This window comes from Lissotriton helveticus, chromosome 2_1 (genome assembly GCF_964261635.1).
Source record: "Lissotriton helveticus chromosome 2_1, aLisHel1.1, whole genome shotgun sequence".
Lineage (NCBI taxonomy): Eukaryota > Metazoa > Chordata > Amphibia > Caudata > Salamandridae > Lissotriton > Lissotriton helveticus.
In genome coordinates, this window is record NC_136059.1 from 1,465,133,848 (window position 1) to 1,465,205,936 (window position 72,089).

Consider the following 72,089-nt stretch of genomic DNA (forward strand, 5'->3'; position numbering starts at 1 on the left):
GGTCAGGTTACCGGGGATCTTGAGGTCAAGGACGTCCTTGGCAGTGTGTCAATGCCATGACTTGGGACTCTAGATCTCTTCTGCGCAGTTGTGGAAAATGACATCATGGAAGCAGCAAGGGTTTATCAGGCCCAAAATACGAGCTTATAGCAAAGTAGAAGAGAAACAGTTTTAGAACAAAGAATAAATAAATATTCTGCATACCACTTATCTCTACACTATTCCCATTTATTTTATTTTAACTACAGCGTTAGTTATTATGTGAAACAAACATGGCTTAGGAAAAGCGGTAGCAGGTGTATCAACGATTAGTCACATGTAGTAGCCATCTTAATTCTAGTGCGCAGCTGCAGAATTTCCCACCAAGCATTAGAAGACGTCACACCACGTGAGTGTGGTAGACGCATGCGCAGTACAGTTCCCACGTTCTGGTGGCCATTTTAATTCACTTGCGTTATTGTTAGTAAAAGCACATAGTCAAGCTTCCCCTTGATACTAGAAATATCATGTGGTGGAGTTTATTAGTAATACAAAACAGGACAAACATACGATAAGTACGTTTATGCGTTATTCGAGAGGATTGATCCAAGCAAGTCTCTTTACATACAAAACCCTGCTCCATCACCAGATTCATGCAATCATAGACATACGCTACTTACTGTGAGTTTTAGTTTGAGCAAGGAAAGAATAGTCTATTCTGGACAATCCCCACACATCTGATTACGAACTGCTGAAATCAGATGGCTCCTCATTTTATTGGCTGACGATACGCACGGTGGTCCGAAGCCATGTTTGAATGGGAGTGTATTTTACAAACAGGGAAGGGACACGAGGCTGACATGTTGATAGTGCTATAAAATGTGGCCCGCAGAGATACAAATACCTGACGTTTCCTGGTAAGCTTCAAAGTGTGTGATAACCCTATTGTCTAGCAAGGGTGATTTGGTTTCAGCATCAGTGACCCTGAATAATACCATTGTGGGTGGCGTGGTTTCTACATTAGTGATCTGATAAAATAATGACATGACTGCAAAAAGCTTGTTTTTAAAACTAAAAAAATGCTGGCATTGCAATTTGTATTTGATAGCACTATCACGTGTTCAGAGTAAAACACTGCCAAGTTTTGCGCTGGTGTTTCCCACCATTCTTTTTTACCTTATTGCATTAGCAACTGATTATGCCTGTGACTGAGTGATTATGCAAAGAAAGGGGAAATGCCCTAAAGGACAAATACCGGGGCAGGCGTATTCAATAAGTACAACAAAGGGGAACCCGGTATTCTGATTAACTCATGCAATTTCCTTATTACAATAATCACACTGAATAATTTCATATGATTAGGTTATTTATTTAACCTTTTTTCTTTTTAGTAGCTTCTTATCTTTTCAAAATTATATACATTAAGGAGAACTTAGGTGCAAAAAGACTTCTAATCCTTCTGGTCCAACACATATCACAACAATTCCTGCTATTTACACATATTCACATATTTTTACAACATTTACCACACTATACAGTCATACGTTTATCAAAAAAAATAATAACAACAGGGGGTCACTGCGGCTGGCCTGCGCTTCTCGCTGTGAGGGGGGCCTGTGGTCGGCCCTGGAATGTATTCACGCCTGACCTGGCTGACATCTTGGGGCCCCGGTATGCTGTTGTGGGCCCATCTTGCTGCCTTCTGCAGGGCCTGAAAATCCACCCAGAGACTGCCTGTGAGTGACTGCCGACACACGCTGCTGGGACGCGCTGATTGGGAGTGCCACCATCTCTTTTTTACTCCTTTCATATTTTCTTCTTTTCTGTCACTTTCTTTCACTTTCTGCATTATTTCTGTTTTTCTGACACTTTCTTTCACTTTCTGCATTTTTCCGCTTTTCCACTTTTTCCTCTTGTCACTTTTGTGCGTTTTCCTCGCTATGTCCCTGCCACTTCTCGTCCCCTGTGGGCACACCCCCCTCCAGCACCGCTTACCTGCTTTTCCCACCTCCCAACTGTCTAGCCCTCCCCCTCATGCTACTTAATGGCGGCTGCTGCGTGGCGCACTGTTGCATGCCGAAGGCACCTGGACCACGCCCAGCTCCACGGACCCTGGTCCTCACTGTCCACCTCTATGACACCAACACCCTGCATGCCCGCAACACCAGTTGCCAGCAGCAACATCACCTTCAGCCACACCTGTGAGCTCTTTTAGACCGACCACCGCTGCGTCCAACCCCACCATACACCACTGTGCCCATCGCTACCCTTACAGAAGTTGGAATAAAGTCACAGAAGAAGAGCTCACCACCTCCCTCCACGAAACCCCACCTCCAATATCCACGGACACTAATACCTCACCACGCAACCACCACATATGGCTCTCCAACTGAACAGACACACTGGCTCCCCTCTAAGAAAACTCAGTCAAGCGACGTTCCAAAAAAGCCAACTGGTTCTCTCCCACCCTTCATGAGTCCAGACCTACCTGCAGAAGGCTTGCAAAGAGATGAAGGAGCAGCAAGACCCCGGAGGACCACTCAACCTTGAAAACCGCTGTCACTGCACACCTCCACCTCATTAGAACAAAGAAAGCGTCCCTACAAGAAAGGATCAACACCTACGCACTCAATAGCAAAGAACGTTTTGCCATGGTCAAAGAAATCACCAAACCCAGCGCAGAGACAGCAGGTATCCCACCCTCCCAAGACCTTTGCAACAACCTCAGCACCTTCTTCCACTGCAAGATTAAGGAGATCTAAGATAGCTTCAACAGCCTCAATACCCAAGTCTCTCTCACCCCACCCATTACCACCACACCAAATGACACAGGACCCCAGCAGACCCTGCTCAGTTGGACTCCCCTCACTGCTGAAAACGCTCTCAAGATCGTGAAGAGCATTCTTTTCGGAGTCCCCTCGGTTCCATGCCCGAACCACATCTTCAACAGAGCCACCCCCCAAATTGCCCTGAACTCTGCTGCACCATCAGCTGCTCCATCAACTCCGCCACCTTCCTGAAAGACTGGAAACACGCAGAGATCAACCCCTTGCTGAAGAAACCCTCTGCTGACCCGAAGGACCTCAAGAACTTCAGACCCATCTCTCTGCTCCCTTTCCCACACCAAGGTCATTGAGAGGGCAATCAACGCACAACTTTCTGAGTTCATTGAAGAGAACCTCATCCTGGACCTCTCCCAATACGGCTTCCAAAGAAGAGAAGACGGAAATCCTCATCCTCGGCTCCACTCACTCCACCTGGGACAACTCCTGGTGACCCACAGATCTTGGATCCCCCCCACACTCACAGATCATGCACAAAACCTCGGCACCGTTCTGGACTCTTTGCTCACCATGAACCACCAGACCAATGCAGTCTCATCCTGCTTCCACATGCACATCTGCTCCGAAAGATATTCAAGTGAGTCCAGAAAGATGGTCATCCACTCACTCATCAGCAGCAGACTCAACTACGGCAACGCACTCTGTGCCAGAATCAATCAGAAACTCCTCAAGAAACTCCAGAACATTTAAAACGCATCTGCCAGACTATTCCTCAATATTCCCCGCCACAGCCACATCACCGGTCACCTGAGAGACCTCCACTGGCTCTCTGTTAACAAAAGAATCACCTTCAAGCCCTTCACATAAGTCTACAAAGCCCTACATGATGTGGGACCTGCGTACCTCAACCACCGCCTCTCTATCCACTCACTCACCAGAGTCCTCCACTCTGCCCAACTGGCCCTGGCCACGTATCCGCATGTCCACAGCCAGAGGAAGATCCTTCTCCTACCTCACAGCAAATACCTGGACCTCAAGCCCTGGCTCTTTGACTGAACTACAGTGCCTTCAACGGAGCAGCAGTCCCTCCCCACCAGTGTCTTGAGACCCTATGGGTGAGTAGTCGCACTTTACAAGTCACATCATTGACTGATAGGCTTACACGTGAAGGGTTGCTTTTATTCAATTCAAATCTGTGATACAGTGCCTGGAGCGGTAAAATGCTTTGGTTATTTTATATTTCGGCATGGCTGGCACTAGCTAATCCTATGTTTAAAGACTTTGCTGCAAAAATGACAAAAGACTTACGGCCTGATTACGAATTTAGCAGTCCGATGGACCACCAAACCCACAGTGGTGATGCGGCTATTGGCGGTCCGACTGCCGTATTACGAGTTTGATGGTCGGACCAGCATAGGACCCTGTTACCACAGGGATCCACGATCCCTATCAGTCTTGCAGCAGTCTGAGGCCCGCAATATGACGGTGGTGCCGCTGCGGCACAGCAAGCAAATTACGAGTTTCATCACCGCTACAGTTTTCAAGTCAGTAAGCCCACCATGAAAAGTGTGGTGGCGAGGAAACTAAGGGGGCCCAGTTTTTGTTTCTAGGCCAGGGGATGCATGCAGGGAGGCACATTGTTCGCACCCATCTGTATGCACCCCTGTACCAGCACGGCATGGACTTCACAGTCCATGCTGTATTGAAACGCACTGTGATGGTTACATGGCGCTGCCTTTCTAAGGCTCACATATGAGTCTTTGATAGGCACCGCCGTGGGCCAGCTAGCCGCCGCAGGACTGCTCGACCTGTATTCCAATTGGAATACGGCAGGCGGCCAGACTACTGGTTTGGCTCTCTTGGAGCATGGCGCTGGCGTGGCAGTCTGCCAAACTCATAATCAGGCCCTTAGTCACTTTCTAGCTTGGAGTGGATCGAACTGTACAAATCCTATGTTAAAAAACTTTGCTAGAATAATGGATATTTGAGGTAAGCAGATTTAGTGGTGTTGTAGAGTGCTCCATAGAAAGGAGCTGCACTCCATGTAAACTTAGGTACTACCCAGAGTTCCCTGCTTCCTCTTTTGCACAATTTAGACGGGACTCTAATCCTGAAATGACAAAGATATGTACATATGTGTGCACACCCATGTATATGGATGTGTATGTGTGTTTTTCCTTTTATTTTGCACGTGAGAACCCCTTTTTTATTCCTTACCTCCCTTTACCTCTACCCCCTTCCTAAACCCTAAAATCACCATTACTTCTGTTTACTTTTACCCACCCCGAAAATCAACAATTATTCTTACCTCCCTTTACCTCTAACCACCTCTAAACCCTAAAATCATCCTTACCTCCCTTTATCTCTACACGCAATCAATCAATCAATCATTTGTAAAGCGCACTAATCACCTGTAAGGGTCTGAAGGTGCTGGGGGGGGATGCAGCTACTGCTCAAACAGCCAGATCTTGAGATGTCTCCTGAAGGTCAGCAGGTCCTTGGTCTGGCGCAATTGGGTGGGGAGCGTGTTCCATGTCTTGGCGGCGAGGTAAGAGAATGATCTGCAGCCGGTGGTCATCCTGTGGATGCGTGGGACGGTGGCGAGGGCAAGGTCGGCGGAGCGAAGCTGGCGGTTCGGGGTGTAGAAGGTGAGTCGTTTGTTGAGGTATGTTGGGCCGGCGTTGTAGAGTGCTTTGTGAGTGTGGGTGAGGAGCTTGAAGGCGATCCTCTTGTTGACTGGGAGCCAGTGCAGGTTTCTCAGGTGGGCTGTGATGTGGGTGTGGAGGGGGTCGTCGAGGATGAGGCAAGGGAGGCATTCTGTATGCGTTGTAGCCTTTTCTGGAGTTTGGCCGTAGTTCCTGGGTAGATGGTGTTGCCGTAGTCTAATCTGCTGCTGACAAGTGCCTGGGTGACCTTCCGTCTGGTTCCAGTGGGCATCCATCTGTAGATCTTGCAAAGCATGCAGAGGGCGTTCAAGCAGGAGGAGGAGATGGCGTTGACTTGCTGGGTCAATGAGAGCGATGAGTCCAGGATGACCCCCAGGTTGCGTGCATGGTTGGTAGGTGTCATTGCGCCTCCCAGAGCAGTCGACCACCAAGAGTCGTCCCAGGCGGAGGGGGTGGAGCCGAGGATGAGGACCTCTGCCTTGTATGAGTTTAGCTGGTTGTAGATAATAGGGTACAACCCATTTAGTCAGTGGGACCTGGGTAATTGATCGATATGTGTAATAAGGGTCCCAGACCAGACACAGAATTATTTAAGAAGATCTTTACAATATTGAATCAAATAATTCAAATTAATGAGCATGTCCAGTGTTTTTATTTTCACTGTACATTTGTTGTCATTCAATGATTGGTAAGTCTCAAAACATTTATATATACATTTCACAAATTACGCCCAAAAGGGGAAAACAGGGGATAGGGATTGTGAAAGGGAAAATATTTGATAGTTGTACATCACTAATCATAGATTCACTTATATACACACAAATTCACGAATGGAAATAGCTATTTCCACTGACGAGATTCGGATAGCGGAGTGATTATCTAAACTTTTTATCAACCCTTCATTACTACAGATTACCCACGGACGTTTTTCTCTTGCCGTACCTGACAGCACTTGCCCAGCCTAATCACAGGTATCAGCCCTTACCCAACAACCCCCCCCTCCCCTACCACGTCCTGATGAAGACCCGCGCAGTAAGGATCGACTATCCTACAGATTTCTGGGTCGAAACGTAGACTGTTATCGACACCTCCAACTCCTAACCATAGCATGACTCATACAGCTGACTAGGAGTTTGTCTTTTGCTATAAAATTGTTGTGATTTATGTTCACTCCTTTTTGTTGGCCCCTCGTGGAGACCAATTGGATTTATTTATTGTATTCGTGAATTTGTGTGTATATAAGTGAATCTATGATTAGTGATGTACAACTATCAAATATTTTCCCTTTCACAATCCCTATCCCCTGTTTTCCCCTTTTGGGCGTAATTTGTGAAATGTATATATAAATGTTTTGAGACTTACCAATCATTGAATGACAACAAATGTACAGTGAAAATAAAAACACTGGAGCGTCTGTTGGAGGGTTTTCTGATCAGGGCGAGAGTGTTGGCGCGGTTGTCGATCCATTGTCTGAGGTTGCAGGCGGCTGTGTCGGTGGTGCCGGTTGGTGGGTCTCGAGCGAGAATGGTGATGAGCTGGTCTTCCGTGACATTGTTCCAGCTGCGGTAGGGGGTCCAATGCGGGTGGTGGTGCGTTTCTTGAAGGTGAAGAGGATGCAGCGGTGGTCGGTCCAGTGTGGGTCAATGGTGTGGCTGAAAGTGACGTGGTCACTGGCGGAAAAGATGGGGTCGAGCGTGAGTTGGTCCAGCAGAGTGGGTGGGAGTCGTGATGAGCTGCTTGAGTCCAAGGTTGGCGAGGTTTTCGAGCAGGGCAATGGAGTTGCTGTTGTTGGCATTCTCGAGGTGGAAGTTCAAGTTGTTGGCATTCTCGAGGTGGAAGTTCAGGTCTCCGAGGAGAATGTAGTCTGTGGAAGCAAGGGCGTGCGCGTTGACGACATCAGTGATGGCGTTGAGAACTGTGGTCGGGGTCCAGGGGTCTGTAAACGAGGGTTCCTCTGAAGGTGGTGTTGGGATCAGTGTGGATCTGGAAGTGCAGGAGTTCTGCGGTGCTGGAGATGTCTTCGATCCTGGTTGAAATACTGAGGGTATTCCTGTGGACGATGGCGATTCCTCCTCCTGGTCTGTCAGTGCGGTCCCTTCGGATAATCTTGTAGCCGTCCGGGATGGCTATGGCAATGTCAGGTGCCGAGGCGGGGCTCATCCAGGTTTCCGTCATGAAGGCGACGTCCGGGGAGGCTGAGTGGATGCTGAGTGGAGTAGGTCCCAGAGTTCGATGGCGTGCTTGTGGACGGAGAGGGTGTTGAGTAGTATGCATCTGAGATGGTTGCTTCCTGCCCTTGCAGGTGGGGTGGAACCTGCGGGTTTTCGGCGGCTGGTGAAGCTGCAGCTACAGCAGGAGAAGGATCCATGGGTGAGCTTAGGGGTGGCCTGGAAGCAGGTGGATGATCGGTCGGCATTGAGTTTGTGGAGGAATTTGGTGTCGTTGCGGCATTGGGTGTCGTGACGCTTGCGGGGGCCAGGGTGTCTGGCACTGGCGCGGTCCAGGCATGGACAGGCGCAGACGGGATTGCCTTAGGCTTGCCTTTGGCGTGCCAGCGGCGCCCCCACTGCGCGTGTCCGCCCAGCGTCCACCATTAAGTACGGGAGGGGGGTGGGACTGGAGATGGGGGGGCGAGAGCGGGCTGTCAGTGGGAGGGGCTGCGGGGCAGCAACGGGAGGAAAGGTTGCCTGGAGTGAGGCAAAATCCTCAGGTCAGGAGCGAGATGACAGAGTCAGCTAAATAAGTAAAAATGAGTCAGGACCAAGAAGAGCTAAATGGAAATGGAACTCGAAAACACGAGTCTCCTAACAAGTCAGGAGAGGACCAGGTGGTGCTGGGTGAAGCGCAGGAGCGGCGGACTGCCGGCGCGAACCCAGGAGGCGGGAAGGCTCTGAATCTGAGGCTGGGAGGCGCTGCAGGCGGAGCTGCTGGGGAGTGTGTTGCCTGTACCGGAGGCGCACATAAACAAATTATGTTATTTACAAAAATACTTACCTGTGTGATAAGTAGGGTGTGACAAATGTAGATTTATTTACCTGCGTTGCAAATGGATGCATGTAATGGATGCATGATAAAGGCTGGTTCCTTGTTTTATATTCTGTTAAATGTGTGTTATATTAATTTTAGTTAATTCAATGTAGTCCTTATCATATCTTTTCAGAATATGTAATATTCATTTCAATATGTAATATTAATTTTAAAGCAAATCAACATAAGTTCATTGCAAGCCATATTCATTTGAACAGGGATCATATTCATTTAAACATGGCTTGGTTCATTTCGATATGTGCTTATTAATTTCAAATCATGCTACATTTATCTCAAATTGTTTCATATTCATTTAAAAAAAATGGCATATTCATTTTAATAAATGTCATATTCATTTTGATGTGGCCATATTCATTTCAACAGGTGGCATATTCATTTCAAAGTGGTTCATATTCATCTTAACATGTGTCATATTCCTTCAAAAAAATGTCATATTCATTTCAATTGATGTCAAATTCAGAGTAACGCCTGTCATATTATTTTTAACATGGGTCATATCCATTTCAACATAGGTCATATTTATTTCAATAATTGATATATTCATTTTGATGTATATCATATTCATTTCAAAGCATAACATATTCATTTTGTCAAGTTTCATTTTATTTTCAGCCATTTTAAGCCATTTGGAATCAATGTCAATGGGGCGCATAGTCATTTCAATGCATGTCCTATTCATCTTAGCATATATCGTATTCCTTTCAATGGATGACTCATTCAAAATAACAAATCGTATATTAATTTTAACATGAATCTATCCATTTCAACACATATCATAATCATGTCAATGTATATCAAATTACTGTGTTATTTTCATTTCAGTGTATGCTATTACAATTTGAATATGCATCATATTCTTTTCAGAATATAATATATTCATTTCGGTAACTTATAATCATTTCAATCTATCATATTAATTTTAATGTATGTCATATTCCTCTTGGCATATGTCAGTCATTTCAAGGAATCTCCAATTCTTTTTGATGCATATTGTATTTGTTTCACTGATTGCTATATTGTTTATAGAGAGGGCCATGTTCATTAAAGTATAATTGATATATATTTCAATATATCTCTTATTCAATTCAGAGTGTGTGTTATTTATATTAATAACTAAGTATTATATTCAATCTGCCACGCTTCATATTTGTTTTGGTTCAAGTCAGATTCATTCTGCCAGGTATCATATTTACCTTGACAGATATTATGGCCTAGATGTATCAAGATTCCATTTTGCGAATCTTAAATAGCGATTTTTAGCGAATCGCTATTTAGAATTAGCAAAATGGAATGTATGTAAAAAAATCGCTTTTTTTTAGCGATTCCTTAATATTCTTTATTTGCGAATTCGCATTTTGTGAATTCGCAAATAAGGAATAATTTCCCATGCATTCCTATGGGCCAGGAGGCCCATAGGAATGATTGTGAAGTAATTCTCAAATTGCGAATTCGCAATTTGCTATTCGCAATGTGAGAATTATTTCAAGGGTGCAGGGGTGTCTCATGGACACCCTGCTGCACCCCTGAAACTTACATGTGTGTGCATATGGCGCACATACATGCCCTATGGGCATGTATGTGTGTCACATGCCACCCTCAAAGTTGCAAAATGTTGGGTTTTGAAAGGATTTCGCAAATTAACACGAACCTCAAATTGGTGTTAATTTGCGATTCCTTAACCTGAATTCGCAATTGAAAAAAGCTTCATACATGGCATTTAAGGAATCGCAAAATTGCGATTCCTTAAATGCTTAAGCAAAATAAGGAATCGCAAATTTTTGCGATTCCTTATTTTGCTAATTCCACATACATCCCAAAAGATGCAAAATGTCCGTTTGCGATTCGTTAAGGCCGAAATTCTGCGAATTTCGGCCTTAACGAATCGCAAAAGGCTTGATACATCTAGGCCTATATTTCTTCTGGTGTGTGTCATAATCATTTTGCATCATGATATGCGTTTCAGAAGGTGTCGTAAATGGGGATCTGTAATTTTGACGTGAACGACTTCCCATATCAAGCGCTTCCTGTGTCATCGCCATGAGTAATTGAGGCAATGAAACTCGGCGGTGGCCTCATTACAGCAATGGCCACAACTTATGCCATTAAACAATTAAACAGATTATTTGTACCTCGCTTTCCCTTAAGAAAGGGGATTACCTTTTTTATTTGAATCTTTAAGGACACTTGCCTTACCTAGCAATGGCGGACTGCAGCCTCGAACCCGCGGGCTTGAATATTTGAGAGCTATTACCTTTTTTTATTTGAATCTTTAAGGACACCTGAAATGAAATGAAATGAAAAGGAATTTTATTGAGCGCGGCTGCTGCACTGAGGCGTCCAGGCGCTGAGGACCAGGTTGGTACCTCCCAGGGTGGTAACCTAGGGGCTAGTCTGCAGTATTAAACAAGAAGGTGTTGAGCTGTTTGGGGAAGGTCGTCAGGTTGGAATTAGATCTTAAATGGAGGGGAGTGAATTCCATAATTTAGCGGCGTTATAGGAAAATGATCGGCCTCCAGCTCTAGATCTTCTGATGCGGGGAACTGTTGCCAAAAAGGCATGAGCGGAGCGAAGCTGTTTATTCGAACAATAGGGAGTGATCAAAGAGTGGTTGATTTCTGGGCCTGTTTTCCAATACGCTTGATGGGAGATGCACATGGACTTGAATTTGACTCTCTCCCTAACAGGTAGCCAATGCAGAGTTCTCAAACCAGGATTCGCCGAGGCTCTGCGTGGGAGACTAAGCAATGTCCGTGGTGCGCAGTTCTGAATCCGCTGAAGTTTTTGCAGACAGTATTCAGGCGCCCCTAAGTACAGGGCATTACTAAAATCGAGGCGGGATTGAATTAAGCCCTGCATAATGACTTGCTTGGCTTCGAAAGGTAGAAGTGGGAACATTTTCTTCAGCATCCGGATGAGTCCAAAGCAGGTCGCTGACAGTTTAGTTGCTTGGATGTTAAAGGTCAGGGTTTTATCCATCCACACCCCAAGACTTTTTATGTCGTCTCTGGCCGTGGGAGGCAAACCCATGCTAGTGGGCCATAGCAGGTCTATAGTAGGCAGGGCTGGTGGGCCGAGAAGCATAAGCTTGGTTTTGTCACCGTTAAGCTTAAGGTACGACATCGTCATCCAGCTCTTAACCTGTTCCAGACAGGTTGTCAGACCAGTCTGTGGTTGCTGGCAGTTCCTCTGCGCAAGAGAGACCACTAGCTGAGTATCGTCCGCATATGTAATGATCTTAATGCCATATGGACGAACGATCTCAGCCAGTGGTCTCATATACGCATTATCTAGCAATAGCGGAGTGCATCCTCAAACCTGTGGGCTTGAATATTTGAGAGCTTCTGCGATCACGCCATTAGGCAGTGCCAGCGGAGGTTCACTCTAGCGATAGATTGACACTGCATGTGTAATGTCTATGACTTTCTGGGAGTGCCCGCTCCACTTCTCGACGTCTCGCGCCACACAAAGTCGGGATAAATTACAGTGGACTAAAAAGGCAACAGCGGGCATCGCCCCTGTTTGATGCACTTATGCTTTGCCCTGGGGTGATGCTCAGTGAGCTGATCGCTTGCTGCTAATAAAGGCGGTGTTCAGAGAACAAGTGTTTGAGCCCTGCCAAGCCAGCCTCTGACTTTTGATCTTAGTAGGATAAACCGGTTAGCTGAAACATCTACTGTTTACCACAGATGTGTTGCGCTTTTTTAAAACAAGTTATTATTGTTTATATTCAGACATCTTGAATTGTATTTAAAGAAACGTGCAATAAATCTGGTGCTAAAGCACCCGTGTTGAGGTAGGGTCTAACCAGCATGATCTACTTCAGAACTCCCCTCTCTTGAATCACGGGGTAAAATAACAAACTACGATCCACCTGGACAGCGAAGAGACAGCTTGTTGCAATATGCTGATCCTTCCCACAGCTGCAACCCTGCTAAGCCTCCGTGCACCCAAAATGACAGTCATTCAAATGAGCTGTTTAAAAGCCAAACCAATCAGCTGCCCCAGGTGAGGCCTGAACCCGCACCGTCAGCAAGACTCAGTACAAGTGCTACTGTATATGCACTGCACGCTAAGCCGATTGCACCCCTAGAGCTCACTACTCGCCCCAAGTCCCCACGGCTGTTCGCTCCCCACTTAACTTTTGTGCTCGAATCCCCGTCTTCCTGCGGTTGATGTCGACACCATTAGCGCTGTTTCTGGCGTGCTCAAAACGCCGCAATGCCCATGGAGAGAGATTGCCCCTATCGTCCTGAAGTCGCGCTGTTCTCCGGAGCGCACCCACGCCGCTCCGCTGTGAAGAGAGCTTGCCCCGACCGTCCGGTAGTCTCTGACCACTATGCAGTCGATGTCGACACCTGCAAAAGAAAAAAGAAATTAAAATACAGCCTCCTAGTGAGGCTGTAGTCCCAAAGGGCAGACTGATGGGAGCAGCGCCTCCTGGAGGCTGGGGGGGCAGACCGTGGAGCTCGGAGTCACAGAGGCAGACTCCCGCACTCCCCAGCCTTTTAACCCCTCACTAGCCAGGCCGGTTCCTGGTCTTTGTTCCCCAGTGACCCGGAAGTGATTCAATCTCTTCCAGGTCACTAGGAGACCGGGGTCCAATCCATGCTAAGGCGCGCCGCCATGTCTTTGTGACGCGATGGGGCGTGCCCCACCACAGAGAGTGGGTGGGGGCCGGTGTGTCCGCCATACCCGCCTTTCTCGGGGCTGCGGGCGCCTGTATCACGCCACTGAGATGCCAGTGCCCTGAACTTCAGCCAAGCCTACAGGTCTCTGTGGATCATACTGGACTGACTTTCTTCTATGTTGCATATATTTATGCCAGCATTACTTAGCAAGCTTGGCCAGTGTATTGAGGCCAGGCACTGTCTGTGATGGAATCAGTAGCCTTTCCAGGATAGACCCCCAAGCCACCAGCCAACTCCACCTTCAGGAGGTTCCCCCCCTCACCCAGCCAGTCACAGCTTCAGCGTCTGCATCTGTCACGCTGCAGATTGCCATTCATACTTAGGTGATCCCAGGCCCTCTTTAAGTAAAGGGAACTGGCTTTATGTAATGCCTTCCCATTTGCATTGGCGCCCAAAGGTAAAATCTAACAATATAGTACACAGTTCTAAGAAAAACGAATATTTTTAACAGCACAGGCATGGCTGATAACCTCGGCAACACCAACATTTTAGCGATCGCTACTCTCTCTAGTGGAGACAATGGCAGTGTTCATTATATCTCACTCTACTACCTGTACTTCTTTGTCCCCCCTGTATTCACTTTGCCTTCCTTAGTTTTGATATGTTTGTTTCTTTTTGAATTCTAATAAAGCTTCTTTGAAATAAAAAAAAGACACAGACTGGTGAGATGCCACAACCACCCTACCAAGATTAACCCCAAGCAGGTCTTCCTCCGCATGTTAAAACGTGATGCTGAAATTCCTAAATGAATACTCTCTTCATTCCATTCTGGTGATGGATAGAGTGGCCTAGACTGCTGACACAGCTGGGTCAAGCAGGAGCAAACAAGATTAAGGCCAGTTAACTTTGAGGCCTGACATACTTGTCCAGCTAATCCATGAGTAAATACTCACGTGGGTTACAGAGTTATATCAGAGCATTGTCTGCATATAATCAGACTATATGCCAGGACCCATTTGCACTTATGCCCCAGTCTCTGTATCTCTGCTGCAACAACTTTGGAAGTAAACTACAAAAATGGGTACTTTAAGTGTTGTGTAGTTTTTATGAATCTAAATTGGATCTGCATGTTTAGACAACATAAACTGTGAGATTGGTGTCCAGTCTAATTCCAGACACCACCCGGGTATGTTCGCCTGTATACTAGCTAGCTCACAGTGCCACTGAAAACTCCTCTTACCAAGGAGAGATACTTCCTGGCAACTATCGAACATGACATCCGCGTCCCCTCAGGGATCGTGGAAACAATATAGTACTTTTTGCACAGTCAATCAATGCATTAATCAATCAATCAGCTTTATTCGGTTTCAGCATATAAAACCATGAAAGTTATACAAACATAAAGATTTTATAAGAATAATGAAGCAATTCATCTCAAATAAATAAGGTACAAACTTGAATACATATAAGCTTGACCGTCAATTAAATATTTTTAACAGTCATGAGAATAGCTCCCGAAGCCTTATCTGAAATGTATGTGTTATGAGAGTAAACATGGACCCTGACCGTTGCTAGCATTTAATCAAGGCAAGCCCTGGCCTTCATAGCAGGTTTCAGATTACTAAGAACAGGGAAAATGCATTCTTTGTGCAACAGTTGTAAATAAATGAGAGCTGGATGGGCCTGTGTGAAATTCATCCTCATAAAGTTTTCAAAATATGTAAAATGTAGCAGATCCTGTGGAGACTCACTGTCGCAGCCACAGGGTGCTAACAACTGCCCTCTCCTACACCCCCCCTTGGTGTGGCCAGCAAAATGTGGAAAAGGTCCAGGCAAAACCTGGTTAGTAAAAACCATTCAAAGTGCTTACATGGCCCAAGAGATAAGGCTCAGCTGATGGGGTTGTTTTCAGCATTAGGAACTTGTGGACGCTAGGTTTCTTCAACTCCAACTCTTCCCTCTCAAGTTTTGTTACACTGCTAAAAGCCTCCCTTATTAACCCCACATCCTTTTTACTTACTGATTCAGTGTTAGTATACAGATCAGCTCTACCTATCCTTACAAACTGCTCTTAAAAAAAATGGCATTGCAGGAAAATAGAAAGAAAGTGGCTCCTAGAATATGCCTCCACTGATAAAATTTTATATAGAGAGTCGATTAGAGCCTACAAAGAAGAGATGAAAAATGCCCAAACATTTTACTTTTCAAAGCAAATCATGTTGGCAAAATCAAAACCCAAAGAAATCTTCCAGATAGTAAAGAGCCTTACTACACTCTCCCTTCCTTCCACGCCCAGTTTCAAAACAATGGCCTATTGTAATGACCTGGCTGACTTCTTTTTTCAAAAAGTGTATCAAATCTACACCTCATTTCCTGCCAAGGATCTAGACCCTTGCTCTCAGGCACGGTCAAAGATGCTGGAAGCTTCCTCTCGGGCCCCTGTAAAGTTGGACCATTTCCCGCTATGAGAACAGGAGGCCCTGGAATCATTAATACGACAAGTAAAGTCAGGCTCACCCCGCGATCCAGCCCCACCAGATGCACTGGTCTCGGTAAGCCACACGGTTCTTCCTACTATTCTGAACCTTCTAAATGCCTCTATCTCCTCTGGCATTGTACCCCCGCCCAGGAAGCAAGCAATGGTGCGTGCTCTTCTGAAGAAACCAAATTTAGACACAGGCAATCTGAACAACTACCGCCCCATTTCCCTCCTTCCCTGGGTGAGCAAACTTCTTGAGAAACATATTGACACTCATCTCATGGACTTTCTCGAGAGCAACCCGCTACTCGTCGCCACCCAGATGGGTTTCCGCCCTAGACATGGCACGGAGACTGCCCTATTGGCAGTCACTGAGGAAACCAGAAGGATTCTGGATCGAGGGGGGTCAGTGGCAGTGATCCTCCTCGATCTGAGCGCGGCATTTGACACGGTCAACCATGACATGCTGCTGTGTCGCCTCTCTGACTTGGGAATTTCATGGGGGCAATGAGCTGGCTCAAATCCTTTCTGAGCAATAGGACCTTTCAGGTATTTGAGGGAGATACCGTCTCCTCTAGTAAACCATTAAGCTGTGGGGTACCGCAGGGTTCATCTTTGAGCCCTGTGCTGTTTAACGTCTACATGAGACCACTGGCTGATGTCGTTTGCCCTTTTGGCTTTAAGATCATTTCATATGCGGACGACACTCAGCTAGTGGTCTCCCTTGCACAGAAGGACGGTCAATCAGTACAAACCAGGCTAATGAAATGTCTGGAGGAGGTAAAAAGCTGGATGACGATGTCATGTCTTAAACTTAATGGGGACAAAACTGAGCTGATGCTCCTCGGCCCCCCTCCTGCAATCAACATTGACTCCCCTAATGGCCCCTAAGTCTGGGCACACCTCCTATACCTAAGGATAACATCAAAAGTCTGGGGGAGTGGTTGGACAAGACCCTGACATTTAATACTCAGGCCACCAAGCTATCTGCAACCTGCTTCGGACTTCTCAGGACGCTGAAAAAAGTCCTTCCACTTCTACCTATGGAAGCCAAGCAGATAATCGTGCAAGCCTTGATCCAGTCTCGACTGGATTTTAGTAATGCGTTGTACTTAGGTGCCCCCGACTATACCGTGCGAAAGCTGCAGATTATTCAGAACTGCGCGGCTCGCACATTGCTCCAACTACCACGTAAAATGTCAGCAAAACCTGGGCTGAGGAGCCTACATTGGCTCCCGGTGCGGGAAAGAGTCTCTTTTAAGGCAATGTGTATATCTTATCAAGCCTATTGGCAAAAGGGCCCAGCGATCAGCCATGGGCTAATTACACCGTACCATCCTAGCAAATGCCTTCGCTCCAGTCAGGCCTTCCTAGCCACGGTTCCCAGAATCAAGAGAACCAGAGCTGGCGGCAGGATGTTCTCCTACAATGCCGCTAAGCTGTGGAATCCACTCCCTCTTCATCTCAGAGCTAATCGAAATCTGCTTTCCTTTCGTAAGGAATTAAAGACTTTTCTTTTCAAGGCCTATTACTAGCTCCCCCAGCTGAGCATCTCAGCCGACCAGCACCCTGTTCTTGCAGCGCTTGGACGCCTCAGGGCAGCAATCCCGCTATACAAGTCCCCTTTTCATTTCATTTCATTTCATTTCCTAATGTATCTGAGCCATGGTATGTGGAAGGCATGTTCAAGGGTCATACACAGTATTAAAATCAGTTGACCCAGTGAAGATCCCTCGCTCAACCAACATTTTTAACCAAACGTTTAAGGGGCGGAGGGCCAATGTATTACTTAAGTAAAGTACCCCCAGTTCTTCATGTGCCACTATGTTGGACATGCCCCAAGGAACACCTAGTAAGCGTTTCAGGAATGCGTTCTCGGCTACTTGAAGGTCATCTGTGGTGACAAGCCCCCATATGTCACTACCATAAGAAGCTGTAGCAACACTCGTAGCCTGATAAATCTTTAAAGGCACTGCAATAGGTCTCTTTCCTAACTTCAAGGCCCAATTAATGATACCCCTGACGAAGGCTAAGGAGCCGAAATGCATTGGGTGTGATGTGTGGATTATTTGGGAGCAGTGTAATTCTTAATGGCTCATTGATAGGCCTGGATGGGCAATCATCAAGCAAATTATATGCAAGAAAATAATGAGTTTCGTACCCTTTGACGTGACAAAAAGAATGAAGAAACTGCGGAATAAATATGGATGAACTATGATAAAATAGGGTTGAGGTGGATTATTTTGGATTACCTTGTTCATAAAGCTGTGCAACTCGTTGATTCGCTATCTTGGGCCACATTCCTGGATGTTGAAGTCCCCAGCAATCATAAGGTTTTAGAGAGCAGCGTTACAATGTTGCTTTTTTATGAAATAACCTAGCATGGTGATATTACACCCACCCTGAGAACATTAGGGTGAATTATAAAAGTTAATGAGACACGGTTTGGTAGACCCCTTACTTAGTACCAAGAACTGTATACACAAACTCAATGTGGGCAGGACCTCTATCTTGCATTCCACAGCTAAGGAGATAATAAATTGCAAGACCATCCTTTGGTCTGCCTGCCATAGATGGAGATGCTGGGACATAAAAAGACTTCTAACCCTCTAAGAATAAACTACAATCCATCAGCTATGTTTCCTGCAGACATATCACACAAATTGCTTCACAAATGCAATCCACAGCAGGTCAGAGAACTTGTTGGCTAGACCTGCAACATTCCAGGAAGCAAAGTTGTTAACATGTTCACCCAAGCCCCCCCTGCTTTGCTGTGGAGAAACCTGCTGATCGTTGGGTTTCTCTAAGTCAATGGAAGAGGGACCACCGAGTCAGTCACAGGCATCCGTCACAGCCAGGGAGGCAAATCAATTTGACAGCTCCAGAGGGGATGGACCAAAATCCTGTCATCTTAAAGGCATCTGATTCGGATGGACTTAGGGTGGAGGGCAGATTTAAATGCACTTTCCTGATGGGTCGATCTAACTGTGACAATCTGTTAAATGGAACCATGTTGACGTTGTAGACGGTATCCATAAGGTTAAACCCCATTGACTTTGGTTTATAAAAGAACCCAAGGGGTAAGGCCATGATGGATCACTTGTAACCAGGAGCAAGGTGTAAATCTGTTACTATGATCCTTTCTGCGATGTAGGGTCTATTAACATTTATAATAATAAAGTCGCGGTACAAGATTTAACAGAGCTGCCAATCCAATTGACCCTCCGCACCATGGTAATGTTTTTCCCCACCCTCAATCTTATGGTGGTGTTATGCTACAACCAATGTAAGACTTTGCTCTTTAGTTGGAAAAAATCCTCCTTTGTACCCAGGGGGAGTGTTGACACATTCCCCAGTATCACAACATAGGGAGTGGATTCAGCTGGCAAGTGACCAACCAGTAGATTCTGCATAGATGTGATCTCTCCCCCCTGTAAATGCACCCCAGATAAATGGTTCTCAGAGGCTTACTGATCCCGTGTGGCCGATGAGCATCGCAAGCATGCCGTCATTATGTAATCCTCGCAAGAGGCCATAGGCCTCGCAAGGAATACACACATTAGCAGGAGACACCAACCTAAATGGTCATAACATGGGAGGAGGCAATAACTACATTAGTGTTAGACACCCTCCTAGGCATAACTCACATTAGCTTATAAGTCTCAGCAGCCTAATCAACATAAACCACAGTATGGAATAAATCACCAGATACAATGTGCATCGCAAGCATACTACCTTATCCAATCACCACCTGAGGCCATAGGCCTCGCAAGGATAAAACACATTAGGCCTTCATAAATCATATTATGCAGTCATCATTACACTAGGCGTAAAATACATATGTCTAAACACATTATGCAATAACCCTCATACATAAACCACAGTTAGGAAATAATCTTCCTAGCACAAACCACAGTAGAGAAAAACTCAGACATGAACACAGTCTGCTAAACCTCATAATCAATAAACCACATTTAGAGGCATAAAATAGGGTGCCTAAATCATAATACTGCATCACATTTCCTAGCGACACATAAATCATGTTAGGGCCAGGCGCCCTATAAACCTAACAGACACCCTGGCCAACGAGCCTCCTCAAAGGGGCTCAAATGCCCTATGTCCAAAATATTGGGGCGGCTGCCAAGACAGCAGAATCCATGGGTGCAATTGCGCAGACCTAAACGTTTGCAGCTGGCACTAAGTGCTGTGCAGCTGTAGAAGTACTGGGGCAGGGAGTGCATCTCACTCCCATCTCACACCAAAATGCCCCCAAAGAATGGACGGCCTAAACGTAGCAGCTGCCCACTGCTTGCTGGGCAGCTGTGTAGATGAACGTGGGCCTGGGCAGGCAATGTGCCCTCTGACAAAGAGGCAAGGCTTTGCAGCTGCCCGCACTGGTGCGGTGCAGCTGAGACTCAGGACAAAGGGGCCCTGGCATCACTGTGCCTCCTGTGTCTCCCTCAGGAACTTCTCAACTCATGCCCATCTCGTTGCAGCTGCCCGAGCTGCTGTGCCAAAGCTGTGGCATTTTTCTTGAAAGGCGCTTGGCACCTCTGTGCCCTCTGGAGCCCCACATGGCACTAGACACATGCTCCCTTTATTGGGGTGGCCCGCTCTCTGCCGGGACCGCTCAGGCACTGACAATGTGCCTTGATCTGTCCTGGCCACTGGGCACTCGGGCCAACATTAACGGAAAGGCTACCCCTTCGTTGGAGCGGCCCACTGTCAGGCGGGGCCCCTCAGTTCACCAAAGCACCCACCATGTGCCTCGCAAGGCACCACCACACTCAGGCCAAGCCCCTACTCACCGGGGCTCCGGATCGAGACACCTACCTTGATGCCGGGGCTCCCAGCGGCTTACGGGAGACCTGCTTCTCTCTGCACCGGTCTCCTCCTCGGTGGGGAAACTCCGCACTCCTCTCAGGCAGGCTGCTATCTTTGTCTGCCGTGCTCTCTGGGCTTCACCCAGGCTCTGACGCAGGGCTCCTCTCGTGTGAGGTGGGCAGCTGCACGCGGGGCTCTCCTCTCCACACGTGGAGGCTCCATCTCCTTGCAGCTGGACCTGCACTTACCCTGGCCTTCTTCTTCCGGCCCCCCTCCTAGGGCCCTGGACTCCTCTCCTCAAGGCCAGCACTGCGCGGGGCTTCCCTCCCTCACGGGTGCCCCGCGCTGCCCTCTGCCATCTCGGCCGTCTCATTGGGCTTCCTCCTTCCGCCTTGCCGCCGGCCTGCCCATGTCTCAGACAGTCGTGCCTGACTTCCTTCTTCAGTGATCGGGCCGCGGCGGTGATTTCTTCAAAAAGAAATGCGGCAATGAGGGGTGGGCACCCGCTCACTCCCCGCAATCTGGGGGAATCCCTACGCTGGGGATTGTTTCACTTTCCTCATGCAGAGCAGTGCTGCAAAGTCCACGCTCTCTCCCTCCTGGAGATAATGTAAGATATAGCACTCCCCAGGTGCTAGCTGCAGCGAAGATCCGGCACTTTTGTAAGTCCAGCAAAAGATCCCAGGGAAGCAAGGCAGGGCCCAGGGAGGCAAGCCCTCATGGCAGTTCCTCCTGGTCCCCAGCAGCATGCTCCTGCAGGATTAGCACAGTATCATGGCATCATGGAACTTAACAACCTCATGGGGTCCCTGCCCCTTTACTTATACCACCAAAAATTCTTTGTTTTCAACAGTCACAAGTCACTGAACCCAGTCCGAACCAGTTATGCGTGGCCCTGAGGCAATTTTATTAATAGGCTGCATCCTGCCTTTCAGGGAGAGAGGATCTGCTATCAGACGCCCAGTGGGAGGTGGAGCCATCTTTTACCTCGCCAGGCACAGCCCTGCTCAGATCAAAGAGTCACCCCTCCCCATTCTCTGAATGCCGATCTCTCTCTCCATCCAGGCCTGGCCCAGCTGCTCCAAAACCAGACGGCCAATACACGTACTAGTAAGCCTACTGGAAAGCTTAGGCAAGAAAATACCTCCGGCCTCATTTATGAGGCCCCTTGCGCCATTGGAACGTCACTTTTTGTGACGTTCCGTGGCGCAGAAGCCTGCGTGATATTTATCAGGCAGCACTAAACCACTTTTTTTGGGCTTAATGCTGTCTGATAAATATCAGTCCCTTTAACGCAGTGTTCTGCGTTAAAGGGGCGTGCAATGGGTGTTGCTGCGGGAGATCCCAGCAACATCCATGGCCTTTCGACACTGCCCCAGATTTACGAGCAATCGTAAATTTGAGGCAGTGCCAAAAGCTTACGCCTCCCCAGGGGAATCGTAACGGAGGCGCAACGGGGAGAAATATCTTTATTTCTCCTCGTTTTTCCTTTTCCTATGTGTGCTGCATTCTGCAGCACACATAGAAAGAGGAAAAGCCTCTTGTGATTATTTTTGTACAGGAAGGTTTCCCTTCCTGTACAAAAATAATCATCCCCGCAATACAAGCACCCTTGCACCATTGTGCAAAGGTGCCTGCGTTGGCGCCGGCAGCCCAATGTGTGCTGGTGCAGGGGAAAAAGACAGAAATACGCCGTATCTTATAGATACGGCGCATTCCTGCCCTTTTCTTTTGCCGTAGGGAAGCGCTGCAGGAAGGCCTGCTGCGCTTCCCTACAGCAAAAACTCATAAATGAGGCCCCTTGTTTCTAGAAGAGGTATTTTCAAACACAGGATATAAAAATAATCCTTACTAAAAGATGTAGCTCAATATCCTGAGCTCAGACATATCAAATTCGAATTTCTTATCATGTTCCTGGGGTCAGTTAGGATTATAGAATGTAATGCTCAGACTGCCCATTCTGGCCTATGAGAACCGTTAGCCTCACAATAGTGAACAGTGAAATGGAGGGTAACTCGCTATTACAACATGCTACACAGACGTAGGCATGTTCTTCCTGTCACATACAACGCACCCTGCCATTGGGTGTCTTACATGGCGTGCAGTCAGACACTTAGCATACAGAAATGCCAACTTCTAAAAGTGGCATGTCTCACATAGTCATCATAAATGTGCGTACACCATTGCGCAGGATTTATTCTCACAATTTCCTACATACCAGACTTGACCATACTGCTCCTCCCATAACAGGGATTACTACTGATAAACAATGAGCAGAAAATCCCTCATGCAATCCTATGGGAGGGCTGGCCTCTTCTCACTACATGTAACACAGAGCACACGCACTTTACACTGGACTACAGTGCTAAAGTACCCAGAGGCGCAAGACTACAAACACTACCCAGAGGAAAAGGCTGGGAGAAATGCAAAAAGTTTATGGGTGAACCTGCAAAAAGGGCCAGGTCCAACACTGGGCCCTCACCACCTGGGGCTTTTTGGGTGGAAACCGGACTCTGATCTTGAACCCACCTTTTGGGGGAGAACTCACGGCTCCCTTTAGCACCCATTGCGGCCTCCGCTACCCCCCTGCTCCACTGACCTACTGCTGGACATTGAGGTGCTAGGAGACCGTGATCCACTGAACGTGACTGGCAACGGCGGCCTGTCCGTCTCGCACTGAGGTAACTGCGTCATGCACACACCACTCTTGGACCTAGTACTGCAACCTAGGGCACTTAATACACCTGGAGCAGGACACACAGATATGGGCAGAAAGGACCCTAAACAGCGATTACTCACCTTTCCGTTTGCCGTAGACGGAGCACAAGACCAAAGCACCACCATGGCCAGGTTTCCTCCGCCGTGCCGGAGTCAAGCTCCTCTAACCCGGATCTACTTGCTAAACTCAGGGCTGTTTTGAAGTCGCTTGACCACAGGTTCGATACACTGGAAAAACACCTAGAGATGTTTGGGGCTAAACTGGAGATCCACAACAGACGCTTGGACACTGCATAGGGCTGGATATCTGACCTGGAAGATGGGGCCGTGCAATCAACAAAAAGGCTGAAACGCATGGGGAAGATTTTAAAAGAGGTCGCAATCAAAAATGAAGATTTGGAGGCTCGTAGCAAACACAACAACCTCATTATTAGGGTTCCGGAATCAACAAACACGGGCAGAATGGACACCTTTGTTGAGACTTTGCTGATAGACATTTTTGAAAAAGAGGAATTTACCCCAGAGTGTGTTGTGGAAAGAGCGCACCAATCGCTGGGCCCTCGCCCCAACCCTGGCTGCCGTCCCAGGCCTAATATAGCACGTGTCATAAACTTTCGGGACGGGGATACTGCGCTCACCTGGCAGGGTTCCAATGTATTACTGTAACCAGACTTCACTTTAATGGTCCAGGAGGCCCACAGTAAGTTCACTGGTGTAAAGGCTATGCTCCACAATCTGGGACTCCGTTATGGAATGCTGTATCTGGCACGCCTAAGGGTGGACATCAACGGGCATCCCCGCTTCTTCGATACTCCAAGTGAAGTTCAAGGTTTTTGAGCCTCATACAATAACTCCAACACCCAGCGGAGTGATGACCGTGGTGGCAATTCACCATCCCACAGTGGATCTGCAGCCAGTGTAGACATTTTTTCAAATGGTTGATCCTTGTGCCTGCTCTGTTCAGTTCCCTGCCCACACTGCTTTTATCTATGGCAGTAGCTGACTTCTTATATGTAACTACACTAATTGAGATAGTATGAGAATTGTGTTATTACACTGTTCTGGTTTTGCTGGGCTCCGCCGGAGCGTTGCCTCCCCCCTAGGTGTGTAGCACGTTGTTGTATTTGAAGATGTTAATGCATCAGGTACTGCTTATGTATATCCAAGTAGGATATTCACAGGATGCATTGGAATCTTGGCTATCTGGTTCTTTACCTTGCAAGTGAGTTCGTGAGGTTGGGTGGGGGCATGGGTAAGAGATCGATTTGTTAGTTGTTATTTAATCGCCACCTCCACACATGACACTCATTTAACACTTGTCAATGGTTTCAGATATACTAACACATGGCACAACAGACCACAGTTCCTGACTTAGTCGACCATTCAAATTTAGTCTCATGACCTGGAACATAAGGGGTCTCAATAACCCTAAAAAACAAAAAACATGTCCTACACTACCTGCAGCAACATAAAGTCGACATAGCCTTTCTACAGCAGCCACATTTACCTAAGTCCAACTCCAAGCACTATGCAACAAGCTGGGACGTGCACAGCTACTTCTCCAATTATAGCACCTGTGCTTGGGGTACTGCGATCTTAATTCACAACCATATTCTCCTTGACTTGTTCCCATACAGACTGGGAGGGAAGATACACCATAGTAGTGGGAAATCTGATGGGCCACATGGTTACATTGATGTGCACTTACGCCCCAAATGTTGATAGTCCGGATTTTATCCATGACTTAGACACCACACTTACACGCTGGGGCTCTGGCAATCTGTTATTGGGTGGGGATTTTAATTTACTCATGGACTGTAGTGTTGACGGCTCCTCTTGCGCAGTCCAGGGCCCCACAGGTATTAACGGAAACATGCAAATCATTTCAGCTCTCCGATGTTTGGAGACTTCACAAACCGACGAACCCGATATGCACTCAATACTCAGCCCCGTACAATACTTGGACCAGACTGGATTTTTGGTTGCTCTCCCCATGCCTCGTTTTATGGCACACCACAAGTGTGATTCTTCGCAGGTCATATTCTGATCATGCCCCTGTCTTGCTTGAGCTCCATATCCGCAGGCCCGAGGGGCAGGAGAGCAGGTGGAGGTTCCCCAGCAGGGCTCTCAATGACAAGCTATTTGACTCGGAAAATTGGGAAGCCATTGACGACTACTTCAAACTCAACGTGGGTTCAGTTGATACCTGGGCGACGCTATGGGATTCTTTCAAAGTGTATATTAAAGGTATAGCCATTGCCAAACACACCGAGGTCCCGAAGGATTTGAGGAAAACTCCTGCCAACATTAAGTAGCAACTACTTTTGAATTGAATTGAATTAGCTTTATTCGATTTTCACAATGTTAAAAATCATAAAAGGAGGTGCATAGAAAAATACATCTTTACAGTACAGCAGTAATAAATAACATTTAGATTAAGAAAGTATTAAATCATGACAGTGAATCTATCGAGTATAAAATATTTAGCAAAAGTTTTATATATGATTTCCTATATATAGCAAGCTTTCCTTATCATCGAGCCGTTACAAATCATCCAGAGAGATCGAATTTCACAATTTAAGAACATGTCAGTCCAGTAAGTCTAGGCCAGAGAATAAGTCAAATCGGTTGTAGATGGGTATATTATAGTTGCTAGGTACAGGACCTCTACAACCCATTGAGTAGTTGTTTTCTGCATTCAGTCTTACAGGTGGTAAGTATGGTGATCTAGGGTAGAAGTCACACAGTTCCCGAGTTACTATGGGGCCATCTCCTATTTGTGGCTGCCAACTTCGAAGATATGGGACGACATGGTTATCTCTAAAGTTTACTATTACCAGGTCTCCAGCTATATCCTTTGGAAGGGGTCCTAGCCACCCCACCCTTCTAACATTTAAGATTTTTTCATTAATATTAGGTGGAAGGGGTCTATTTTTGGTTAACCAGAATGATACCTTATTTTTTTAATCTTGCTGACGTTCGATTTTTCCATTTGTGAGCGCAGGCACTCCCGGGAGGATGTACACAAATGGTGCGCCCTCCGGTGATAGGTTTATGTGGTTAGTTTTTCTTTGTATATTACCTTGATTGACAACTATCCCCTCGGTGTTCAAGGCTTCTTTAGACAGCCCTACTATAGGAGCAGAGCTCTGTACTATTGTAGGTTTTAGGGTTACTTTCTGAGTATTTGAAAATTATGTTTTTAAGACAACTGATTGTTTTTGGGCAGTATTACTTTGTGCAGTAGTTTTGGGCACGTCGGTAACAGCTAAAGTCTGTGTTTGCTTATGTCCTGCCATTCTTTTTATAAGTAGCGCGTTTGCCTTTGGTAGTTTCCTCTATACTCGTAACCTTTTCCCCTATACTCTTCATTCTTTCTATCAGCGGGGATATTAAAGATTTAACCAAATTTTCAATCTGACCCATTAGGTTAGGTGGAGGAGTGGATGCCGGAGATTCCAGTATTGAACGTCCCTTAGATGTGTTAGGGGTGGTGGTAATAACCGATGGGGGACTAGAATGCAATTTTTGTTGTTTTGCTGGTCTCCCCCTATATTTAGCACCTTTGCGCTTTCTTTTAACAGAAAGGACAAGAGGGTGCGCTATCGATTGTGTATTATCTTTGACCGATAGTGAAAGGGGGGTAACCAGGAGACTTTCATTTGATTGAGATAGTATACTAGGCTGGGGACTTATATTTCCCGTAGAGCAGGTAGGAACACCGAATTGCTCATTTCCCTGTTCTACAGGAGTATACATGGTGTTACAGATCTCATTTAATTCCCCCAGTAATGAAGAACTTTGTACAAGGCCAGCTGATACCAGAGGAGATCGTTTACTGGATGTACTTTCTATCGAGAGACGTCGTTCTGCTCTCTCTATTTCACGATCAATTGCCGATGTTGCCCTTGTTAAGTAATGATCCAATGTCCCCTTAAGCGAACCCCCTGAGAGATAATATGTTTGGGGACCCCTTTGCGAGTCATAGTGTGGCTTGCTTTTATTTATGTAGCAGAGGAGATAAAACAACAACAAGCACTTGTAATAATCGAGCGCGTGTCTTAATAGCCAAATGTATAGTACCTTAGAAAGAGCCAGAGTGTTCGTATAGGCAGTCACTGGTTGTGAGTTACTTCTGTTTAACCTTTTTTTTGACCGACACCAAGTGGGGTGGCCCGGCCAGGCCTCCTCTGGCCACAGTGGGCCCGCCCTCTGCCCGGGCTTAGCCCGGTGCAGCTCCCGCGCGCTCCCGCGACGCGGAGGGCAGGGTCGAAATTAAAGCGACTCCTGGCACGTCATCCTCCGGAAGCGGCTTCAGAGCGCAAGGGCACTTGGGCGATGTAGTTCTCGTGCCCCTTGGTCTCCCCCCCACTGCGGCCACGCTAGGATTGAGACAGCTGCGGCAGTGGGGAGAGACCGGATGCGTCAGTGGGCTGCTCTGGCTGGAGTCTGGTGGCAAAATGAATCCCCACGACAGGGACGGAGTGCTGCAAGGTAGTCAGGATTTGCTATGAGTCCCCGCTCCACCGAGGACAGGGTAGAATTGAAAAGCCCCTCCTGGCGCGTCATCCCCTGGAAGCGGCTTCAGAGCGCAAGGGCACTTGGGCGATGTAGTTCTCGTGCCCCTCGGTCTCCCCCCCACTGTGGCCGCGCTAGGATTGAGACAGCTGCGGCGGCAGGGAGAGACCGGATGCGTCGGTGGGCTGCTCGGGCTGGAGTCTGGTGGCAAAATTAATCCCCACGACAGGGACGGAGTGCTGCAAGGTAGGCAGGATTTGCTATGAGTCCCCTACTTGCTCTAGATGCCTCAATGCAGTGCCTCTCGGATGCCATGGTGGAGGCATGGCGCCGTTTGACATTATTGTTAGTTTTGTGAGGTGGCTGACAAAGAAGCACACTTCCTTAGCAAATACGCAACGGAGCATCATGAGGGCAAACGACCAAGGCGCACGTTGGTGCAGCTGCTCAGAACCCAGTTCTTCGCAGCGCATATCACTGAGCTCCACACTGCATCAGGAGCCATGCTAACAGACACATCTGATATCCGAGACAAATTCCTGCCATATTATGAGCATCTATACACCTCCAAGCAGGAGCGCACTGTGAGAAGTTGGCCTGGCATATGCTGTCCACTATTCTAGTGGGCAGTTTGCACCATTCCAAATGACCCTTATTGATGGTAGGTTTAAAGACAACCTATATAGAAAGCTATCCTAGTGGTAGCTGTGGAGAGCAGCCTTCAGGCTAAGTCTTGAAGGAATGTAAAGCAGGTTGTTTTACCAGTCTATAATCTCGTGAATAACCAAATGAAAGGAGAACCACACCAGGTATATATATAAAATATATGTATTTATTCTAACCACATCACTCTAGTCTCTTCATGGGACTAGAGGCAAAAGTACATTCAGTAAACTTATTTAGCACACAGTAAATTAGCACAATATATGGTTAGTCCTAGGGACATACCAAACCATATAATAAGAAAGTGGTATAAGAACCACAATAGACATAGAGACAAGGCCTAGGGCCTTTAGAACCACTGGGGCAACCAGGAACCACCCAAGGAAGTGACCCAGGGGACCCACGGGGGACGCGTGCAGTGTCTAAACACAGACGCAAATCACCATTGACATCTATGGAGAAAGTTGTGAATAGAATTTTACAGATTAGGGACACTTATAAGTGGACTAGGAGCAAACCCCTTTAGAAATAGGCAGTTCTAGAGTCAATACCCATGGGAGCACAGGAGTACTCGAGTTACCTCATCCAGGGAAGCCGGATGCATAGGTGTCTTTTCGTGTCCGGTTTCGTCGTTGTTTTCTATGGTGAGCTGCAATAAAGTGCTGCAGGCGACCAAGTGGAAAGTGTCCGGATGGATCCAAGGGTGGATCAGAGATCTGAAGAACCTGAAATCCGAGGGGACAGAGTCTGAGTTACTTGCCAGTGACCAGGAAGGCGATGAGAAGATGCCAACCTATGTTGGGTGATTTCAGGTGAAGAAGGTGAAACTTGTCTCTTCAGCCACAAGGACCAGGTGGTGTTGACAACAACCAGGAGCTGGATTTTACCTGTCCCACAAAGGATGTCGAGTGCTGCGGTGTCGTTATACGGATTGGACCCAACAAGCCTTGGCAACAGCAACCCATGCAGAAAGCAAACATTTGCTTTGGTACAGACCAGCAAGGTCTGAGGGACTCACCCTTTGGAGGGAAGTCAGGGCACATCTGGAGCAATCAGGGAAGCCCAAGAAACAGAAGAGTTATCTTTGTGGGGACCCACCAGTCGACAGACCAGGGATCGCAAAGGAGCCTCAAGCAGAAATGCTAGAAGTGGGCTCAAGGAACACTCATAGAGTGTAGGCCCACAATATTCTGTGCAAATGGAGCTTTGGGCTTGGACTACAAGTAGCCCAGTGCACAACATCGGGAAATCTCGAGAAGATGATGCACTTGCAAATGTGCACGGTGTCCAGAGATTCCAGTTCCACGTCACTCGTGAGGGCTGCGGGTCTCAGCTTTGCTGGGATCTCGTGTTGGCCTCGGAGAAGTCTAAAAGTCTGGGCCCTGTGTCGCAAATCCGTCGCGATCTGGCAGGAGCCTTGGAAATGCAGAGCGGCATGATGCTTCTTTGGTGCCTGCTTGAGCAGGGGAATCACTCCTTGACTCCAAGGAAGATTCGTCTGGCTTATAGAATGTCGAAGTTCCAGGATATATGTTGCAAAGTTTGGTCAAGGTATAATCTAAAGTCCTAAGGACTGGGTTCCTATACTTATACTAAGTTTAGGGGTTGGACTTATGCTAGGGTCCCTCCTATGGGAGGACCCAGGGAGGGGGGTGGTTACACCTCTTCCCTTTGTCCAGTTTTGCGCCAGAGCAGGGTCTGAGTGCCCCTGCAACCAGTTTGAACTGGTATATGCACAGGGACACCAAGTGTGCCCCAGCACGGTCTGAAAGCATTCTATAAATGCACCCACACAGCCCCAATACACTAAAGCTTATCTGGGAGGTGGTTACACCTCCCTGTAACAGGAAACCTTTTGTCCAGGCCTCTCCCACCACAGTTTCGTCCAGCAGCAGGAGGTCAGACTCATGTCTGTGGCTGCAGCATCCATTTTGTGATGTTGGGGCTCTTTTTAAACTATTACCGGTTAAGTAAGTATGTACCTGACTTCTCCCTCTAGAAGGGTGGAATACTACCCCAGCTGCCAGGACTGGCAGGGGGGTAGGATTCCTAAGTATTTGACACCAAACACAACATGTTTCCATGCAGCCATTCCAAAGTTAGCATTTACCTCGAGGTTATAATGCACTTAAGAGTATATGGTCTGGCTGCATCATAGAACAGCCTCAGAGAATAGATTCCGAAAGCTGCAGAGGGGCACAGCTCATGCTTTGGCAACCTCTCACACAAAACCAAGCACTCTGCCTTCAGGATTGATAAGGCCTGCCATAGGAGTGACTTATAGGTATATATGTGTCAGTGATTAAAGGTAGATATAGGTAACCTATATCTTAGTAAGCGGTGCAAGCAACACCTTACCCAGTCTGCAGTAGCAGACCTGTGGTGCCATTTTTGGAAGGCTTCCCAGGGGTGGCATAATACAGGCTTCAGCCCCTGGTAGGCCTCTGGGGTACCTATGCCCTTAGTAACTAAGGTACCATATGCTAGGGACTCACAAGGGTAACCCAGTAACCAATCTGGAGTGTACCTAAAGTACATGCAATCAATTTAGAGAGGAAGCAGCTAGGCTGGGGTCATGAATAGCAGGGTCCCATCCAGACTAAAGTCGAAAAACAGTGAAACACCATCAAAAAGTGGGGTTAATCATAGTAAGCAGATCCTACTCTCCTACATGCACCCCGGCGGAGCGCGGTGAATATTTCGACAAAATCGCACTGGTGTACATGGACAAATACATGCAGGATTTCCTTGCTGAACCTTTTTCCAAAGATAAATTAACTGGCACAATAGACGCGCTAAATGGTTCTATAGCCCCTGGCCTCTATGGGTTTACGGGTGACTTCTATAAACACTATAAAGATATCTTGGCCCCTAAACTTATTAAAGTCTACCATGAGTCTTTAGAACGGAACCAATTACCTTCTAATTTACGAGAAGCAGTAGTCGTCCTATTACCAAAACCTGACAAGGACCCCCTGCAGACCACTTTCTCTATTATACTTTGATTATAAAACACTAGCAAAAACGATTGCGGTGCACCTCGCACTACTGATGGGCAAAATAATTTCCTCTACCCATTCAGGTTTTGTGCCCAGCAGGTCCACAACCCTTAACCAACGCACTCTTTTTGCTGTCCTACATGAAGTCATTCCTGACATTCCAGCCACAGTCATCATGCTGGACGCAGAGAAATCATTGGACTCTCTGGAGTGGCCGTTCATTTAGACAGTCATGCGTAGATTGGGCATGCCCTTTGTGTTCATAAGGCTCACAGCACTGCTGTACTCGGCCCCCACTGCCAGACTGTGCTTAAACTGCACGCTTTCCCGCTCTTTCACGCTATCCCAAGGCACAAGACAGGGCTGCCCCCTGTCCCCCCTGCTTTTTATACTCACCATGGACCCGCTTGTCCGTCACTTTCAGGAGCGCCATCTACATAGAGGGATCCAATTTAACACAGGGCCATTACTGGTGTCCTTATATGTGGATAATAATATTTTATATGTTCGGGACCCCCAGAACAATTTAGATCCACTCATCTGGGAGATTATTAGATTTGGCGGTTTTTCTGGCCTTGGCATAAATTGGCACAAATCTGTAATATGTCCCCTTACTCAGGGTATGTGCAGATGGGAAGCTGAGTTCCCTTTGACCTAGTGCGCCGACTCGATCAAATATTTGGGAATCAATATACATTTAAACACCACTGAAATCATGCTATCTAACTATGGAACGGCGATACACTTGCTGGAGAAAAAGGTGGATAGATGGCTCAGACTCCCACTCTCAATTGCCGGACGTATCGCCTTGATTAAAATGATTGTTTTGCCCAAATTCCTCTGCTTATTGCACAATATACCAATTCCGCTTCCGAATCGATTCTTTCACTCCATATACACACATCTTATTCGGCTAACTAGGGGGGGCAGGCACCCCAGGGTCCGATGGGAGATCATGACACTTCCTTATCACAGGGGTGGCATGGCCACAGCTTTATTACTTGGTAGCTCAGTGCAGCTGTGCGCATGCCTGGTTTCGCCATGATGCTGACTTGAGGCTGACATACTCAGCAGTTATTGGACCAAAATACAAAACACGCTGGGGGAAAGGATAGGACTAGAACTAGTCCCCACCCCAGAGGATGCTCTGATCGGGTATGTTAACAAGATTTCAAAGACAGTCAGGAAATACACAGCACTAAGTCTATTACTTGCCAAATGGGAAATAGTGCTAAAGTGGGGATGCAGGGCTGCACCGCGGCATAGTGACTAGCTTACAAGTTTAGCGTACTGCAACCTCAACCATGATTTATATGCTTCCACTTTACACAGCACATCCCACCCATGTGACATCTGGGGCCCTCTTAAGCACTACAATGCGACAGCGTACTCACAACCTGCTGCTCAACTGGAGGACGGGCTGGTACCTGCTGGTATAGGTTGATCGGCCGGCATATGTACTATACATTTGAGAGAATATTCTATCAATTAGAAACAAGAATGTCTCTAGTACCCTAGGCTGACATAAAACATGATGAGCCTCTGCACTTTGAAGGTCATGAAGATGTATGTTATACGAATGTTCAACTAAGCAACCTAGTTAATTCTAAAACTGTGGAGATAAATGTCATATATTGTCCAAAGGCATGTACTGAACCTGAATTTTCTTCCTTGACATTATACTGGAGCTGGCATATTGTATTGAACGTTATAATGAAAATGGTACATAAAGTTTAAGAAAAAGAAAGATCTGCGGGACACAGAAATGTCATCTGAGTCAGGATTGGTCACAAAGACAGAAACCTGCATGAACCAAAGGATACTGCTGGACCCGCTATGTAAGGAGATCTTCAGCTAAGCCACAGATGGCCTTCTACTAGCTCAAAGAGAACCTCAAGGGACACCAACTACTTTGTCCAAAGTCAGCCCACCTTACCCATGGACGAGGAATAATTACAAGGGCAACCCTGTCGACTGCAATGCACCCAGAACATCTTTTAGCATCCTGAACATCAAGATTCAATTGAAGTCCATGGCTGTCTTGATGCAAAGTGTGTAACTGGACTTGAGACTGCTTTGGTGACCCGGTGACTGTCCAAATACTCCTTATTGCCCCCTGACCTTCTCCATCTCAGATTTGGTAATCCCAGTGACTGACTTGCTGAACACAACTCCTTCAAACGTTTCCAAAGTTTCTAAAATTTACCGGAGGAAGAGCTCCACTTTAGGGCCCTATTTCCTCTCTGTCACTCCAATGAATTGAATGTTGTTGCACCTAACCATTGTCCAGCATCTGCTCCTCCGATTTTGAAGCACATGTACCTCATTCAGCTTTCACTGCATGTCTTTCACCATTGATGAGATAGTGGTGAGGAACTATTAATTGGTGTCCACTTGTTCCAGTGAGTTTGTATTGTTGGTTTGCAGTAGGCCAACTTTCGTAGCCACAGAGTCTATCTCACACCTTTTCCAAACAAATGCTCTCCAGTAGTAAGAGACCCTTACACTCTGAAGAAATAACTTCCCGCTAAAAAGGCATCTTTTATAGAATGGAAACCTTTTTAATTTGGAGCTCAGTTTTCAGTAACCACCTGCACAGATCACATCACAGGAATCTTCAAGTTCTACAACAGGTGAAATGTCGGAGTAGAATACAAGCCAAATGAGCATGCTTTTTTCAAGAATTCGGCTCTACCATTACTCATTGGTATTCGTACATTAAAGAAAAGGGATAACTGAAGAGTTCATCCAAAGAAAGATTTGGTGTCCATCTCTTTATCAAAATATGACAAACTTCATCCATTCCTGCAAAATCTATGCCCAAAATAAATCTGAAACACAAAGAGAAACAGCCTTTTAATTAATACCTGAAATTCCCTCCAACCTGTGTGAAATCATCCCTGCAGACTTTATTCCGGATTTACCGCCAATCGAGAATTGCACCACTGTCATGGTAACTGTAAATTCATGCACTAAATTAACTTGCATTTCTGCTCTTCCAAGTTGCCAACTGTTTCAGAAATGAGTGAGAACGTCTTCTGACCTATTCTGTCTTCATAGACTTCAGTTGAAAATCTTTTCTGATTGTGGACAGCAATATATCTCTAAGTTTTAGAAAGCCTTATTCCAAAAACTCGGCATCCAAGGAGCATTAACTTCCCGGTTTCCACTCTCAAGCCAATGGGCAAATGGAAAGGATAATTTGAAATCTTGAAGAGTTCTTAAGGTTCTATATTTCTGCAAACCAAAGACAACTGGAAATCTCTCTAGCCTAGAGCTGAGTGTGCCTACAACAGCTCACTCTATACATTCATGGGACCTATTCCTTTATTTGCCCTAACAGAATTTAATCCTCAAATTTTTCCAGACTAATTGTGAGTACATAATTTCATACCTGTAGTGAAGAATTCTTTGTAAAAGAAAAAAAAGGTCTGAGAGAAATTATTAGAGAACTATCCCCCAGATGCATCAACAACCCATTTTGCGATTCCTTAATAGCGAAAAATACCGATTCGCTGTTAAGGAATAGGAAAATGGAATGCATCAAGAAATCACTAAAAAAATAGCGATTTCTTAGAATTCCTTAATTGCGACTCGCAAAATGCGAGTCGCAATTAAAGAATACCTCCCCATTCATTCCTATGGGCCAAGAGGTCCATAGGAATGAATGGGAAGACAATCTCAATTTGAGAATCGCAATTAGCGAATTGCAAATTGAGTTTGCGATTTCAAGGGTGCAGGGGTGTCCAAAGGACACCCTGTTGCACCCCTGAAATTGTTTGGTGCACATATGTTGTGCACACACGAGCCCTTAGGGCATGTGAGTGCGCAACATGAAACTTTGAAAAATGCACTTTAGTGCATTTTTCAAAGTTTTTGCAAATTACCATGAAGTTCAACTTCATGGTAATTTGCGCCCCCTATTAGCGAAATCGCTAATTTTTTAACTTTGATGCATTGCATTTAAGGAATCTCAATTTGAGATTCCTTAAATGCAATAGCAATTTAAGAAATCGCAATTTTGCGATTTCTTAAATTACGATTTTTGCATCCCAAATGCAAAAATACCGGTCGCAAAGGGGTAGATTCTGAAAATCTGCCCCTTTGCGAGCGGATTTAACTTGATGCATCTGGGCCTTAAATTGCTAAATCTAAACAGAGAATACAGGCCAGTCCTCATAGGTGACCAGCTCCTACCTACAAAATAGGAGACAAAGTTTCATTATCCTCTACTTTTTACCTAGATATTATGGGACTTTTGAGCTTCCTAAGATCCCATTATCCCCTCACTGTATGACTCAAGCTTCCTCTTTCCTGGAAGATCCAGCCTTCCTTTCATGTTTCCCTTTTAAAAAAATAACTCAGTCTTGGAGATCTTCAGGTAAAAAAGAGACCATTTCTCATACTTGTTGATGGAAAACTCAAGTATGAAGTTCAGGAGATCTGTGCCTACCAGTATTTTAATGGGACTCTTCAATACTTGTCAGACTGGAAAGGGTATAATCCTTGTGATTGTTCATGGGGACCTGCAGATCAGGGTAACACTCCTCTTTTGGTTCACTGATTCTGCAATAGCCCCGAGCTAATAAGAGGAGGAAGAGTGTCAGTCAAAGTACACTTTATTCGATGTAAAAAAAATCATAAAAGGCACATAACAATACATACAGAATTAAAATCAACAATTCATTTATGTACAAAATCAGTGCTAAGTCTTGGTTAGGCTGTTATGCGTCATATATAAAAATACAGAGTTAAAATCAATTAAAACAATACCATGTTTAAAATAGGGTGTTCAGTGGTACTCGTTTGTACCTGATTCTAAATGCTTCTGCTAGAAAACTCGCAACGCTAAAGGTAACGTAAATATTGCCCAGCATCTGAAGGTAAATTAATGCGGGTCTGAGCTGGATAAAGCCAGCCTCCCTCAATACTGGTGTAAAATATTTTTCCCTCGCGACAGTATAGAACCCGCAGAACATCATAAAATGCATAGAATCTTGATTTGAAAATTTATCACACTCACAGGGGGGGGCGTCTTCTGATTTGGCCCACGATTGGTAGCACCCTAAGGAATATTGGATCAAATTGAGCCTGAATTTTATTAATAAAAATCTATGGAGAGGTGTGGTGACGATTTTTAATTACGGTTCCAGAGAGGGAGTAGTAATTAGCATTAAATGTGCTCTTACTGATAGTTTCATTATTTCCTTCTCCTCTCTGTTTAATCGTACTCTCTCTAAAAAATGGTGCTTAATCCATTTTACATCTTCTCTCCTGATGTTAGATGGAGATAAAAAAAGTTCCGGTCTACCTAGGGATGTAAAGGTATCTTTTAGGTAATTCAGCCAAGGTATTTTCATAGCGTGATCCAAAGAAATAACATCCGCCAGAATAGCATGGTTCAGAGATAGTTCTAAGTTGAGCCATGTCTTTGCCCAGAACAATAGGGGTGCCAGTTTCAGCTTGTCTGTAATATAAGGCAAATCCACTTCCTCCTGGGTGGAAAAGGTGGGAGTGGATTTAGGGCATGATAAAAGTTGTCTAATGGGCCCATTTTCTACCCTTTGTATTTTCTCATGAGTGGCATAGCCCCACAAGGCGGCCCCATAAGTAGCGATGGAAATACACTTGATGTTGTATACCTTTAAAAGAGCTTCCATCTGCCTGGCCCCCAGCCTTTTTGAGAAGCCCAACAGAGCAGATGTCGAACGGGCCAAAGATAGACTCTTTGCCTTTATCTGGAGGACCCAAGACCCCCTCTCGTCAAAGAGGACCCCCAGATAAGGAAAGACTGGGAGCCTTGATACCACCTCTCCCTTACATGTAAAGATTATAGATCTAAACTTGTTTCTCTGTTGGCCTACTATCATAGAGTGTGATTTTTTTGCGTTGACTCTTAAGTCAAGGTTCTCCATGAAGGAGCCAAAACGGTCCAATAAGGCCTGTAGGGCATTACCGGTGCGCGCAATCAGGACAGTATCGTCCGCGTATAGGAGGGCCGGGACCTGGGCTCCTCCTACACACGGAACATCTGCTACCCCCTCCTCTAGATGTTTTCCCAACCCGTTTATATAAATGGTGAAAAGGAGGGGGGCCAGGATGCACCCTTGGCACACCCCTTTCTCTGATCTAAATCTGTCCGTACACCTCCCTTCCTTTGTGACCCGTACTTTAGCGAATAACTCCTGGTGCAAGGAAGCCATAAATGTTACCAGAGAGGCATCCATCCCCATCTCTAGAAGGGTGGACCACAGTTTGGACCTGTTTACCAAATCGAAAGCCAAGGAGAGGTCCATGAAAGCCAAATAAAGGGACCCCTCCCCGGCCACCGTGTACTTGGAAATTAGCAGGTGCAAGTTGGAGCATTGGTCCAGGGTGCCTCGTTTCTCTCTGAACCCGTATTGTATATTCAAGAGCCCCCCACAGATCTCCCGATTTACCCTCAGTTTGGACAATAAGACTCTACCTAAGATTTTAATGGCAGAGTCAAGGAGGGAAATGGGTCTGTAACACCCTGGGTCCTCACGATGTCCCTTTTTAAAAATTGGCACTATGATAGAGGTCACCCAGGTATCGGGGAATACGTTGTCATTTGCTACCCGGAAAACTTTAGTTAACACCTGAGACCAAATTGTCGGGGAGTGTCTGTATAGGTCCGCGGGTACACCATCAGGACCCGGGGCCTTATTTTTCGAGGTCTCCAGAATGGCCTTCAGCACCTCCTCCTCCGTAAAGTCTACCGGTGGGGACACCCGGGCTGCCATTAAACCACAAGGGACTAAGCTATTCTTGTCGCCATAGATATCTTTGAAGTGGAGGACCCACTTCTCATCGGGAATGACGCAGTCAGTGGCTGCGTTTTCTACCCCAGCAAAAAACGGCTGATTTATAATCTCCCAAAATGTCTTGCTATCTCGCAGGACATCTATACTAAGAAGTTTGTCCCAAGCTTCACTTTCGATGGCGTCTTTTCTCCCCTTTAGAGTTAATTTGTGTTCCCTCCTCAAGTTGGCAATAAGGACCTTGTCCCTCGGGATGGCTTTTAGTGCTCGCTTCAAACTTCTGTGGATTCGTGAACAGTTGGCATCAAACCACTTAAATGTCCTGGGCATTCTCTGGGTGGGGTTTACTGTCAGGTCTCTCGATATGTGTGTGCATATAGATTCGAAGGCCTGTATAATTGCATGGTTAGGGGCCTCTTGGTTTAAGCAGGTCACTATGTGGCCCTCGATTTTAGGCAATAAAATTGCCATAAAATCGTCTGGGACCACCTTGCCCCACTTAAGCCGCCTCCCCTGGTCGGTAGGCACTAGTGCCGCCTGCTCCTGGGGGCGGCCTACGCGCTTACCCTGGAGATCTCCCCAGCACATCACCAATAGCAAAGGATTATGATCACTATAAGGTGAAGCCATAACCCTATAGTTCTTCACCTTGGGGTTTAGCCCTGGTGTGATAAAAATTTAATCAATTACAGACCCATGTGCCATGCCCTTATAAGTGGGAACTCTTTCCCCCCCTCCTGTGTTAAAAGGTTCATAAAGATTCAAACTAGCTAACAGTGCTTCAAGCGCTTCTCCTGATTTTGTGTGTTCAAAATGAGGGATAATCGCACCGGAAGAACTCTGAAACTCTCCTGTGTGACAGGATGAGTTACATAAATGAATGTTGAAATCTCCCAACAAAATGAGTTCGAAAGTAGTGTGCTTATTTAGACTGAAATTATATAAAAATTTCTCTAGGGATGCGATGTGATCATTATCCACAGCCCTCTCCCGAGAATTATAAAAATTAATTAATAAAAGGGTACAGGCCGGTGAAACCATCCATTCTACAATCAAAAGATTAGGGGAGCCTGAATCTAATTGCTTAAATGACCCAGCAAGTTGTAGGTAAAAAAGGAAAGTAAGACCCCCCTTAGCTCCCCTCGCAGTACTGGGTATTGCTGGAACAAAGAAGCTCGCAAAGACATCCAGCCAAGAATTTTCTGAAATATCCCAGGTTTCTTGGATGGCTATCACGTCAAATGTAGAGATAAAATTGACCCATAAAGGATCTGCCCTTTTGGTTCTCATACCTGCAACATTCCAGCTAATGAATTTGCATAATATTTTGTCCTCCTCCTGCACAATCCCAGATACGGAGGGCAACGATGGAGCTGGTTGTCAATCAGTATCCTCCAACTCAGCAAGTGGAGCAAAGTTGTTTTGCAACTCTTTATCAGGGCCAGCCCTACTAAGGATAGTTCTACCTTGTGGGATTCTGTTAAGTATTGTCCTCCATTCATTACTAGTTAGGACCTGCTGCATAGGCCTATTACTTTGAATTTTAACAGAAAGATTTCTAAAAGGGGGTGGATAAAAAAAACCCAAAGGGACTGGTCTGATAATCCCGCAATCTTGGATTTCTGAGCCGTCCCAAAACAGCCTGTCTGCCAGATGAGCGCTATCAAAATTGACTACAACGCAATCGCCCTTCACAAATTTAGGGCGGTGACTCATCCATCCAACCCTTCTAGCCATAATGATCCTTTTGGAAATTACAGTTCCCCCACTACTAGTATCAGTGCACCATTCGCTTGCCTTATGTTATAGGGCTGCTGTAGATTCAGTCTCGCCATGTGCTAGCGGGGGTACCCCTATGAAAGCAGCAACAAAAGGCGCAGCTGCTGGGGGAATGTCTAAATGCAATTTAGACTCCTTAGATCTTGTATCAACTGTTTTGGTGTTGACCTCCTGATGGGTGTCATTGATCTCTGGCGATGACTGCCTGTTGGTCAAGCTACTTTGTGATTTGCCAAGGGCCCCTACTCTGCTAGTGTTAGCCGTCTGGCTTTTAGGTAGCACTGTCGGTAACAAGGGTTTCGCAGGAATCAATGTGGGGGTATCAGCTTCTGACATAACCACATGTTTAGGACCTCGGGCAGGGTCAAGTTTTTTCGCTATATCATCTATCAGGGCACATTTTTTTAACAGGCCGGCAAGGCACGTATTCATAGTATCCACAATGTCTTTAGTGATGCCTACCAACAAAGGTTCAATTCGGTCAACAAAAAGGGATTCCAAACAATCGCTAATGATGTCCATGTCCACTTGCTTAGAAACATTGTCCCCCATTGTCTTTTTCCTCAGTTTGGTGGCTGGTTTAGTTTGAGGGTTTGGTCCCTGTGGTTGACTGGGAGGCAAGGGTGTTGGCGAACGAGCCTCCTTGTGGCTGGGGGCGTTAGACGGCTTTAGCACTATCACTTCAGGCTCTAAGGGGATGCCAGGCTCGGAAGTAGGTTGTGAAGTGTTAGGCTTAGCGCTTGATGGGGTAGATAACAGTCCCAGTTCCTGTTGCGCAGGTGCTATTTCTTTTGACAAGGCCCCTACCGCGGAGGTCAGATATGATATTATTGTTTCTGAGTGCCTCGCTACTTTAGCTTTTTTTCGCCCGTCCTCAGTATTAGTGATGTTTTTTCGCTTACCCATGATGATGAGGGGCGAGGTGACGGGGGTGGCCCAGCACTGCCTCCTCCTGCCCCGGATGGCCACAGACAGCCCGCCCTCTGCCCGGGCTCAGTCCAGCACCGCGCACGCGCGTCCCGCGACGCAGGGGCTCTCGCTGGACTTAAGAGCACCTCCGGGGGCGGGACAGTGCGTGCGCGACTTCCGGTCTCGTGGGCCTCTGGGAAGTGTAGTCCGCCGTGCCACGATGTCCTGATGGTGCAGTGGCAGGCGGCAGGAAAGCAGGAAGGCTGGTGGTGTCCGCAGAGGCAGCGCGGAAAGGCTGCGGCGCTCCTAACACCCTCCAATACTCCCAGGTCAGTTTCGATATGTCCCCCGCTCCCCTGGGGCTCTCGCTGGACTTAAGAGCACCTCCGGGGGCGGGACAGGGCGTGCGCGACTTCCGGTCTCGTGGGCTGCTGGGAAGTGTAGTCCGCCGTGCCGCGATGTCCTGATGGTGCAGTGGCAGGCGGCAGGAAAGCAGGAAGGCTGGTGGTGTCCGCAGAGGCAGCGCAGAAAGGCTGCGGCGCTCCTAACACCCTCCGATACTCCCAGGTCAGTTTCGATAGGAGGAAGAGTGAAAGGAGTTTTCCTTACTGTTACATCGCCTCAGACCAGGGGCGCAACTAGGTCTTAAGTTGGGGGGGGGGGGCTAACATGGCATAAAAAGGGGCGTGGTTAACATGTTAATGGGGCGGGGCTAAAATGGCAGACAATCAGGATCGGATAATGCTCAGGCCAAGCTAAGAAAAAGAAGTGGCAAATTCTGCATTCAAAACTGGACAACAATCAGTTTTATGAGAAGTAAATTGGAGAACAGAGGGTAATGTGAGCCATTTATATAACAGACAAGAAATTTGTTCATCTTGCAATAAAGTGTCACTCAAATACATTATATTGTCTCACAACGATATTATGTAGACGGTTAAAATTACACCCTTTTTTCTAATGCAATGCCCATGAAACTTGGTCAAAAGAGCCCAGAACAACATGCTATTCTCTGAAAAACCTAGACTGTTCACCGATACAATTCACACAAAACAGGGGACTCTGTCCACCCTCTTAAAGACAAAGAAGGAATTTGAGATTTTGCAATGTGTCCATTTGCAGTGATGTTACAAACTATAACACCAACAAACATTAATTTATTGGCAGTACAGACATTAAAGCATGGTGCTTTAATGTATAGGCAGTGGAAGTAGGGGCGGGTGGGGTGCTGTGCAGCAGCACCCCCATAATAACCATGCTGGAATTCAGAGGGTGCATGAGAAATAATAAAGCATTTACATTTTGATAATATCATGTTACATTTGCTGTTCTTAGCACTTACTACCCCATATGAGGTGTTGAAGCGCTTTTTGGTGGGTAGCACGCTACTCTGGAACTGAAACAGAATTAGTGGGGACTGATATAGGGAAATATGAAATTAATCTTAGTGGTGGAGATCTTAGTCTGTTATTTGTATTGAAAAGGAATAGTGGAGCGATAGATGAAAGAAGGAAGGGTCTAGAATGTGTTTTTTGGGGGGGTCACTTCCGTAGGAGGGGGTTTGGGATGGAGGTGGAAGAGTCAGAGGGAAGGGTTTAGAAAGGCTTGTTTGGGCGATCTGAATACTAAAAGAGGTATGAGATGATGGAAGGAGGGGTAGAGGAGAGAAGAGTATGGGGTTTAGGATGAATGAAAGAGTGTAGGTAGAGAATATACTGATAGAGGTATAGGGTTAGAAATAGGGCAGTGCATTGGAGAGAGTAGTAGAGTGAGGTTTGAGATGAGTCGGGGTGGAGGTAGGGAATATATTGTGAGAGATATATGGGGAGATCTAGGCTAGTGCAAAGTAATAAATATAAAGACACTTAACCGCATGCGCGCTAGCGGTTTTCCCGCTGTGCGCTGCGTTTTTCTAAAAGCCGCGTTACATGACGAGCTCAGCTCGTCATCAGCGTACGAGCGCCGTAACTCATGACGAGCTGAGCTCGTCATGAGCATCGAAGGGGTTAAGTACATGAAAGGTATCTAAATGCATAAGGAAGGGAATCTATGTAGAATAAAGTTGCATTTAATAAACTAAGACTTTCAATTGTTGTTGTACTTGTGTGTTTGTGTAAGGTGTTAGATCATTCTGTACTATTACAGACCACTATCCCGCCTGAAATAAAGGAAAAAGCTTAAAACCTGTATTTTCACACTATAGTTCCTTCCACCAAGCTGAACCTGTTATCCATTTCATATCTATAGCACCAAGAGGCTCCTAGCGTACATGTTTAACAAATGGCCAAATATTACTAAAGAATGAAGAAAATAACAAAATGAGACCACACACAAGCAAATGTATCTAGTAAACAAAATATGAAATGAAACTAAGAAAAAGTAATTATCCTAGTCTAGACTCATGGCCTGGGAACAAGCCTGGTGTTATATATCAGCTTAACACATTGGGCCTGGCTTCAGATGGAGGAAATTCTTACAAAGAACCAGTAGCGGTCGGTGGTGGGAGTGCGGCCGGGCGGTGACGTGGGGTGGGAGAGGGGCAAAGTGAGGGATAGAAAACTATGGAATACGGCCAAATACAGGTAAGTAAACATAAAAATAAATAAAACGAATTTCATTGCACGCACTGCATCGCCAAATGCGATGCAGTGCGCGCAACGAAATTTGTTTTATTTATTTTTATGTTCTTAAAATGTGTATTATGATGATGTAACAACTGAATTACTGCACAGTGAATATTTAAGATTGGCAGGTATTATCGGTCTTTATTGAGATAGAGGGTGAATCGAAGAAAAACATGAAAATAAACTAAAAATCCACAAATAAACTTACGAACCTGTCTACAATACACATACTCCCAATCCAAACCTAGGACATGGTAGACATATTCGGCCATCATCTGTTGTTACAGTACTGCAGACTACTTTAGAAAGGCCAACCTACCCCTTGACTGGATGTATTAGAAGTGGTCTCCATATGCTTCAAACAACATCCCGAACAGGGACACCCCACCTGTGGCACCACTGGCCTGGGTCACTCTGCAGATAAGGGAGCGTGTTCTGCTTCACATCTGCATCACATCTCTTGCAAGGACATGCCAGGGGCACCACCGCCTCAAGGCCACTTGCTGAAAATGCGGCTACGATCTGCTTCGCAACAGCATCACTTGCAAGTACCACCCATTCACAGTACCTCTGCTTCTCAACTGTATCCCTTGCAAGTACCACCCATCCATAGTACCTCTGCTTCGCAACAGCATCCCTTGCAAGTACCACCCATCCATAGTACCTCTGCTTCGCAACAGCATCACTTGCAAGTACCACCCATCCATAGCACCTCTGCTTCTCAACAGCATCACTTGCAAGTACCACCCATCCATAGCACCTCTGCTTCGCAACAGCATCACTTGCAGGTACCACCCATCCATATTACCTCTGCTTCGCAACAGCATCACTTGCAAGTACCACCCATCCATAGTACCTCTGCTTCGCAACAGTATCACTTGCAAGTACCACCCATCCATAGTACCTCTGCTTCGCAACAGCATCACTTGCAAGTACCACCCATCCATGGTACCTCTGCTTTTCAACAGCATCACTTGCAAGTACCACCCATCCATAGTACCTCTGCTTCTCAACAGCATCACTTGCAAGTACCACCCATCCATAGTACCTCTGCTTCTCAACAGCATCACTTGCAAGTACCACCCATCCATAGTACCTCTGCTTCGCAACAGCATCACTTGCAAGTACCACCCATCCATATTACCTCTGCTTCGCAACAGCATCACTTGCAAGTACCACCCATCCATAGTACCTCTGCTTCACAACAGCATCACTTGCAAGTACCACCCATCCATAGTACCTCTGCTTCTCAACAGCATCACTTGCAAGTACCACCCATCCATAGTACCTCTGCTTCTCAACAGCATCACGTGCAAGTACCACCCATCCATAGCACCTCTGCTTCTCAACAGCATCACTTGCAAGTACCACCCATCCATAGTACCTCTGCTTATCAACAGCATCACTTGCAAGTATCACCCATTCATTGTACCACTGTCCGGCCCACTCAGCAGAAACGGGGGCAGGTATGTGTGGCATCACTGCCCCAAGCCCACACAGCTGAACTGAGGCCTAGCACGTGCCCCTGACCACCACCTCCATCACACTTGTGGTGTAAGGTGAGGACACACCAGGCGTCGCACAACTTCACAGCCATCATTCTCAACGCAGTATCTCTGCTCTCACTTCACCATGTTACCCTACAGCCCACACAGGAGTGCAGAAACCGAATCCAAGCACCTACATCCATCGATGCACAAACATTGTGGGGAACCAGGGCCTAACATGTTATTTCCAACCAAGTAACACCCTTCAGTGGCAAGATTTGTTAAATCGGATTGATCATAGAACGGACCAGTCAAGCATTAAATTAAAGAGTTGCTTTCCCCTCGGCTGCTAGCGCCTTCCTATTAGAAGTTGGGCCACTGTTGACAGCATCTGGTGACAGCCCCACCCCAGGCACCAACTATAGGTGCTTCCATTCTCCCTACCTCAATGTGCCGCTTTCATAGCCAGCACGAGCACTGAAACCAGTGCCAAAACCCACTAGGTGCTATATCCGTGCTTACGTACATTCACAGCTCCTCTCCACCCCAACAATCCCTTCCAACCAATGAAGGGGCCATAGGACGCAATGAGCAGCACTATCGTGCACCCCTATTCACTGTGTTCAGTCAGGAAACTGATAATGCGTGCTAAACTGGGATGTACTGTGCGCACAACGGTGGGTCACATGAAGAATGCCCGTACAGTACCCACAGGACGCGAGTGTGGTGCTCTTCACACAGCCCTCTAACATTTACCATTGCAATGTGTCTCCCCTCCTCATGTAGATCTGCGGTTTGAGCAACGCTCCAAGTACAGGCTGGATACAAGTAAGGACAGCTCCTGAGAAAAAAAAAATCAGTTGAGGTGTTCCTCGAAAAGCTGTGTCCAAAATGCCCAGGGCAGGCGGGGCCTCACTTGAGAGGTGAGTCATGAACCTCAAGCTCACACATCAGGACTCTTGGAGCAGAAAGTGCGAAGATGTGCACAGCAGGGGTAAAGGGATGGCCAGTGCAGGTGACGCTTTTCCTTTGTAAAGGAGCTCCTGCTGGTGTCATATCCCCCTGCTGTGCACATCTTCACACTCCATGCTTGCTTAGGTGAAATCCCTGCTTCAGGCAAGGAAATCACCTCGGTGGCACCCCTCTGAAAGAAAACAAAAGGTAGGGGGCAGGGAGGGTTGCTGAAACTGTCAGAGGATAGCTGCCTCTGGCTGGTTCTGGGCCTCTCTGAAGGGGTCATTAAAATCACAATCTCGGATTCTAAACCAACCCGAGAATAAAAGGGGAGCCTTACTACAAATGAAAGTGGGAAAATGGTTTTCATACTTTCTTTATTTTACATCATTGTAAATCAGGAAAGTATGTTGTGCTGTCATCTGAACCTTGGCAGACCGGGCTGAAGATGACGACGGGGGACGGGGAGGGGGCTGAAGCCCGTTCAGCCCAATGGGTGTTGCGCGCCTGCCTCAGACCCCTATGGTCGATCCCCTCATGTTAGCTTCGCAGGTGGGCCCGTTTCCGTCTGCTCTTTGCCTGGCCTGGTATCAAAGCAGCTGGCCCATGAGCCATCCTCGTGGCAAGTCATATTTTCCTCCTAAGCGTATAGGAAAGGCATATAGGGAATTAAGGGTGATTCTCCTTCTGACATGCTCATATTTCAAATGCTGCATGCAGGAGGAGTTTGATAACAACACAGCATTCTTATATATGCCGCTAGACGTACTTAGTGATATAGCATTCATAATGTTATCCTGCAATTCCACTCCCCAGCCAGTATTACCACACATGGCAGATCCAAGGGAGGTTTAGTGGTGTATATCTCAAACAAATTGTTCTCAATAAACTGTTGGTTACATGGGTATTGCTTTAGCATAATTCAGATGCCAAAGTGGGTGGGGGGTTTACACAGTTGTTCTTGTTTTTCTACGGGCTGATGTTGTTGAAGTACACCAAAAATACTATTACAATGCTTACATGGTTTAATATAATTGTAAAATTGTTGTGTGTTGCACTATATGAATGCATAGGAGATAGCTATCTGATTCCTCATCTCCCAGGTCCTGGGCGAACCTCCTGAAGTTAAACTAAAATCATCACATATTGGATTCCTAACCTGGAATGTTAGAGGTTTAAATAACCCTAAAAAAATAAGACAAATTTTCGCTTACCTTGACCGTCACCAAGTAGATGTGGCAATGTTGCAAAAGTCCCACCTGGATAAAGCCTATGAATGCCCCTTAGCAAGTAAATGGGCTGAAACTGTCCTGACATCTGCATACTCTTCCTACTCACTGGGAGTCATCTTATTAGTAAAAAAGGGTCTCCACTTCATTATAGAACGCACAATAACTGACGAGCAGGGCCGCTACATTATTGTCAAGTGACATCTGCGAGGGTACCAAGTGGCGCTAATTAAGACATATAGTCCCATTATAGATGACCCTGAATTCTTTTGGCAGTATATGGCACACCCTTAGAGAGCTGCCTGAAATGGAACTATTATGGGGAGGAGATCTCAATCGTTCACTTGTAGAGGAAGTCAATAGATCACGAGCTACTAGGGAACCGCACAAATGGGTGGTGAAGGTGGTAACAGAGGGTATGGCAGAATTCAACATGGTAGACATTTGGTGGCTACGCAACCCCAGCACTACGGAAGCCACACAGTACTCCACACCACATGGCAGCTGGTCACGTATTGACTACTGGTTCGCGACAGAAACACTTTTCATCTGGACAGCCCACATACAACACCTACCAAAAACATTATCGGACCATAAGCCCATTCTTCTAATGCTGAAGCCTCCCTCCTATACCCCACCTCCCTATATCTGAAGATTTAATGCTAAGGCACTACTAAACTCTAACTATGATACCACCATTAGGAAGGCCATTGATGAATACTTCATGCTGAACCAGCCCTTAGCAGAGTTACAAACGCACAGTCACTACCCAGACACAAATACAAAATCCTAAATCTTCTAGAAGACCTCAAATTAGACCTCCTCTTTGTAACTGAAGCCTGGGGCGACCCTTCCTGTGGTCCAGATTTCTGTATAGCAACACCTGAGGGCTTCACGGCTCGTAGATTTGACAGAACCTCCAAAAAAGGAGGAGGCTTTGCTATCATTCACTGTGAAAATTATGCGGTGAGGACAGCACTTATCCCTACAACGATCTGTGAAGCAGTCAGCTTCACAATCATGATACCCCATTATCCTCCGTTCAAAGGCATCCTCCTATATCATCCCCCCAGTTCCCGCACAGAATTTCTTTCCTCTAAGGGCTGCCTACTAGAGCTAATAGCAGGAAAAAGCAACTTTTCCATCCTCAGAGACTTTAATTTCCATCTTGAAGCCCTTGACGACCAAGATAACTCATCCCTCCTGGCTGAAATTGAAGCGGTAGGCCTTACTCAACTAGTGTCGTCCCCCACACATACTGCTGGCCACACTTTAGATGGCCTCTTTTCCAACCATCAGCAAATCAACTTAGGGAATACTATTCCCTTGGCTTGGACAGACCATTGCGCAGTCCTTTTCGAAATTCAAACCAAAACCACTCCCTCCTGCCCACCAACCTCACGTCCTCCAGACACTTTAAAGCATGGAGAAACATCGCACCTCTAGAGTTCAAATCCAAATTACTCACCACTCAGCAAGTTGCTCCTTCCGACCCAGAACTGGCAGCTAACCACTACACCAAATGTATGTCTGATGCCATCAACATGGCGGGCCTCACTAAAGAAAATGTCCAATAACAGGAAGACACTGTCTGCCCCTTGGTTCTGTGAGGCACTCAGGCTCGAGAAACAAATTTGTAGGCACCAAGAACGACGCTGGCGCTTACACTATTACTGATCAAAAACTACTCTACAAACAGGCTTTATCCAAATACAAACATCTCTTGATCTCTGAGAAAAGTAAATTTTCTACCGCCCCCAGAGTTGCTTCCCAAAACCTTTGCAATTCGCTGGCGACCTACTTTCAAGAAAAAGTCAGTAATATATATGCCAATTTCACAACCCACATATCTAGTGAGGCACATACAGCACCTTCCCAGGAATACAAAAATCCCACTTGCGCCGATAATGCTACCTCCACCGACCAAAATCCTGCTCCCTCGCTCCAGGAATTTAGTCAAGTTTCCCCAGAACTGGTCTCCCATCTACTCACCACTATCAATTCCGGATACCCTGATGATCCCTGTCCCCGGCTACCCTCAAATTTTTCCCTGACATCATAAGCACTAACTTAGCGACATCTTTAACTCAAAACTGGCACATATCCCTCTATTTGGAAAAAAACAGTCATCAAGCCCCTTATAAAAAGAACAATCTAGATCCTTCATCCTCACCAGCTACAGACCCACTGCCTGCCTTCCTCTTCCAGCTAAGATCTTCGAGAAGGTCATGAACGCCCAGCTATCACACTTTATTGATCAAAATAACCATCTAGATGAAACCCAGTTTGGATTCAAAAAGGGACATGACACCGAAACTGCTCTTATCAAGGCTTCAGACTAAATCAGGAAAATACTTGATGGAGGAGGGGTTGCCATCCTTCTGCTGTTGGATCTCTCGGCGGCTTTCGACACGGTCGACCAAGTAACCCTGATCGACCGTGTTGCAACTATAGGGATCTCTCATATCGCTAAGGCCCTTTTATCTTCCTTCCTCTCCAACCAATAGCAATCAGTCACACTTGGTAACTTTAACTCCCCGTCGTTTGCCCTACCTTGTGGTGTGCCTCAGGGATCCACACTAAGTTCGACCTTATTTAATATCTACGTGTCTGACCTGGCGAGGGTCATCAAATCCCACAACCTGGGCCTCACATCTTATGCAGACGATATGTAACTAGTTTTGGCAGTCCACAACAACGGTGCTAAAATTGCACACTACTTCCAACAGGGAATGCTTGCAATTAGCACCTGGATGGCAGCTAATTGCCTTAAATTAAATTCCAACAAGACAGAGGTAGTAATCTTTGGCAATCTCCTCCGTGTCTGGTCCCCTACCTGGTGGCCAGCAAAGTTGGGCTCACCTCTGTCACCTGTCGCAAAGGTAAGAAACCTGGGGGTAATTTTTGACAATAAGCTTTCATTTATGCACCACGCAAATGCAGTCGTCTCCGCATCCTTTTTTATCATTAAAATGATTAAAAAACTTCTTCCCTACCACTGCCGCTAAGCCCCTTATCAATACACTAGTCATGTCCAGGATCGACTACTGTAACGGCCTTTTCATCAATGCCCAGGAAAGAGTTTTAAACAAACTGCAACTGGTGCAGAACGCAGCAGCAGACTGCTGACGGGCACCCCCAAATTCAAACTGATCTCCAACATAGGTTGACAGCTTCACTGGTTGCCCATTATAAATAGAGCCAAGTTTAAGGCCCTTTGCATCGCTTTTAAAGCAGTTCATTCCACCGGACCTGAGTTTCTAAAAAAATCACTATGCCCCTTCACTCCCTCAAGATGCTTACGCTCCTCCACAGCAAACCTCCTGTCTGTACATCGGACTGAAAAAGCACCCTGGGGCAACAGATCTTTCTTAGTCGCTACTACCAAACTTTGGAACAGTCTCCTCCCCCATATCAAGACAAGTCCTTCTTTACTCATATTCAGGAAGCAAATAAAAACCTGGCTCTTTAACCAATAGTCACCTGTTTTTGCCATTAGGCTCAGTCTACAGCGCCGAGACACCCATGGGTAGCTGTGGGCTCAAGAAATTGTATAAATAAATAAATAATTAAATAAATAAATGTCCCTAGTCTCTTATGGGAGGCCTTTAAGGTGACAATACGGGGGGTATGTATTAGTACAACTTTGGGTATTCTCAAAGACATACGTCAGCAACTTACTCAACGGGAGGTGAAACTTAAGACACTGGAATGACAATATCAAAATACTCAGAACTTGGCACTTCTAGGTGAGATTCGTAACCTAATTACCGAATACCAAGACTATGCTGACCAAGGACTCAAATATCTCGCCAAACGAAGCGTGGCCAGATCCTATGGGGAGGGCGATCAACCAGGACGAACATTGGCTCAAAAGATTTGCACCGGACGCCGCGCACATATAGTTACTAAAATTACAGATCGTCAAGACACCACACATTATGACACAGTGGGTATACTGGGGGCCTTTATGGATACATACGGTGATCTATATAACAACCGGAAGGTAGCTAAATCCCCTGACTTCCTAAAATACCTTGAAGATGTGGCCATAGCCTGGCTCTTAGACCCCTAACGAGAATACCTCTCCCAAGCTGTTACGATTGAAGAAGTTACAACCATAATAAAACCACTACCTAATGGTAAAGCCCGGGCCCAGATGGCTTCACCAATGAATTTTACAAAGCATTCATCAACCTGATAGCCCCCCATTTGGTCGAGATGTATGGGGATGCACATGAAAAGCAGATATTGCCACCTACCTTAAGGGAGGCTATGATAATAGCCCTGTTAAAGCCAGATAAGGACCCTCACTATTGTGATTCATACAGACCATTGTCTCTGATTAACACGGACACATAAATGTTGGCTAAATTGATTGCCACTAGACTCCAACCCCTGATGCTTAGAATAGTATTGCCGGACCAGTCGGGGTTCATACCCCATCCTACTGCACACAACATTCATACCCTATTCACCCTATCCCATCAACTTAACCCTGATCTGCAAGCTGCTGCAGTTTTATTGGATGCAGCAACAGCATTTGATTCAATTGAATGGAATCACCTATTCACGGTATTGCAGAGGATGGGACTACCCCGCAGCTTTCTGCAATGGATCAAACTATTATACACAAAACATATAGCTAGGAGAAGAGTTATTTAATATGTTTCTGATTCAATATACATCACAAGGGGCACCCGACAGGGATGCCCACTATCTCCGCTACTATTTGCTATTGCATTGGAGCCCCTGCCATGTAAAATAGGGCAGTGTCATAAGACTACGGCCTTGCAATTTCCACAGCGTCCACTGAACATTTCACTATATGCCGATGATATGGTGCTGTATATCCATGATCCAGCTCTCAATCTATCCCCCCTTATTAGGGAATATATCAAATTTGAGGGACATTCATGACTCCAAATAAACTGGAGCAAATCGACCATCATACCACTGACAGACACTACCAGACCCTGTCCGACAGAGTTCCCCCTAGAATGGCAGGAGGACTCCATTAGATACTTGGGAATTTGGTTCTCAATCCGGAGGCGGTTCTCCGCGAAAATTATGGAACAGTTATTAGTAAGCTAGAAGATAAAGTAGAGCTGTGGATTAAACTTCCACTTTCATTAGTAGATCGCATGGCTGTGTTAAAATGGTTATGCTGCCTAAACTTCTCTACCTCTTCAACAACGTTCCTATTACACCGTTGACGACCCTATTTTGCAGGATAGCCACCATGATCACTCGACTTATATGGGCTGGTAAGCAGGCGTTTATAGATCAATATACACGGACTCTGCTCCATTCAGTAGGCAGCTTCAAAGTCCCTGACTTCTTGTTGTACTACTTGTTGAAGAACCGGGTTATTTAAGACCAAGCGGCGCCAGGGATAACGCCCTAGTCTCCGGGTTCACCTGTCCTAGAGTACAGAGACACGGGGTACTTCTTGGTGACGTCAAAGATCTATTTTATTAGCTGCAGCCAGTAACAGATATCCTAGAAGTACAACACGGTGTATGTTCTCAGGAGATTGCTCAATTTTACAAAGCTAGTCATCCCTTTTTATACAAAATATTATGCTTCAGGCAAACATTCCTTATTTACAATTGACCATTCACATGTTTTCACGACAAAAAAGCAGGATCATGATGACAAGTCAATTTTTCAGTTTGTCCAGCCCACAATCAACTATTGGTCAAACCTAACATTCTTCATCAGATCGGTCGATCGAACCCACCATAAAAACGGGCACATCCCCATCGTAAACGGCCCATAAAGAAAGGAGCAGAGAAAGGTGTGAGCAAGATAAGACATAGCTATGCGCAATAAAAGGTTTGATGGTGTCTTGTGTCTTGTTAGCTAATCTTGATCAGCTACTGGGAAAGGAACTGGCTTAGCAAGTTTTGGCTTCAGGCAAGAGGGTCGCTCGCCCAGGTCTTTCAGAAGTCAGCTAAAGTGCACGTGTGCTTGGAGACTCGTTCGTCCACTGTCATCGGCCTATGTGAGGGCAACCACAAAATGGCTGCTGTATACAAAATGGAACCCGAGGGTTCAGAACGGAATCCCTGATTTCATGGTGATCTCGCCACTCGAATATGACGAAAATGCTCGTATACCTTACACTTGCCATTTTCGGTCTAATGTTACCAAAATCGTCATGATACGACGACTTTTATGAAACGGGTTCAGAATGTCAGTACCTCAGACCCTCCTTTTGACCTTACATAGGCAATAACCTAAACCCTTGTCAGTCTGAGTCCAGGTCTATGCTCATCAGGTCATCAAGATGTTGCTGTAGCATCATCCTATTACTTAGCACGTCTCGATACAGGTCTCCTTACACACGATGTAGCACAGAGGCCACATATAGCAGAAGCACACTGTACGCACAGACAGAACAGGAAAAGAATGGCTAAGATCATCCCAATGACCATCAGAATCTTCCATCCCCACTTGGATAACAGTTCCCAGAACCATCCCATCAACGACCAATCTCCTTTATCCACATGTATAGATTCGGAGATTTTATGTAGTTTGGAAATGGCCTGGTACACTGTCGGAGCATTATCTGGAATGAAAACACAGCAACTTGATTGGATCACTTTACATACCCCACCTAGATCTGTAAGTATGACGTCTAACGCAACTCTGTTCTGGAGTGTCATAAGACGATCCGACTGGAGCTCAGCAGTCAAGTTACTAAGGGCACCGGCAATTTCAACTACGGTGGACTCAACCACCCTCGTCAATTGCCATATGTTCCTGCGGTTAACCATAGGTCCCCAAAACGGCAGAAAACCCTTCAAGAAATCTCCTAATTCATGCCCTGCAGTATCTTCCTTAGTGAAGACACCTCCAACTACCCTTGTCTTGTGGTAATCTGCCACAGCTGTGTAGGTGGGAGGCAACAGGAACAAGACAAAATATGTGCCCGAGAAATCAGGGGGCAACCAGGTGTATGCTCTATCATAACAGATGAAATAGGTACCCTTAGCTGCTAGGAAGGATGGGGAAGTCTGGGACGCAAAAACATACGTCTCAGTGCAGATACTCTTCCCTAACTGAGCTCTTGGATTCTTGCCATTACCTTACAGACATAGACGACCCTGATGGGGTACAATCCAAATCGGAGAGGATCTTTTTGCTTGCTGGTTCTCGCTCAGACTCGCTCCATATCCAGTCACGTTCCATCCAATATATACTAGTGTCTCATCTTTCGGGATAGTCTCATAGGAACTAGCCCCCTTAATCATATCGACTATTCCCTTAACTAGAGCACTATTCTTTGGATTGTCCTTCACAGAACGGAGGGGGTGGACTTCACGAGCATAGATAAACATCGTTCTGTATGCCCACACAGAACCATTATAGCTGAATGGCAGGACCAGGTAAGGAATACCTTTATCAGTAGTATGAGGCATAAGGCCACACACCCAACAGTTAGTCGTGTTCACTACTAATTGGTGTTGGTGCAGAAGCTGACTGAAAGAGTTATTAACGAATTCCAATCTCCTAATGGACTCATGCTCAGGCAAAGGATGAAAAGAATGCGAAGAAACAGTGGAAGAAAGTATGGGCTGTGTAGTGGGTGCAAACGTCACTTGAAAAGAGAATATAACATATCCCATTAAAAACATCATTAAGCTAAGCAACATAAAAACACACAATATTAAAAAACATTTTTTGCTTATAATTCGACACATTTTGGCTCTAAAATTCATTTCTTCAACAGGTCTCTCCATCTCAAAAAACTCCATCCTCCAACCTTGCTGCTTGCGGAGGTAGGGTGTTCCGTGCTAAGGAATGCGTCTGTCAGTCCAGGGAATGCCCTAGGACCAACCAGAACCGTCGACCTTGTGTCTTCTGCTTTCACTCCAAAGACTTGACGCCGCGACCCTACAGCTGAACCCGGATGGCGGTTCGAAAAACAAAAATCAGTCAAAACAGTTTCTCAGATGGGAGAGCTGAACTTTTTAAAAAAAAGTAGAAAGAATTTTTTATTTGTCCATGATTTGCGGTCTCAAATTATAACAGCTTTTTCCAGGTAACGTCTGGTCTTGAAATAGGAGTTCAGGCTCGGTAGTGTCCAATCGAACTGACGGTGGCACAGCCTCTTGCAGAAGGTCGTCGCTTTCACGCTCAGAACTTGTCCCAATTAAACGTGCATCGCTAAAAGGCAGAAAACGAGGCACAGTTTCAGTCTCAGAATCAGGAATGCCCTCCTGGACCCACTGGTAGTACGGCAGAGGTAAAGGAACCCTCTTGCAGTGTACGCCGTGGATCCAGTTCTTTTTTCCTTGCACCCGCACTGCAGTTCTCGTGGACAAAAGCACCAGGTAGGGGCCGATCCAGCGTGGCTGATCGTTCTTTGTCCGCTGGAAGTTCTTTATTAGTATCCACGATCCAGGATCGATTGCGTGCCTTGGATCTTCAGAGGCCTGAGGCAGTGTATCATGAACCTGTTGGTGTAAGACACGCAATTTAGCCGTCAAGTCATACAAGTAATCAAGCAGTATAGGGTGTTCAATCTCACTGAATTTCGTCGGCCTCGGCACTCCCCATATGTTTGCCGGGCGACCAAAAATTATTTCGTATGGACTAAGTCCCACTCGTGAATGCACAGTCACAGTCATCCTAGTTGATAGAAGTGCTAATGGCAGAGCATCGGGCCATTTAAGACCAGAGCTCGCTTGTATCTTGGCAAGTTTCAATTTGAGGGTGCCATTATAGCACTCCACTAGACCAGCTGATTGGGGGTGATTTGCAGCGTGAAACTTTTGGCGGATTCCTAACCCTTCACACACTCTCTTCATCACTTGACCCACAAATTCACTCCCATTATCACTCCAGACCATTCTCGGCAAACCAAACCTAGGGAAGAATTGTTTGACAAGGGCTTTAGCTGTGGACAAGGCAGTATTATCTTTTAGGGATATGCTTCTACCCATCTTGAGAAGGCACAAACAACCACTAGTACGTACTTCAGGTTGTTGCATCTCTCCATGTGAATGAAATCTAGCTGCAAAACCTCAAACATATACGTCGGAGGAGCAAAATGACCAGCTGGAGTTGGAGTTCCCTTACCAGAATTGTATTTCAAACAAATCATACAATTCTTGACCACATTCTCTGCACACTTAGGAATTCCAGCATTTTGCCATACTGGAGCCAACAACTTACAGATCCCTTTCACACTGATATGGGCCATTCCATGCGCCATTGTAACCACTGCAAGCACGTACGCATTGGGTAACAACCATCGCTGATGTTCTGACAACTCAACCTAACAACCATTCGCGTCTAATTTACCCGTACTCTCTCTCCACACCCTCAATTCCTTCTCTGTAGCTTTAGCTTGAATAGACTTCACACTCTCTATCGTATCTTCACACATTCCAACATCACCAATCCATCTTGCAGGGACCGCAACATACATTCGACTCATCACATCTATTGCCGTTTCTTTCGCAACTTCATCAGCAAACACATTACCGCGACCAACGTCGTCAGTAACCTTCTTATGTGCACTGCATTTCACAATCGCAACTTGCAACGGCAAGGTAAGTGACTCAAGAAGCTCATTCACCAACTGACCATGCTGTATCTTAGTTCCATGAGACGTGAGGAATCCACGTTCCTTCCACAATCGTCCAAAACTGTGAGCCACACCAAATGCATACTGGCTGTCAGTATATATGGTCACTTTCTTTCCTTTTGATAATACACACGCTCTCGTAAGTGCAATCAACTCTGCTGCTTGAGCTGAATTATGTGGGATACGTGCAGCTTCAACAATCGTATGCAAAGTCGTAACAGCATATGCCGCAGTCGTATCACCATTTGGAAGCTTGAAGCATGAACCATCCACCCATAAGGTACCATCACACTTCACAAGAGGAGTGTCCCTAAGATCTACTCTCCCTTTCGTTTCCTCTTCTGTCCTGAGAAAACAATCATGTTGTTCAGAAACATCTGTCTTTGCTACAATCGGCAACAACGTAGCTGGATTCAGCGTGTTGCATCTCTTTATGTGCACATGCCTCGCTAAAAGTGTCAGCTCATAACCTGACAATCGAGCACTCGTTAAGTGCTGTGTCTTGGTTCTGTTTAGCAAAGTATCCACTGCATGTGGAACCATTACAATCAACGTATTATTTACCACCAAACCAGCAGACTGTCGAATAGAAACAGCTGCTGCCGCTGTAGGTCTCAAACAACTCGGCAACGCTCTAGCTACCGGATCCAAAGTCGACGAGAAATACGCACATGGACGCTGCTTGTCCCCAAAAGATTGTGTCATCACTGACAATGCACATCCTTCTCTCTCATGGACATACAGTGTAAAAGGCTTACTGTAGTCGGGGGTACCCAACACAGGAGCCGAACACAATGCATCGCGCAATTCCGAAAAACTTTTCTGACACTCATCGGACCACAGAAGGGGATTTGGTGTATCTTTACAAGTCAATGCCACCAAAGGTTTGGCCAGTAGGGAAAAATTTGATACCCATTGTCTGCAATATGAGGTGATACCCAAGAAAGCACGTACTTCTCTCTGTGTAATTGGCACACTCAATTTTGCAATCGCCTGAATTCGTTCTGGGGTCAATCTTCTTCCCTCCTTCGATAAGAGATGACCTAAGTAGGTCACTTCTTGTTGACAATACTGTAACTTTGAAAGAGACACCTTATGATGTAAATCAGACAAATGACGCAACAACGACAAGGTGGCTTCTTTACAAATCTCCTCAGTATCTGCAGCTACTAACAAATCGTCGACGTACTGAATAAGAGCAGCACCATCAGGTAAAACAATCGTATTAAGCTGTGTTTTCAAAGCCTGACTATATATTGATGGACTCTCACAATAGCCTTGAGGAGCTCTCTTAAACCGGAAGCTTCGACCTCCTAAAGAGAAGCCGAAAATATCCCTACTCTCCTCGGCAATCGGGATGCTGAAGAAAGCATTCTTCAAATCAATCACCGAAAACCACGTAGCTGAAGCTGGAATCATGGTCAGTAAGGCAGTGATATCTGGAACAACAGGAAATTGCGGAACTACAATCTTATTCACCTCGCGCAGATCGATCACAAACCGGTAAACAGGTGGCTGAGAAGAGTCAGTACGTTTCAAGACAGGCAACACAGGGCTATTGCAAACATTACCTCTCGTTTCTTCAATTACATCTTTCTCAATCAGGTCATGAATAATCGCTAGCAACGCCCTTTCACCTTCACTCGAGATCTTGTATTGGGGAATACGTGGCATTTTAACATTCGCTTTCAATGTCACAACATATGGCGGTATCTCCAAAAGACCCACGTCATTAGGACCAGTAGCCCAAAGAATATCAGGAAGAGACGACAATTCTGTCGGAAGTTTATCCTTTGACAAATACATCGAGGAGACCACTTTCTTACCCAGTGTAAGATGTACTCTCGAGGGAGAACAATACAATGTCGCGTACAATCTTTTCAACAGGTCCAATCCCAATAAGTTCTCACCACAACCTGTCGTCAGAATAAGGGGTGCTTCGAATTCACAAGGTCCAACAGAAAGAGTCATAGGACTAGAGATCGGGTTCCTAAATGGGGCGCCAGAAAATCCTACTGAAACATTCGTCTCGCCAGACAAAGGTGCGCCAGGGAGTTTAGAGTACATAATAGAACTCTTTGTAGCACCAGTATCCAACAGAAAAGGTTCTGACACACCGGATGTAATCACCTCAACATAAGGTCCACTCTGATCTACTGGAACTGAAACAACTCCCTCTCTTTGTCTATGGCTGTCCTAGCAATCATCACCTTCCATATTTTCACCTTCTGCGTAGTAGTCATCAGCATAATACTGAGTCGTCCTACCAGACGCGTTATTCTGCTGATCAAAACTATTCATTGAATTTTGTGGAGGAAAGGGACGTGCGTTCTGGGGGAACCCTTCACGTCCTCTACCTCTAGGAGCTGGTGGAACACCCCGGCCTTTTGCGCTAGAAACACCATTCATACGCTGTAGCAAAACAGGGCAGCTACTTTTAAAATGGCCCTCTTCTTTGCAATATGCACATTGATTAGGGCCTACAGGAAAACGTTGTTGAGAAGGCTCGAACCTTTGCGAGTTTCGCTGAAACTGCTGAGGTTACTCATAATCACGCTGGTTACTATGGGGCAGATACGATTGCTGTAAAAGAACCTTCGTCTTTAACTCTTTAGTCTTCTTGTCTGCCTTATCCTTCTCATCCTTATCCCTATTTTCATAGTATTGTGCAGTAGCCAATATCTGTGCTGATGAGGAAACAGCCCACAAACTCTCGGAATCCTTCAACTTGGTACATAACTCGGGAAGCAAATTATGCACAAACTTATCAACAAACAGCCGTTGACCACCTTCAGTACTCATGTCTTGACCACTGTGGTCGATAAACGTTTCTTCAAACCTAGTGAAGAAATCGCACACAGTTTCATCTTTCTTCTGCTTACACGCAGACAATTTGTCCCAGTTTACTCGCATAGCAGGCATTAAAGTCTTCATGTAAGTAACGATCCTACCAGGAAGTTCTGCAACTAGAGGCTCAGGTTTAGCACCACCAACTTGTCGCGCATCTGCAGCACTAAAAATAACCCAGGTATCACCTAACTCTTGCGCATGATCCGTGTGAAGAATCAATCCCCATAAAGGCTGTGGGACCACGTTTCCAAACAACATGTCTATATCAGCTAAATTCATAACACATGAGTCTGCAGTCTGTGATAATTCCTTATAATACCCTGCAGGGTTTTTACGGGGGTCAGGTAAGGTCTGTTTAAGAGCCAAAACTTCAGCTCGTTTCCATGGAACATGTACCCAAACATGTTGAAAATGTGCTGGCACAGCTGGGGGGTTATTATTTGCACCAGCAGGTACTTCTTCCTTCCATACCGGAGGAACCTCTCTCATTGGATATTGTCTCACTTTTCTCCTAACAGAGGGATCAGGCTCAAACAACGACTGAGAAATAGCCTCACTCCTAAATGACAACAATGTCGCAACTGCTCTCTCAACATCGGAACCCACAATCGTGCCTTTCGCAAACTCGAACCGTACACGACACAACTCAGGTGGATTGGGTTCCAAATCATTATCTTCCACTTCTTCACAAAGAAAAACACACATTTTATCAAAAACATATCTCTGCTTCGGTGCTTCCCATTGGCGGAAGACATCCATAACAGACTCTAACTCATATCTTGCAGGGTCGGTAACCCATTTATGCGCCAAATGATCCAATACTCCCTTCTCTCTAGAATCAGGCAATTGGCTACGTAACTGTTTATACTCTGAAACGGGGGTCGTGTTTAATGACCCAAAGAAAGGAGACAAAAGACTAGTGACAGTATCCGTCATTCTCTGTCGTACAGAAGGAGAAGTTGACAGGACAGGAGATAAAGCGGATTGAGAGGAAGCTAATGTAGGAGCAGTAGCAGAGGGGGTAGCAAGAACAGGTGAAGAAGTCGCAGGAATTAAAGACGGAGCGGTTAGCAAAGTCGGCGGCCCTTGAGAAGGCTGCCCCAGAGGAGTAGGAGCCAACTGAAGAGGAGCTGGCGGCTGTGCAATAGCAAGGGGCAAAGCAACCAGAGGTTGCGCCACTAAAGGTTGCGGAGGTGCTGTAGCACTCTGCGCATAAGGGGGTGGCGAACTCAACAAATGTGACATTAAAGGATCTTTCTCAAGTTCCTTTGCTGCATCTTGTTGAAGAGGTGGCAAAACTGGATAGCATTTATCGATCGCCATTTTACGTTGCCTGTGCAACTGCTCACTCGCTTGTTCTTCTTCATTATCTTTATACTGTATAGCAGCTTGCATTATCGAGATACCCTTTTCTCTTTTATTTCTCTTTGCTAATTTAATTTCTTTCTGTTTGGCTTCCTTTCGCCATAGGCGGAAAGAGTCAAACATCGCCGGCCGGGCTTTCTTCCTAAAAAGTCTAACCTCTAGGTTATCTAAAATTTCCGTGTCAAAACTACCATATCGGGGCCATTGTAGGACACCGTCCTTTTTTGTGTAATAGATCCATACTTCGTTATATGTGATGGGGCCTACGCCATGTTTCACATACAGTTCATAGGTTGGAGTTCCATTCAGAGGAACCGGACACGAGTCCTCCAATCGGGAATCCCTATTATAACCACAACAAAACAAATTTTCAAGTCTGCTAAGGCCAGGCATCTTCGCTCACTAGTCTAGCTTCAAACTTCAAGGGAATATCGAATACGAAAGTCTCGTGAATACACGAGTCCCTCGGCTTTGGTACTTGCAAGTTCCAAATCAAAGATCCCAAGGGGATACCCAAAAACTAAGGACTGGGAGATGCTCCACTCATACTTAACTGAGGTATCGATGTCGACACCAGAAGACCCGTCTATCGTCTCGCTTTACAAATCATCAAGGGCTCCAAGACAGGGCGATAGTCAGGGCAGCAGTCCTTCGTAGCCGTCGGAAAGCGGGTTACCTCGCAGCAAAGACTTTCGCACCACAACGACATACAGGGGTCGATGAAGTGGTTGGCCTTTCTCCAGAATTTCCACACGAAGCTCCTCACGAACCTCTGCTTGGACCGGTACCGCTGAAATCGCCCTACGTTGGGCGCCAAATGAAGAACAAGGTTATTTAAGACCCAGCGGCGCCAGGGATAACGCCCTAGTCTCCGGGTTCACCTGTCCTAGAGTACAGAGACACGGGGTACTTCTTGGTGACGTCAAAGATCTATTTTTTTAGCTGCAGCCAGTAACAGATATCCTAGAAGTACAACACGGTGTATGTTCTCAGGAGACTGCTCAATTTTACAAAGCTAGTCATCCCTTTTTATACCAAAAGTCCATTTTTCAGTTTGTCCAGCCCACAATCAACTATTGGTCAAACCTAACATTCTTCATCAGATCGGTCGATCGAACCCACCATAAAAACGGGCACATCCCCATCGTAAACGGTCCATAAAGAAAGGAGCAGAGACAGGTGTGAGCAAGATAAGACATAGCTATGCGCAATAAAAGGTTTGATGGTGTCTTGTGTCTTGTTAGCTAATCTTGATCAGCTACTGGGAAAGGAACTGGCTTAGCAAGTTTTGGCTTCAGGCAAGAGGGTCGCTCGCCCAGGTCATTCAGAAGTCAGCTAAAGTGTACGTGTGCTTGGAGACTCGTTCGGCCATTGTCATCGGCCTATGTGAGGGCAACCACAAAATGTCTGCCGTATACAAAATGGAACCCGAGGGTTCAGAACGGAATCCCTGATTTCATGGTGATCTCGCCACTCGAATATGACGAAAATGCTCGTATACCTTACACTTGCCATTTTCGGTCTAATGTTACCAAAATCGTCATGATACGACGACTTTTATGAAACAGGTTCAGAATTTTAGTACCTCATACTTGTGTGCGCTGGCACATTATGCACATTACTGGTACCATCCGATCAGGTATCTACCACATACAGCGGTTGAAGACGGCGATGCATGTCCGATACCACTGCATAACATATTACCATATTCACGTACACACGTCTGCAAAAATTAGATCAACACGATTCGTACCACAAACTTAGCCTGGCAAAGAATGGGTAAACTTGAGAATAAATTGCTGTTATACGCACCCGCACTACCACGACAGCACCACCTAGAATTATCTGTCACTCAAGAAAAGGTGGGCATGGAGCAACTACAAAAAGTAGGGATTGACACGATGAAAGACCTATATGACAAAGGTATATTTATAGACCTTGGTCAGCTAGACTATATCAGTAATCCCACACTGCTTTTTACTTTCACATACCATAGATTGCAAGGCGCTATCAAACAATTGTTCCCCTCATACCCACAGGAACCACCCACCCAACAAGCTCTCCAAATGATTCTCCCAAAACCCCACAATATACACCTTGTTCAGAAACTATATGTCCTGCTTCAGGCAGATATAGGGGGAAAGGCATCCAAAGCACTTGATAGGTGGAATACGCTACTGGATATACACATTACTGAGAAGGAATGGCATAACAGCTGCTCCCTGACTAGCATGCTCACCCCAAATGGTAACTTACGAGTTATACATTATAAGAACCTACATCAAATATACTACACCCCACAAAAGCTGTGCAGATTTGGGCTTCGACAAAACGCACATTGCCAAAGATGCGGTACGAATAATGCAGATTTTCTTCACCTAGCGTGGCAGTGCTCGGATATTGAAGCATACTGGGAACATGCCTCGTCTGTGCTTGGTACGATGCTTGCAACGCAAATAGACTGTACAATCAAGGTCTGTCTCCTGGGCTTGGTGCCAAACTTAAAATACCTTAAACAAAAATTCTGTGTGATTGCATTACTTTTAGCTAAAAGACAAGTCTCTAAGCATTGGGGGGATAAGAGCTATCCTAATACCAAACAGTGGCTTCGAGGTATGACATATTGTAAAGATACCCTGCAGACCTATGAGGAAGAACTGCCCTCTCGTTCCCGGCCTAGGGACTTCTGGGTAACGCTAACTGATTATCTTTGAACCCATGAAGCTCTAACCACATCACCGACAGACTGAACCACTGTTAGAAAAATCGATTATGTCATGAACTGATGTAAGAATGATGTACTGTCCATCTGATTCTATTTATATGCCCGTAATGTTTTGTTATGTAAGTTTGTATGCAAACAATGTATGGAAAAAGCAATATATATATATATATATATTACCTACTGGCGATTGCCAGTAGGTATATATAGTTAAGATTTTTTTCCTATGGGATTTTTGAAAATTCTATGTCGAATAACTTTGGCATTTGAGGACAGAATTGGCTGAAATTTTCAGGAAAATGGAACATTTTGTTTCTGAGCAGCCCCTGAAGATTTGGGGGGGTTTCGTCAAGGGGGGGCCGAGAAAAAAGGGGGGTCCCAAAACGTGTTTTTCCCATGCAATTTTCCATAGGGCGGTTGGCCTCACTTTTAGCCCGAACGGCTGAATGGATTTACACCAAACTTGGCAAAATTGTAGGGACTGGTAGCCCGATGTGCCTTTGCTATGTCTCAAGATATAGGCTCCAGTGGTTTTTACGAAAATTAACTTTGAAAAATATATATTGGGCTACATTGGGCTATATATATGTTGGAGCCCAAATGTAGCCCAATGTAGCCCAATGTAGCCCAAAGATGGCCACCAGAGACAAAAAAAACCAAATGTAGCCCAAATATCAGCCAGATGTAGCCCAACTATAGCCCAATGACAGAATGTCCCAGAGTGTTCTAAAGAACAACTAGAGTGCTAACAGTCCTACTTATTATAAAGGTATGGCACACCTGAGGTGGGTGAGGGCTTTTTGAACACACCTGCTGGGTGTTCACACTCCGTGACAAAACATACCAGAGTCTTCCCCCTCCCCTAAAGTAACTTGAGCTAGTCTCTTTTTGATTTAATCATATATTAACCGGGGACATGGACTAGCTTTCTGGTCCTACCTCTCTCTCTTGATTACGCATGGCACACCTGAAGCCATCTTGATTAGAATAAAGTGGTAACTCTTAAAACATTTAATTTAAAAAGGAACAAAATGAGGGGGTTCATTTTGCCATAGAAAGTATGATTAGCGAATATATGACGAAATCCCGCATACCATCAGTCCGCAAAAAAAATCCCGCATGTACTATTAGGCCGCAAATTAAAATAACGAAAACTTTTAGAACGAATATGCCTTTAGCATACACTAAACAACTAAACTACCCTAAACCCTAAAACACTACCCCCAGCATGACCCTACACTACACAAACAGTACAACACTACCCTAAAACACTACCCCCAGCATGACCCTATACTACACAAACACTACAACACTACCCTAAACCCTAAAACACTACCCCCAGCATGACCCTACACTACACAAACACTACAACACAACCCTAAACCCTAAAACACTACCCCCAGCATGACCCTACACTACGCAAACACTACAACACTACCCTAAACCCTAAAACACTACCCCCAGCATGACCCTACACTACGCAAACACTACAACACTACCCTAAACCCTAAAACACTACCCCCAGCATGACCCTACACTACGCAAACACTACAACACTACCCAAAACCCTAAAACACTACACCCCAGCATGACCCTACACTACGCAAACACTACAACACTACCCTAAACCCTAAAACACTACCCCCAGCATGACCCTACACTACGCAAACACTACAACACTACCCTAAACCCTAAAACACTACCCCCAGCATGACCCTACACTACGCAAACACTACAACACTACCCTAAACCCTAAAACACTGCCCCCAGCATGACCCTACACGCAAACACTACAACACTACCCTAAACCCTAAAACACTACCCCCAGCATGACCCTACACTACGCAAACACTACAACACTACCCAAAACCCTAAAACACTACACCCCAGCATGACCCTACACTACGCAAACACTACAACACTACCCTAAACCCTAAAACACTACCCCCAGCATGACCCTACACTACGCAAACACTACAACACTACCCTAAACCCTAAAACACTACCCCCAGCATGACCCTACACTACGCAAACACTACAACACTACCCTAAACCCTAAAACACTACCCCCAGCATGACCCTACACTACGCAAACACTACCCTAAACCCTAAAACACTACACCCCAGCATGACCCTACACTACGCAAACACTACAACACTACCCTAAACCCTAAAACACTACCCCCAGCATGACCCTACACTACGCAAACACTACAACACTACCCAAAACCCTAAAACACTACACCCCAGCATGACCCTACACTACGCAAACACTACAACACTACCCTAAACCCTAAAACACTACCCCCAGCATGACCCTACACTACGCAAACACTACAACACTACCCTAAACCCTAAAACACTACCCCCAGCATGACCCTACACTACGCAAACACTACAACACTACCCTAAACCCTAAAACACTACCCCCAGCATGACCCTACACTACGCAAACACTACAACACTACCCTAAACCCTAAAACACTACCCCCAGCATGACCCTACACTACGCAAACACTACAACACTACCCTAAACCCTAAAACACTACCCCCAGCATGACCCTACACTACGCAAACACTACAACACTACCCAAAACCCTAAAACACTACACCCCAGCATGACCCTACACTACGCAAACACTACAACACTACCCTAAACCCTAAAACACTACCCCCAGCATGACCCTACACTACGCAAACACTACAACACTACCCTAAACCCTAAAACACTACCCCCAGCATGACCCTACACTACGCAAACACTACAACACTACCCTAAACCCTAAAACACTACCCCCAGCATGACCCTACACTACGCAAACACTACCCTAAACCCTAAAACACTACCCCCAGCTTGACCCTACACTACGCAAACACTACAACACAACCCTAAACCCTAAAACACTACACCCCAGCATGACCCTACACTACGCAAACACTACAACACTGCCCTAAACCCTAAAACACTACCCCCAGCATGACCCTACACTAAACAACCACCACAACTCTACACTACACTAACACAACACTACACTACACAACACTACACTACACAATCACTAACCCACGAAAAAATTAACACAAACCCACTTACCTCTCTCGTCATCGTGGTTTTCACAACGCAAATGCATTTACCATACATGCCTTTAAAACGTAATTCTTTGTAAAGGCATGCGCGATAAATGCACATGCGTTTTGAAAAAATGCGGGATAATGGTATGCGAGGTCAATGACCTTGCGGGATAATGGTATGCGGACTGAAAGTCTGCGGGATAAAAAATGCGGGAAAATGGCTGCAAACCATGATTAGCCGCAGACTTCCCTGGTGAGCACTAGCTTTACTACAGTGATCTAATGAGCAACTAGAGTGCTAACATTCAGAATTTATGGCAAATGTGTGTCATTTGAGATGTCATCAGTGATGTCATCAGTGATGTCACTGACCATGTCATGAATGATGTAATATGTGACATCATCAGCAGTGGATTGCGGGTGCGCGATATATAGTTAGTGCAACTAACTATATATGGAATTTCATTGGTTTTATGTCAATAAAATGTCCAGCTAACTATATATGGTCTCTAACCTATGGTTTTTTCAGTGAATTTTCAAGGTTTTGTAAATGCAAATTCCTAACTATATATGGTCTATAACCTATGGTTTTTTCAGTGAATATATATATATATATTTTTTTTTTCTTTTTTTTTTTTTTCTTTAAATAAGTCCCAAAGTGGCTGGAGTCTAAACTCAATAGTTTTAACATCTTGTGTAGCACTACTAACAGTTGGAAGGCCATTAGACATTTCCCATCCATGTGAATGAAAACCGCCCCACCTCTGATTTACTCCACGCAGTGTACCAGCCACACAACTGCTACTAGGTAAGCTTTCAAGAACACAGCTTTTACCGTAGCGCTCTGGTTGGTCTTAGACTTGTATACCCATACCCATACCTCACTATCTTGGAAAAACACCTCCTCCCAGCGAAGCCCCATGTTGCCCTATGCCCCAGTAATTCTGAAACCCGAAATGCTTCAGAAAATAGCCAAGACATGATGCCCGAAAACAAACTCATTTCCCTGTCATTAGTTCACACCCTTGGAAGTGACGGATTCATGTGCTCCAAAATATCCAGTGTCATAGGCCTCCACTTAAGCCCCCTAGGGACTGTCTCCCTTGCCCAAACCTCTAGGTTTCTTTTCTCCAACACCCCCATCAAAGCGTGCCCATAAAGGCAATGCCTGCCATTTTCCCTAAAATCGTCACTCTGGACTGTCGTTACTCACTGACACCAAGTTTGAATTGGACAACATCCTCTACCCTGTCCCATTCTTGTCACCTCATCCGCGCCCAACCCTTCTGGAACTCCCCCAAGCCTGGAGGTAAGCCCTCCTTGTTGACGGGGCTAAAGATCTAGCTACCAAAAGTAGCAACCTCTTTCTCCTATGGGGCATAGCTCCTGTGGCACGTGAGTCTTCTCCTGATCCGCCTCCGTGGTAAGCCCATGGAACCTCTCCCACTGCAATCAAGACAAAGCATCAGCAATGTGATTGTCCACACTGGAAACCTGCCAGGCTTAAAGGCAATAGCAAATCTAAGGCAATGCAATACAAAAACCTGCAGGATCTGTAACAGCTATGGCTCCCTGGCTGACTGCCTGTTGACCACCTGCACCACTGACATGTTATCTACACTGAATAGGACTCTTTTGTGAGACAGCTGAACACCCCATAGCATGACAGCCACAACCAGGAGGAAAAATTCCAAGAAGGCGATGTCTACCCTCCCTTCATTCTGGAGGCCATTTCTCACCACACCAGAGTCCCTGCCAGTACAAGCCAAACCCCCAGGCACCCATGGCGTCAGGAAAAACTGCACGTCGCAGTCCATGTCTACCCAGGATGACAGGGGTAATGTCATTAAAGTCATGTATAAAGACTTTCTACGTGTGCAGGTCCTTTGGCTCCCCTGCTGTCGGACGGACATGATGGTGAGGCAAGGGTAGGCCCAAAAGGGACAAACTTATGTGCCTTCCCTGCTCTTACCACTGTAAATGCAAAGTTCAAATGCCCCAAAAGCAGTTGCACTTTTTTCACTGTCAACTTCTTTTTTGCTAGCATTGTGTTAAGTTGAGCCACCATTTTAGTCTGCTTGTCCTCCGGCAGCCAGGCCTCCCCTGCTGCAGAGTCAATTGCAATACCCAGAAATACCAACACTGTCATGGGCCCAACTGTTTTTTCCAGGGCCAGGGGCACCCCCAAATCCACCATCAAACCTTGGAATCTTGCAAGTGAGCCCTGGCAGTCTCCAGTCCCCGCTGTACCTACAAAGAAGAAATCATCTAGGTCGTGTGTTTTATGCTCCAGCCCTGTGTACCATGTGAATAACTACTGCAGAAATGTACTGTACACTCAAAGAGGGCACACAAGATGGAGCAACCCATAGGGAGTGCCTTGTTCACAAACCATTGGCATTCAAACTGAATCCCTAACAGTTGTAAGTTGTCAGGGTGCACCAGCAACAGACGAAAAGCCTACTTGATGTCACTCTTTGCCATCAGTGCCCCCTATTTGACCTTCTCCACCAAAGCTAGGGCTACATACACTGAACAGTATGTTCCTTACACTTGCTCCACGGGGATGAAGTTATTCACTGACTGGCCCTCAGACCAGGACAAATGTTGGGCACTCCTCCGATGGGTGACACTACTAACTGATCCATGGGCCATATGTCAAACGGGCTAACCATTCTCCCCTCCGGTGTTTCATTAAACAATTTGTCCCTAACTATCAACAGCATTATCTTGGGCTGTTGTATTCCAGTCTGAAACCCTCTCTAAACCCATGGAGCAATACCGCAGCATCATCTGTCCCATCATAAAAAGAGATCCAAAAAGCCAATTTTTTTATGTTAATGAGTGTATGAGCCTTTCCCTCCAGGTCCTTGCCCCACTACCAGACCGGAACCCCCTGTCCATATTAGCTCCCCTAGGGTGCTCCTGTCTGACTACCTGCAGGCGACTAACGGGTGTCTGCCTGAGCATTTTGAGCATTCATGTCGGAATTTTATTGTAGCCCCAGCATGCTCCCATTTGAGTCCTCTGCCTTCTGTTGGTCCCCCTCACTCCACCTCGGGTGGGGTGACCTGAAAGGGCTTGTATGTTACTGGCAAACCACTCGTTGTAAAGATGGTCTTACCGAAGTTTTGCTGGCCTCACATTTTGCTGCCATAAATCTGTGTGTAGCCTGCCCCATTGAGCATCTGGGTCTACTGCTAATCAGACCCGGAAATATTAATCATATTGGGCCTGTCTATGTACTTGAATGTGGCTACTGCCCTTTCTGGGAACTTTTCACAGTAGATGCTAGCATATATAAGGAAAGCTGCAGTGCAGTTCTCAATAGTCACTAGGACTCGCAGGCATTTAGATAGCTCTAAAACCTCCTCTTTGGAGCCCTGTAGGGACCTGAGTTCCCTATGTAGTAGTTTTGAGATCCCTACATACTCCCCTTTCCAAATTTTCTCCTACGTTAACGTAATTAAATGCGATCCCAAAGGTTTTGTGGTCCCCATGTACGGTAATTTCTTGAATTTTACTTCTATACTCTCTTTTTTGTCCTCAGAGTCCTACTGGTTGCCCTGACTGACTGACTGACTGATACCTTATAAAGCGCACTATTGACGAGGTGTCTTGGCGCTAAGATGAGTGGCAGCCGTGCAAGCACTGATGGATCTTAAGGCTTTAGGAAGAGCCAGATCTTTATCGATTTCCTGAAAAGGGCCCTGCTTGATTGTAATCTAATCACATTGGGGAGGGAGTTCCACAGTGTGGCTGCTTGATAACAGAAACCCTTTCCTCCCCATCTGGCTCTTTTTATCTTAGGCACATGGACCAGTCCTGCATTAGCGGACCTGAGACAGCCTTGCGGCTGATATCGAGGTAAAAGAGTTTGCATGTCCGCAACTCCTCCTTTGTACAGAGCCTTATGCACTAAACATAGTACCATAAAGTCCACTCTCCGCTAAACTGCAAGCCAATGGAGCTGCTTAATACTAGCAGACGTGGGGTGATATTTGAGTAAATTAAGCAAAACCTGTCCAGCAGTGTAGTACTTTTTATGATCCACACTGTAGTCTGATCTCCAAATGCACTCCTTACGTCTGCATTTGACTTTAATTTGTCTGAGCTCGGCCGAATGCCAAGGTGAGGTAACTTGTTTACTCCGGGGGTGCTTTGTAATTTCAGGAGCAAGCGTATTTACTGATGAACTGAGCCAGATTTCAAAGTTTCTGGCTGCAGCGTTGGAGTCAGATGCCACATCAGGAGGATCCCACGCCGGAGATGTTATCAAATCACTCATTTGGATGGATTTCCAAGAATGTGATTTGACCATGTCAGGTCTTTCCTGACGGCACCTATTTATGTGTAGGGTCTTTATGCTGAAATATACTGTGGGATGATCAGACCATGGTAAAGGTTGCACACTGACTATCTCATGATGTTGGTCATTGGTAAAAATTCCATCCAAGGTATGGCCAACTAGATGTGTTTGCTCAGATATGATCTGTCTCAGACCAAAACTTGCAAGATTGTCTATCAGGTGGGAGGTTTGAGAATCGTTGTTTGCTTCCAAATGGAAGTTGAAATCCCCCAGTACCGTGAAGGTGGGAGTTTCCCAACAAGATTCCAGAAACGTCTGGAGTGAACTAGAGAGGGGAGATCTTATCCCAGGTGGCTGATAAATAAGTAGCCTTTGGCGCGCCCGCTGTGCTTACCCGCTGTGTTAGTTCAGTTTTTTTTAAATTTTTAAAATCAGGTAAAAAAGTAATTCAGGCAGCACCTCGTGCACCAGCAGCGCAGGCTAAGTCAACTGCATGTTGCCAGCTGCGCGGTCACAGCATCACGTTCTTTATGGGGACAACAATCAACAACTAGAGCACTGACCTTAGAAAGCAGGTTTGCCCTTACAGGCGGGCACCACGGTCATGCGTAGTGGCATTTCTACACACAGACAATAAAAACAACTTTAGTGCAAGCGTTCCGTTTTTTTTAAATTATTAAAATCAGGTATAAAAAGTAATTCAGGCAGCACCTTGTGCACCAGCAGCGCAGTAGGTTGCCGGCAAGTCACCAGCTGCGTGGTCCCAGCAATCAATCAATCAATCAATCATGCCATTTGTATAGCGCACTACTCACCCGGGAGGGTCTCAAGGCGCTTGGGGGGAGGGGTATGCTACTGCTCGAACAGCCAGGTCTTGAGTTGTTTCCTGAAGGCGAGATGGTCCTGGGTCAGCCGAAGGTGGATGGGGAGGGAGTTCCAAGTCTTGGCAGCCAGGTGAGAGAAGGATCTTCCTCCGGCGGTGGCTCTTCGGATGCGTGGTACGGCTGCGAGGGCGAGGCTGGTGGACCGTAGCTGGCGGGTGGGCGTGTAGAAGGTCAGGCGGTCGTTGAGGTACTTGGGGCCCAGGTCGTGGAGAGACTT